This window comes from Juglans regia, chromosome 12 (assembly GCF_001411555.2).
Source record: "Juglans regia cultivar Chandler chromosome 12, Walnut 2.0, whole genome shotgun sequence".
In the NCBI taxonomy this organism is placed as follows: Eukaryota; Viridiplantae; Streptophyta; class Magnoliopsida; order Fagales; family Juglandaceae; genus Juglans; species Juglans regia.
Genome location: NC_049912.1, coordinates 14596705 through 14668793, shown reverse-complemented (window position 1 = coordinate 14668793; position 72089 = coordinate 14596705). Strand labels below are relative to the sequence as shown.

The following is a 72089-nucleotide window of genomic DNA, read 5'->3' as shown; positions in this document are numbered from 1 at the left end:
ATTTTGAATATTTTAGTTTGGTGCATAGTATTGCTAAAGAAAAAAATTATCCGCTGCGAATATTGCATAATGCTAGATGCATGTTAGAAATATTGCATCTTATATGTTATGAATGGAGGCAGGTAACCTTGTATTGCATGTCTCGACACTTCAAATGTCGTCCGATCCTAAGCGAAATCTGGGGGCGTCACATTTAGGGTTTGGAAACTATTTGGGGTTTCGGCTTCCTCAAGGCGTTTAGGGTTTCGGTTTACTTTCAATGGTTGAAATCCTCTTTTGGTTGACCAAATAGAGTTTGGTTGGATGGAATAATGATTGGTATAAGAGAGCATGATGACAAGCTTGTTTCACACTCTTTCTCTTACACACTTTATCCCCTCCTCTTGACAAGTGTCCTAGGGCTTCTAATTGGATACCTAGGATTGTGCCATGTGTCCAACTAAAAAGTTTTCTAGTAATTCTAAGTGTATTTAGATATCCTACATGGCGACTTGACAGATGTTTGAACTAGTTTCCTCGTGGCGCTCTCCAGAATGATTACCATTCACCCAAAAAAACTTGAAACTTTTAATTACGCCATAAAATCCTATATACTCATACAAATCTAATGGCACTATTCATTTTGTAAAATTTTATTCCTAAGTGTCTTAATTAAACAGAAAGGCAATTTCGTCACAATAGTAGATCGGGATTCGACTACGCTTACAGACTAAAATCCTGGAATTTTATGATGTTTTTAAGGTCTAAAGAATGAATTTCGAATCGTTATAAGAGTATACTTCAAATTTGTGTTGTTAGATGAATAAATGGTGAAATCTTGAAAAAGGTTAAGATTAGGTCTCGTTTGTTTTCGTAGATGATATGAAATGAGTTGAGATAAAAGTTAAAAATTGAATAAAATATTGTTAGAATATAATTTTTATTTTGAGATTTAAAAAAGTTGAATTGTTTATTTTATTTTATGTGAAAATTTAAAAAAATTATAATAATTAGATAAAATGAGATAAATAAGACAAAATGAGAATAATTATGAAAATAAACGAGGTCGTGGCCTGGGGAGAGAGAAAAGAAAAAATCTACACAACTTCCTACTATTCACATAACCTCCACATACTAAACTTTTTTTAATTTTAATTTTTTTTTCTTTTATCAAATATTTAATATATGAATAATTAATAGAAAAATTAAATTAGTTTAAAAAGAATAAACTCATAAAAAATATTAAAATTTTAAAATTTTAAAAATTTAAAAATTTAAAAAAATATAGTATGTGGAGGTTTAAGAAGGTTATCTAGTATTGCTCGAGAGAAAAAAGGGCTGGAAGTGTGCTGGAGGAGGAGAGAGAAACAGAGATTGTCAACTTCCTACTTTCCAAGTGTCAAAGTCTCGTGAGATCTTTGAACCACATGTCCGAATCTAAGGGATGAGATCAATGTAATGCCATCCAGATGTACCGATTTGCTGTCTGAAAAGGCAACTCATGACTGCCACATGGCATGTCCAAAGGCTGCACGTGGTATTTTTTTTTTAATTTTTTAATTTTCATTCTTAATAATTTCTAAATATTCTAATTAAGCCTAATCCACTTTTATTTTTATCTAATTTTTCTTACGCGAGTTTTCTTACGGTTTGAAATCGGTTTACCCAATTTTGTTTTTTTTTCCTTCTATTTCGTTTACCCAATTACTTTTATTTTATTTTATCCTTATATTTCTTTAATATTATTATTTTATTATAATACAACTTTTAAAATAAGCTAGACTATATAGAATTTTTACTAGAGCTCTCAAATAGAAAGTCTCGATCCCAAAAACTATTAACCCCACTTAATTTATAGGCCACCGCTCCATCCGTCTCTTGGGATAGTGGGCCAGTGGCTGGTGAGACCCAGCCATAGTAATAGCAATTATCAAAAGGAAAATAATTTACACAATATTTTTTATAATATTTTTTATACTTATATTTTAAATGAGAGATATTTTTATAAAATATCTTATAAAAATAATATCATTTTATAATATTATTATATAATGTATTGTATAATATGTTGTATGTATATCATTATTCTTATAAAAAAATACATTAAGCCGGTTGTAATGGTCAAAATCTGATGACCTTCAGGTCCTGTTTGAATATAAAAATACTCTTAAATCATCTCATCTCATTTAATCTCATCATTATAATTTTTTTAAATTTTTATACAAAATATAATAAACAATTCAACTTTTTCAAATTTTAAAATAATAATAATATTAAAAATAATATTCTAATAATATTTTATTCACCTAATCTAAAATCATCTCATCTCACTGACCTCAATGGTTGGGATCCGATCATCACTCTACAACCAACCTCAATTTTCTTTTTTGAAAAAATAAAATTTATAAGCTTAGATTGTATGTCGATATTAGGATGAAAAGTTTAGATGTTGTAACTTCTGGTTGGAGGATATAAAAACTCCATTTAAATCACATCTTGATTTAAGATAAATTCTTCTTTTATTACTCACGAGATTAAAATAAGGACAGAGTTTTCTCTTTTGGAGGAAAGATAAGTGTCCATTAAATATGTGAGAAAACACAATATTTTAAAAATCTAACTTAAGAAATTAATAATTTTCTTTCATTAAAAAAAAATGTGCTTGTTACATGCTCAAGACTCATGTCAATTTTTTAAATGGGTTGAAAAATCTTCATCCAACCCATTTATAAATATGATAAGAGTTAATTATGCATATTTTTTAAAAAAAAAAGTCTAACTTAAAGTTAGTTAACATGTGTCCATTTTTTCCTAAAAAAAAAAAAAAAAGTACTTGACAGGTACTTAAAGGACACCTGTCAAAGTTTTAAATGAAACTTCTGCTGATCGAGTGCAGGAAAATTCTGCCTTTAGAACAATTGTGATCTACAGGGTTTTGCTAATTTCGTTCCATACCTAAATTACAATTTTTATTTATGATTAATGTGGCAGGCTATTTTGGATGTATAATGTAATTTCGATAGTTATTTTTCATTTTAGTTGAAAAATGCAGTCAGATGTTTGGAATAATATAAGTAATCAAGAGATAGTAACTTATATCACGGGAGGAAACTTTGCGCAGAGTTCCATTACTATTAATGGGTGGCTCTACGATTTCTTATGGGCATAGACATCCCAAGTAATTTAGTCCTATGATTTGCTGTAGAATAAAAAAAAAGGTACTGTTACTATGCCACTCAAGTTTGCCTATTTGGTTCAAAGTTTGCCTATTTGGATGGCATATAAGTTCAGCAGAGAAGTCAAACTAGACCTGATCCTCCCAAAAGAGACAGCTCATCAAAGAAACATGAGACTAATTCTGATCTGATGGCCCAGATTAATTCTCTTGATCAATTTCTCACAGATCAAGCCTAGGCTTTGGCAACTTCAAAGAAGAGAGCCTCTTGGAAAAGAAGAGCTAGAGAGAAGTGCTATGTTGATCTAGTTTATGACTCTGAAGGTAGGGAGGTGGCTCCTAATATCAGCAAAAAGAGAGGTGGTCTCTAGTCAGAGGGAGATGAAGGCATTTCACATGCAAAAAGATAAAAAATTGAGGACATGGTTGCCATGGACTCTTCACAACATAAGATGGTGGTGGGTGGGTGTCAGCACCACCAATCACAATGAGTTGCATTAGCTGCCGAGGGCTTGGGAACCCTCGGACAGTTAATGATTTGCATCTTATGGTGCAATCTAAGTTCCCATCCTTTGTCTTCCTGATGGAGACAAAGTGTAAGAGGCAAAAGGTGGAATGTGTGAAAAGGAAAATTAAGTTTGATAATAGTTTTGTGATTGATTGCAAGGGGCTTAGTGGTGGATTAGCTTTTCTTTGGAACAATGATGTGGACGCTGAAGTTCACTCTTACTCTCAAAACTATATTTCTCTCATGGTTAAGGGAGCAAGGGAGAGGGAGGACTGGCTTTTGACAGGTTTCTATGGATCACCAGTGACTACTAGGAGACAATCTAGTTGGAACTTACTTCATGCTACTAACCCTGTGAACTCTATGAGGTGGCTCTGTGTTGGAGATTTCAATGAGATTCTTTTTTTGGGCGATAAATGTGGTGGTGCATCGAGAGCTTTTAACCAGATTGAATCTTTTAGAGACACTGTGAGTTATGTGGTCTTAGTGACCTTGGCTTTGTTGGTAACAAGTTTACCTGGTCTAATGGCAGACATGGTGCATCATTTACTAAGGAAAGGCTTGATCGTGCCTTTGGTAATAGCTCTTGGATGGATCTGTTTCCCAGCCACAAAGTCTATACTCTTCTAGCTCTGAGTTCAAATCATTGCCCCATCTTTGTGACTATGGAGATACAGATTATGGATTCACTCAAATGTGACAAGCCTTTCAGATTTGAGGCGAGCTGGTCTCTCAATGAGGAGTGTCATAACATCTTGGAGGAGGAATGGACTAAGCCAAGAATGGATAGTAATAAACTCAATCTTGCTGCAAAAAGTTTGAGGCATTGCAAGGATAAGTTGGTTGTTTGGAGTAGAAACAGAAGAGGGAATTCTAAAAGAGAGATTAAAGCCAAGATGTCCTAGCTATCTGATTTGCAAATCAGTAACACAGGTCACTTGACTGAGAGTATAAAGCAGGTTCAAAGAGAGTTGGATGGACTTCTGGAAGCAGATAATCTGAAATGGAAACAAAGAGCCAAACAAAGATGGTTGAAAGAGGGGGACAAGAACACAAAATTTTTTCATCAATGTGCAACTCAGAGAAAGAAAACAAACACCATCAAACGTCTCTTGGATGATTAGAATCAGGAGGTTGTATCGAGGGAAGGCATTAGTTCTCTCTTCCAATCTTTTTTCCAGAGGCTTTTTACTTCTTCTCAGCCAACAAATATTGATCTCTGCTTGGAGAATTTGGCCCCTCGAGTAACTAGTGACATGAACTCTATGTTGACCAAACCTTATTCTCACAAGGAGGTGGAGGATGCACTTTTCCAGATGAATGGTTTAAGCTCTCCAGGACCTGATGGATTCCCTGCTACATTCTATGAACAACACTGGTCAACAGTTGGTCCTCAGGTTTGTGAAGCTGCTTTGTTTGTGCTCAATTCTAAAGGGAGTCTTGCTGAGATTAATAGCACTTTTATTTCCCTTATCCCAAAAAAGAAATCCCCTTAAAAAGTGTCTGAATTTAGGCCTATTTCTCTGTATAATGTTTTGTATAAGGTCATTTCAAAAGCTATAGCCAACAGGCTTAAGAAGATCCTGCCACTCATTATTTCTCATCATCAGTCAGCTTTTATTCTTGAAAGGTTAATCACTGACAATGTAATTGTAGCTTTTGAAGCATTGCATACTATGAAATGTAAAATGACAGGTAAAGAGGGCTACATGGCTTTGAAACTTGACATGAGCAAGGCTTATGATAGGATCGAATGGGGCTTCCTCCGATCTGTTTTATGCAAGTTGGGGTTCAATTCTCAATGGATTGACTTGGTGATGGGCAGTGTTGAAACTGTTTCCTATGCTATTCTAGTAAATGATTTTCCTTAAGAGGCTTTCCATCCATCTAGAGGCATAAGGCAAGGAGACCCTCTTTCACCCTATTTATTCATTTTATGTGTTGAGGCATTGAGCAATTTAATAGGAAAAGCAAAAGAGATGGGGCTGATTCATGGGGTGCCAATGGACAGAGGTCAGATGAGAGTATCACATCTTTTCTTTGCAGATGATAGTCTTATTTTCTGTAAGGCAAATGCTTTTGAATGGGGCAGGCTCTTTGGTTTGCTTAAAGTGTATGAAGAGGCTTCTGGACAAAGACTTAACATTGAGAAAACCTCTATTATTTTCAGCAAGAACACTCCGAGGGTGACTCAATCATATATTCTTGATATTGCTGGTATGAAGTCAGCTATGCCATATGAAAACTATCTTGGATTACCTTCAATTGTTGGCAGAGCAAAACACAAGACTTTCAAGGGGACTTTAGACAAAGTTCGATTGAAATTGAGCAGTCATGCAGTGAAGTTCTTATCACAAGCAGGAAGAGAGATCTTTATCAAAGCCGTGGTCCAAGCACTTCCTACTTATACCATGAGTGTTTTTAAGCTTCCAAATTCACCTTTTAAAGTTATTAATAGTGTTCTTCAGAATTTTTGGTGGGGACATCAACAGAAGGAGAACAAACTTCACTGGGTTTCTTGGAGTAGATTGTTAAAGTCTAAAGATGCAAGTGGCATGGGTTTTAGGAATCTTGAATGCTTCAACAAAGCTATGCTCATTAAGCAATGTTGGAGATTAATTCAAAATCCACACTCTTTAAGGTTTTGAAAGCAAAATATTTCAAGCATTCTGATTTCCAATCAGCAAAGTTGGGTGCTAGCCCTTCTTTTATTTGGAGGAGCTTCATTGCAGCAAGACCAGTCATCCTTGAAGGGTCTGTTTGGGGAGTAGGTACAGGTGAAAACATCCACATTTGGCAAGATAAATGGTTAAGTGCTTCCAATCATAACATGGTTCTAAGTGATGTCAAAGTATTGGACAGAAGGGCCACAGTAGCAAAACTAATTGACTCAAACTCTAAAACCTGGAAGAAAGATCTTGTGCAATAGACTTTTGATAGTGGTGAGGCAGAAGCTATCCTTCGAATCCCAATCAGCTTTTTGAATAGCAAGGACAAATTAATCTAGAAGGGTATTCAAAATGGCTGATTTTCTATGAGGAGTGCTTATCATATGGTGAAGGAAGGGGAATTTGCATATCAAGGTCAATCCTCATCCAGTGGCCAATTTAAGAGGGTTTGGCAGCAGATTTGGCATTCATATGTGCCTCCAAGTGATAAGGTCTTCTTGTGGAGGACTTGTCTTGATGCACTGTAATATCCCGTATTTTAGTGTATTTTTACTGAATGAATTATTTTTATGGATTTAAAAATTTATTCCCTTGTTTTAAAATTATTGGATTTTTAGTTGGTTTATTTTATGATTTTTAATTTTGTGAAAAATATTTTGAAGTGCTTTCTTAATATTATTTATTGTTATGCATTTAAATTCTTTTTATAGTTAATTAACTTATTGTTGGGTTTAATTATTTATTTTCATTTTAATCATTACGTTTGAATTATTTTATTTTACTTATGGTTTTAAAATCGTTTCCGTTGGATAATTTTTTGTGACACAAGATGTGAGAATTGGACCTCATTTCTTTCTCTCACTTTTTCTTTTTCTTTTCCTCTTTTTCTTTTCTTCCTTTTTCTTTTCTCTTCTTTTTCTTTTTTCTTTCTTCCCCTCTGCTTCCCGCGCGACATCTCTCCTTCTCTCTCCTCATGCATTTTACACCTCCACCTAGCCCGCCGCCAGTGACCGATACCGCCCCTCCCTTCGGTTTCCCCACCGGCCGGAGACCCCACCCCTTCATTTCTAGCCCTCCTCGCTTCCGCCGTTAGCCCCCACGAGCTACTCCAAGCCGCGGCATCCATTGCACCGTTGCGCCGTCGTCGCCCCACCACCGGCCACCATTTCTTCACCACTTCATCCTCAACCTCCTAGCAACCCAATGGGCCCAACCCCACTTCTGATCCGTCATCGGTGAAGCACTAGCAACCCCATTTCCGATTTGGGTATTTTTGGTCTTCAACCACCCTTTGCGCCGCCACCCACGGCCAACCACCACCACCACTAGTTTCACCGACATCCCTAAGTCCTACCCTATCAATCTCGGGTCTTCGTTTGCACCCGTTCAAAAGTGGGTCTTTGAGACCCACGACCACAGTGCATTTGGCACTGTTCCGTAGCTGCATTGTCACTTCTTGCACTTCCGCGATCCTCCGGAAATTGCTATATAGCGCTGTAAGTATTTTCTAAAGAACTCTTGTGATTTAAATGTATTTTTACACTAACTCATTACACTGTATTGAATTATTGATTGGCTTTGCCGGACTGAGTCCGTGGAGTACGGGGGTTGGATGGATTGGAGAATGAAGTTGTTTATGTGATTGGATTGTGTTGACATTTGTTGGTTGTTGGATATTGTTGTCGGGTCGTGTTCATTGCATTTGCACGCATGTTCATGTTTGTAACTGAAAACTGGATTTTCACATGATTGCATGCATGTTCACGTGTTTATTTGAAAACTGGGTTTTCATGTGAGAAATGATTTTGAGTATGTTTGAAATGTTTGGATTGACTGGTTTGAGAAAAAGGGAAAGAGACTGTAGGGATGGTGGTAGTCCCGCCTGTGATTCCCGCCTACGGTGCATGCGGTAGGGATGGTGGTAGTCCCGCCTGTGATTCCCGCCTACAGTGCTCTGATATGTATTCATTGTGTGGAAAGGAACTGTAGGGATGGTGGTAGAGTCCCGCCTGTGATTCCCGCCTACGGTGCACGTGGTAGGGATGGTGGTAAGCAGGGATGGTGGTTGTGTCCCGCCTGTGATTCCAGCCTAAGGTGCACGCGGTAGGGATAGTGGTAAGCAGGGATGGAGGTATAGTCCCGCCTGTGATTCCCGCCTACAGTGTCCTATAAATGGTTGGTTTTTGTGTAAATCATTTTCTGAGAAAATGTTGAATTTTACGTATTGGCTAAAAATGGGATTTTTAGCGTGTGTTGGAAAAATACTTGTTTTCGAGAAAAATAAGGTTTTGGGATCTATTAGTTGGTTGCTTTAATGCGTTTTTATCTCGAGGGTTGTTTGGATTATTACTTATCTGCGGTACCGTTTTATGGTATCGCAGATTTTGATGCAGATGAGGATGACGAGCCTTAGGCTTTGGCTCCATTGGAAGAGCGATCTGGGATTGCTCTCGTGTATTGAGATTTATTATCCTACTCTTTTATGTATTTATCTTTTGTAATATATTTGGAATGACTGTATAACTTTTTAAAGGTAAATTATTTTTGATACTTGTATTTAAATTTCTAGTACTTAGTTGACTTATTATATTATCCGCTGCGACTTTTGTTGTGCACTTTTGCATGTTGCACACACTTGGGCACATTTTGTTGGGATGCGTGACCCATGTTGTCATCATCCCGACGTCACGATTCTCGCGTCCCTATACGTGGGAGTCTGGGCGTCACAGGTGGTATCAAAGCAGTTCGGCTCTAGGTAAAACCACATGTCCTGTAGGTACAGTACCAGAAAGTTTTAAAGTTGTGATTTGAAATTATTTTGTTTGAAGAATGTTATTTTAATGGTTTTAATTTATTGTATGTTTTTATATTTTGTTGGTTTTATTCTATTTTATTTCAAGTTATCTTCTTGTATTTTAAATCTATTTTGCTGTAGTTCTATTTTAATTTGTTTTGAGTTGAATGTGGGGGGTTAAGGGTTACGCTATGGGAGGAAGATGGTACGACCGAGAATGCCATTGTTAGGTATAAATATTTAGTGTAGTAGGCTTGAACTTTTATCGACTTGGTTTGCTTTTGTAATCTTGAGGCATGAAGGGAACGGTTTGGTTTGGGTGATCTCTTTGAGGATAGGATAATTGAGGTTTTAGATTTCATGGAGATTTGACATGAGGCTTTAGAATAGGTGGTTGTAAGTTCAACAAACTTTTAAGGGTAGATTTACAAGAATTTCACCAAAGGTTTAAGGTTTTGCAGACTTTAGGAAATGATTTGTAATCATTTAATGTTTTAGATTTTGAAAGCTTCAGGAGTCAATTGTTTTATTATTGGATATACGTTCATCAATCTTACAGATTTCAAAAATTGATTCTTATATATTTTAAGGTTTTAGAATTACAGATTTGAATGACTGATTTGTATTAAGATTTGAGCTTTTAATTCTGCAGGCTTGGTGTGCTTGCTAGATTTATTTTAGAGATTTGTTAGTCTGTGACCATTAAATAGGGTTGATCAGAGTTGAGTTATTGATATAGGAATTTTCAAGGAGAATATTTCTTTAGAGATTGGAGGTATTGATTTAGTTCGTGTATTTCTATGAGGATTGAAGATTTGGTTCGAATTGGGGAAAATAATTGTTATTAGTTAGAGGTTTTAGTGGCAGGTTTTGGGGTTTGATCCATATCAGATTTAAGGATAATAGTTGGTGCAAATTCAGGGATGAATTCTTAATGAGTTGAGGAAAGTGTGTAATAGTTCATGGTTTGGAGATCAAGAATTTTCTACCAAATGTGGTGAGAGTTTTCTGGTTAATAGGTGTTGAGCTACCTCGTACTCAATGGTGTTATGTTGTGATATAATTAAGGATTCAAATCTTGTGTTGATCTTAAGAGATTATTGGTGATTTGAAAATTTGAGACGATACTTGTAATTAGAGATTAAAATTTTGGTGGTGCGGATTTAAGATATAATTCTTGTTGATTTTGAGAGAATAGGTCTGGATGATGGAAATACTTGTTGATGTTTAACTTTAGAAGTGACTAATAGATTACCAACTTGTAGAATTCAAGGAAGGTTTGGAAGTTATAGCATAGGAGCTAATTGAGGTTAGCAGTTTATTGTGGGAATATAATAATCATTGGGTTTTGCTGAGTGTTGTATTAATGTTTTTGTGGAAATGGAGATTTTGGATTACTTGGCCGCCCTAGGAGTAACAGACGTGATGTGTCATTGGGAGACTAATGCGAGCATAATGGAATCGCCTATAGGAGTAGACTTGGGAGTGGATTACTCATGCGTGTTGGGAGCTGTTAGTATGGTCTTTCCGAGCGTATTTTGGGTTATATCTTGTATCCTCTTTAGCGTGATGTTTGGCTCTATAAATTTCGAGGACGAAATTTTATTTTAAGGGGGAGAGGATGTAACATCCCGTATTTTAGTGTATTTTTACTGAATGAATTATTTTTATGGATTTAAAAACTTATTCCCTTGTTTTAAAATTATTGGATTTTTAGTTGGTTTATTTTATGATTTTTAATTTTGTGAAAATGATTTTGAAGTGCTTTCTTAATATTATTTATTGTTATGCATTTAAATTCTTTTTATATTTAATTAACTTATTGTTGGGTTTAATTATTTATTTTCATTTTAATCATTACGTTTGAATTATTTTATTTTACTTATGGTTTTAAAATCGTTTCCGTTTGATCATTTTTTGTGACCCAAGATATGAGGATTGGACCGCATTTCTTTCCCTCACTTTTTCTTTTCCTCTTTCTCTTTTCTTCCTTTTTCTTTTCTCTTCTTTTTCTTTTTTCTTTCTTCCCCTCTGCTTCCAACGTGGCGTCTCTCCCTCTCTCTCCCTGTGCATTTTTTGCCTCCACCCAGTCCGCCGCCGGTGACCGACACCTCCCCTCCCTTCGGCTTCCCCACCAGCCGGCGACTCCACCCCTCCATTTCCAGCCCTCCTCGCTCCGCCGTTCCCCACGAGCTACTCCAAGCCGCGGCATCCATTGCACCATTGCGCCGTCGTCGCCCCACCACCGGCCACCATTTCTTCACCACTTCATCCTCGACCTCCTAGCAACCCAATGGGTCCAACCCCACTTCTGATCCGTCATCAGTGAAGCACTACCAACCCCATTCTGATTTGGGTATTTTTGGTCTTCAACCACCCTTTGCACCACCATCCACGGCCAACCACCACCACCGCTAGCTTCACCGACATCCCTAAGCCCTACCCTATCAATCTTGGATCTTCGTTTGCACCCGTTCAAAAGTAGGTCTTTAAGACCCACAGCCACAGTGCATTTGGCACTGTTCTGTAGCTGCATTGTCACTTCTTGCACTTCCGCGATCCTCCGGAAATTGCTATATAGCGCTGTAGGTATTTTTCAAAGAACTCTTGTCATTTAAATGTATTTTTGCACTAACTCATTACACTGTATTGAATTATTGATTGGTTTTGTCGGACTGAGTCCGATGAGTACGGGGGTTGGATAGATTGGAGAATGAAGTTATTTGTGTGATTGGATTGTGTTGACATTTGTTGGTTGTTGGATATTGTTGTCGGGTCGTGTTCATTGCATTTGCACGCATGTTCATGTTTGTAACTGAAAACTGGGTTTTCACATGATTGCATGCATGTTCACATGTTTATTTGAAAACTGGGTTTTCATGTGAGAAATAATTTTGAGTATGTTTGAAATGTTTGGATTGACTGGTTTGAGAAAAAGGGAAAGAGACTATAGGGATGGTGGTAAGCAAGGATCATGGTAGAGTCCCGCCTGCGATTCTCGCCTACGGTGCACGCAGTAGGGATGGTGGTAAGCAGAGATGGTGGTTGTGTCCCGCCTACGGTGCATTCGGTAGGGATGGTGGTAAGCAGAGATGGTGGTAGAGTCCCGCCTGTGATTCCCGCCTACAGTGCTCTGATATGTATTCATTGTGTGGAAAGGAACTATAGGGATGGTGGTAAGCAAGGATGGTGGTAGAGTCCTGCCTGTGATTCCCGCCTACGGTGCAAGCGGTAGGGATGGTGGTTGTGTCTCGCCTGTGATTCCCGCCTACGGTGCACGCGGTAGGGATGGTGGTAAGCAGGGATGGTGGTATAGTCCCGCCTGTGATTCCCGCCTACACTGTCCTATAAATGGTTGGTTTTTGTGTAAATCATTTTTTGGAAAAATGTTAGATTTTACGTTTTGGCTAAAATGAGATTTTTAGCATGTGTTGGAAAAATACTCATTTTCAGGAAAAATAAGGTTTTGGGATCTGTTAGTTGGTTGCTTTAATGCTTTTTTATCTCGAGGGTTGTTTGGATTATTACTTATTTGCGGTACCGTTTTATGGTATCGCAGATTTTGATGCAAATGAGGATGACGAACCTTAGGCTTTGGCTCCGTTGGAAGAGCGATCTGGGATTGCTCTCGTGTATCGAGATTTATTATCATACTCTTTTATGTAATTATCTTTTGTAATATATTTGGAATGACTGTATAACTTTTTAAAGGTAAATTATTTTGGATACTTGTATTTAAATTTCTGGTACTTAGTTGACTTATTATATTATCCGCTGCAACTTTTGTTGTGCACTTTTGCATGTTACACACACTTGGGCACATTTCGTTGGGATGCGTGACCCATGTTGTCATCATCCCGACGACACGATTCTTGAGTCCCTATATGTGGGAGTCGGGGCGTCACAAGCACTCCCCACTCAGTCCAGGTTATTCAAGAGGAAAATTGTTGAATGTCCTTTATGCCCCATTTGCAATTTGGAAGCGGAAACTATAGTACATGTTCTTTGGGGGTGTGAAGCTGCAAGAGATGTTTGGAGTCAATGTTAAAAAAAGCTCCAAAAGTGTTATCTACCTCAATTTTCAATGCTGCAGCTTGTAGATGCCATTATAGTCTTTATGGATCCTGGTGTTTTACAAGAGTTTATGATTGTAGCTAAAAAAATCTGGTGGAGAAGGAACAATTTTATCTTCAACATAGAGTTTTCTCATCCTAATTCTTTGGTTAGAGAGGCCAACCATGTTTTAGATATGCTAAGAGAGGAAGAGCTAAGAGATGTTTGCAGAATCAAACCAGGTTGCCCATCAGTAGAGGTCTCGACTCCTTCTCCTTCCAATTGGTATAAAATCAATTGGGATGGAGATATTGATAAGCTTAAAGGGTTGATAGGCATTGGCATTTGTGTTAGGGACTGTGAGGAACAGATTGTTGCTACCTTGAGGATCAATAAACAAATATACCTTGATCCATTGCTAGCTGAGTCCTATGGTGCATTGCAGGCCTTTAAGTTTGGCATTTATTTAGGTCTTGGACAAGTCATCATCGAAGGAGACTCATTGCAAGTTATTAATGATCTCAAGGTTACTGCAGAGGCTTGGTCCAGTGCAACCGTGTTTGTGAGTGAGGCTAGAGTGTTATCTGGTTGTTTTGCTAAGTGTGATATTTCTCATGTTAGGAGAAATGGTAATAACATAGCACACTTGTTAGCAAAAAATACTCTTTCCATTTCAAATTTCATTGTAACTATGGAGGAGGCTCCTCCATGTATTTCTTCTCTGATCTAATAAAATGTGAGAGATGATTTCCTTCAAAAAAAAAAAAAAAGTTTGCCTATTTGGTTTTTTAAAAAAAAAAAAACAAAAAGTTTACCTATTTGCCATTTGGTGTGCCTCTTAGTGCAAATTATATATATATATATATATATTTTTTTTTTACTTTTTTTTTAAATATTTCTAAATATTTAAAAATAATATCAATACACTAATAGTGACTTCTTTAACTATTAAAATAAAATAAAATAATAAAAATAAAATAAATATATTATCATTTTTCATTAAAAAAAAAAAGTTCCCAATAAGTACAAATAAACAATACTGCAAAAAATAAAATATATAATTTCATTCAAATAAATAAATGAAAAAGGAATAATAGAGAAAGCCATCCAAAAATCCCTGCGTGTAATTTGCGCTGTCTGTCTCGTCATCTTTCTTTCTCTCCCTCTCTCACCGTCTTATTATTTCAACGGACACCAACATACAATTCTCAAAGGATTTCAGAAGACCTCTTCCCATTTTCCGCTCTCCTCTTCCTTTCCTCTTGAAATCGATTTCTTTTCAAGCTTCAAATTGTTTACGTCGGATCAGGTTCGTTCGATCTCCTTCCCCATTCTGATCTGGGTTCCTACCGATTCTTTATATTTTCTGCGCTTCAGATCTATTTCTCCCTCTTTTCTTCTATATTTCTTCAATGTAGATTCAGCTCCACTTGACCTGCCTTGCCTCCTTAATTTGATGGCCTCTCTCCTCTCTGTCTTTCTATTGTTTGTATTCTTTGCTAGATGCCGGTCTTTCTATTCAACCGTATAGGATTGATCTTCCATTTACCTTTTTTTTTTTTATATATACATAATTTTGTTTAATTGTTGTGGAATTCCTTATAGATTTTGTTTGTAATTATCAGCTACTTGGTAAAGAAGTTTCATATCTTATGTCTAATTGTAAATGGCTTATTTACAAATTCTGTTTCATTTGCATTTATTGGTTTGAATTGGATTCTTGAAAGTTTCATTGAAGGTTCAATAATCAGTCGCTTATTCTGTATTGATTTCCTTCGTACTGGAGTTTTAATTCCATTGTTGAACACAAAAACACGGTTTTGTGAATTTTGGGAACATAATATTATTGGTATCACTACTAAAAAAAAATTATTGGTATCACCGATTTTCTCATCTCATTCTTCGATATTACTCGTGTGTTTATATAACTTCTTAACACCATGATGTTTTTCGGTTTGCAGTCTAGTGGTTAGAGGGTGGGTTTGGGATGAGTTACTGACTCAGAGGTTTGATTTGGTACTAGGACTTCCCCTTGTTTGCTGATACACAGTTGTGGCAGGTGGGAGATCCAAAGGGCATGCCTTGTTGAGGTTTTCAGTGTTATCAAAAAATGATGTTTGCCAGTTTTTTGGGTTTCTTTGTTGATTTCCCTTTTTTTTCTTTCTGGTTCGAGGGTCAATGATTGTGGCTTAATCTGAAGGAGATGGATAGGTTATTGTATTGATTTCATTTTTAGTTGAATTACTGATGCTTGATTGGAACTCAATTTCGGCCATTATAGCTCTGAGTTTCATACTTTGTGCTTTTCTTTCCTTTGTTGGAAGTCAATTTGATGTGGTGGGCCTTATATGGATCTTTATTTATGGTATTAATAAGTTTATCTATCATTTTCTTTGAAGATCTTGGATATTTGTGTTCATTTTCGTTTAGTCAGTGATTATGATTTTTTTGTGCTATGTCAATGTTTTTGGAAGAGTCAAGCAGAGTTCAAAGATACTCATTTCTTTGAAGATCTTGGATATTTGTGTTCATGTTTGCTTAGTCAGTGGTTATAATTTCTCTGTGCTATGTCCATTTTTTTTGAAGAGTCAAGCAGAATTCAAAGATACGAAAGTATTGTAATTAGTCCAAAGCAGTGGGATGAAAGATATGATTCTTGACATCATGTGGGTGTGTGTGTGTTTGTGTTTACAAGTGTTGAGCTGCATAAGAGCCGTGGAAATCTAATCCCTTAACCTTCACTTGGAGCAGTGCATGAAGAATATTTGAAGAGGGATTCCTTTGAAGTGGGCTGCACAACTCTGCCATTGTAGAGCATTGTTTTTTTAACACCGGCTACGATGAAGAAAGTATTTGGTCAAACTGTTAGGGATATGTAAGTCTTGGCTGTGATTCTCATTATGTAGTGCTTATCATGGTAGCCAATCATTTGAGTATTTTTTTTCTTGATTCATTATTGGAAACATAAAGATTGTTCTTTGGGTGCTTTCTGGTAAAATGCAGAATCAGTTTTGTCATGTTTCTTTATTATTATGTGGCACATTTTCCTAAAATGCTCTATTCTATACCCTTTTATTACAGCAAGAGAGAGGTGAACAAAAAAGTGCTTAAAGTTCCTGGAATAGAACAGAAGGTATAGATTTACTTCTTTTTATTTTTTTATTTTTTTGCTCATCTGGGTGATGAAATGACTGATTCATCCATCCTCTATGTCTAGGGTCAATGGAGCCAGAACTGCCTATTAACTATACTTTTCACATTGCCTTCCAGATGATGTATATATGATCTCGAAATGAAGTACAATGTGACTTAATCTATTCTTCTGCCTTTTAGGTTCTTGATGCTACAAGCAATGAGCCCTGGGGTCCTCATGGATCGCTTCTTGCAGATATTGCACAGGCAACCAGAAACTAGTAAGCTTGAATTGTTCTCTTATACAGGTTTTTTGCATTGCTTATTTATGCCAAGTAGCTCTCTCTCTCTCTCTAGCTTCTTTTTTAAACGAAAGAGTTTGCTTTAATATTCATGCAGTCATGAATGCCAAATGATCATGGCAGTAATCTGGAAGCGGATTAATGATACTGGCAAGAACTGGCGGCATGTCTATAAGGTTTGTTTTTTTTTTTTTGGGATTTAATTTAGTAACTTTCAGATGCTAAATATTTAGTTTTCTCTCCAACTTATATGCTATTGTTACCTGTCTCTGTTCTCTTTCTTTCCATATGTTAATGATTTGCCAAGAAACTTACTTCTGTGAATCTCTCCTTGATATCCACTCTTCAATTTCATGATAGCCCTTGGATTTTGATAAATATTGTATATTGTATGTTTAGTATCTACTGCTTTTAATTCTCTCATTATGTTTCTGATGGTACAAGTAAAAAAGTTATTGTTTGAGCTTCAGGCTTTGATTGTTCTGGATTACCTCGTAGCCCATGGGTCAGAGCGCGTCATAGATGAGACCAGGGAACATGCTTATCAACTACAAGTAACTTCTGGTTCCTGGGTGCTATTTGACTGAGTTAGAGTATTGGTTTTTTGTTTTAAAAATTTGCAGTCACCTGGAAATGATTAGCACTGTATCATCGAGTTAATGACGAGTTGATTTTTCCCACTTGGCAGACATTGGCTGATTTTCAATATATTGATTCCAGTGGAAGGGACCAGGGAAGCAATGTCAGGAAGAAATCTCAGAGTCTTGTGGTTCTAGTGAACGATAAAGAAAAAATAATTGAAGTTAGACAGAAGGCTGCTTCTAACAGGGACAAGTAAGCCTGTTCTCAGAATTGAAATTACTTTCATTCTTATATTGGCTATATGCTATTTACATTGTCAATTTAGCCCATTTCTCCGTCTTTGACCTTTCATTCCTCAGCCCACTCTTTGTTCCTTTATATACCTCCCCACCAATAGATAGAAGTAAATGGGAATAACCAAGCCTACAAATTGCCTTTACCATGCTGCTTTAAAGCCAACACGATGTTTAGTCATTTGGTATGAAGATGTGATTAGCAAAAGTTATATGCATTGGGATTAATCATCTTGCCATTGTTGTTTTATTGTTCAACTTTTTGCCATTTAGGGTTTTGCATGTCTTTAGATTCCATTTTCTTGTTGAAATAATCCCCATTCCAACTTTTTTTTTTTTTATAATTATCAGACAAGTGAATTTCTAAAATGTCTTCACATTAAGTGCCTTTGTTAGATTTCCTTTCATTTATCAGCTCTACAAATTTTTATGAGTTATTTTTCTAAGTTTTAGTTCTTTTGGAAGGGTAGCTTGCTTATGTCTCTTCTTACAAAGAGTTCATATTCTGTGATATTTTCTGTTGTATAACACATCAGAAGATCCATCTTCTTTGCCTTATTCATTTGGTGGATTTTTATTTTGCTCTCTAACACATAATTGAGCTAAGATTGTCATTATTGCTAGTCTATTTGGATGAGGTGGTGCAATTTTTCCTTTTAAGAGTTCCCCAACTGCCACAGTGAAGAATGTAGTAACTGTTGTGGAATTTTTGTATGCTTGTCCTATGAATGAACATAAGCCCCCTTCTCATATTCTACAATAGAAATACTTTCTAGCTTTAAGAATGTGTGGAAGAGCATATGATCCACTCTGGTGGAGAACCCTCTATTTTTCTTTGTAAGAAATTATCAGCAATGTGGTACTAAACTGTTAACTTATGGCTTAATAGGTTCCATAGCACCTCATCAACTGGTGGAATGTATAGGCCCAGTTCATATTCTGGTATTGGAGGATATGGTGACAGATTTGATGATGATCGTTATGAAGGCCGCTACGGAAGCAGGGATGAAGGCTTTGGGAGAGAGAGAGAAACTGGTTATAGGGATGACGAGCCCCATGGTAGATACGGGGACTCACGTAGTCGTGATGGAGATCTTTATAGCAGAGATTATGAGGAACGCTATAGTAGAGATGGTTATAGGGATGACGATTATAGAGGAAGAAGTCAGAGTGTCGATTACCAGTATGGCTCAAGAAGTAGGAGCTCTGATAGAGACAGAGACCAGGCTTTTGATGATGATGGTCAATATTCATCTCGGTATGTGTTTATATTCACTGATGTTATAGAGTAACATATTCATTCTTTCCCTTCTCTCAACTCCTTTTCAAATTGTTGTTTTTATCTTGCATCTTTAGTTGGTTAAGTTTTTTGTCTTTTTTTTTTCGAGGATTGAGGAAGCAATTTTTTTTTTGATAATTAATAAGAGTTTTATTACCATAAATAGGCATAGCCCCAGTATACAGGAAGTATACAAGAGGAAATACCTACATACAGTGGCTAAAAAGACAGAAAAAACTAGAAAAATGCCAACACATCATCACCATTCATTAAATTAGCCTTAGCCCATAGACAGAGTTTTAAACAAAAATTCCCTAATTTCATCAATCGATTGTTCTTTGTCTTCAAAACATCTCCCATTCCTTTCTAGCCATAGACACCACATCAAGCACGAAGGAATCATTTTCCAAATGGCTGCAAAAGGTAGACTCCACCCAGCATACCTCCAACAAGCTAGTAAATTCACCACATGCTTTGGCATCACCCAAGAAATACCCATCCTTCCAAAAATGGCATTCCACAAACTTTTAGCCACCTCACAATGGAGAAACAAGTGATTAACTGATTTGCCATCTTTCTTGCACATAGAACACCAATCAACAATACAAAGGCCACGCTTTCTTAGATTTTCAGTGGTCAGAATTTTATCATGAGACACCAGCCAACAGAAGAAAGCTACCTTATTCGGCACTTTAACTTACCAAATACTTTTCCAGGGGTAATCACATACACCTTGGCAGGTTAAAGCATTATAAAAGGAGTGAACTGAGAAGCTGAAATTTCTTTCATGAATCCACAACAATCTGTCTACACTTTGTTGGACAATTTTCAACTCATATAATCTGCTGAAAAATCTGAAATTACATTAACTTCCACATTTCTCACGAAGTCAACAGTCTATTGAATGCTATTATTCAAAAAGAGAATGAATCAGCCACAGTTGCATCTTGCTGCCTTGCAAACTGAAAAAGTGAAGGAAATTCATCCTTGAGAGTAACTCTCCGCACCAATTATCATGCCAAAAGTGAATTCTTGATCCATCCCCCACCTTAAATTTGACATGTTTAACAAACTCCCGTGCAAGTTTGAGATTACTACTTATGAAAAAAAAAAAAAAAACAAACTCCCCCCAACCCATTTGAATTGACTTCCATAATCCCGTCCCATAAGCTCCTTTTACTTCATTTGAACACCAACTAACATACCCCCATATTTAACATCTATCACATTTTTCCATAATGCATCTCTTTCTAAATGATATCTCCATAACCATTTACCACAAAGAGCTTTATTAAAAAGCCTCAAGTTACGCACACCCAAACCACCATTTGAAATCGGTTGACATACCTTATCCCAACTCATTAAATGAAATTTCTTTTCCTCCCCTTTACCTCCCCACGAGAAATTCCTATAGATCTTTTCAATTTTCATAGAAATCCCAACCGGTAGAGGAAAGAGAGAAAGGAAATATGTTGTAAAGCAAATTTTTCATTTTATGTCGAGGTCTTTCTCTTCAATAAACAGTAACAAAAAGTGTAATCTGATAGAACCTGCTTGGAATATAAGGATTATCCTGTTTGCAAAGTCATATGTTCCTTTTACAATGTAAGCATGCAGATGATGGCTTCCTGAGATCCTTGAGCTTGAAAGTTTACATAGCTTTTATTTTCTTACCCTACAGAGGCAGTGGTGGCAGAGCTGACAATCAATCTGTAGATGGAAGGTATATTTTTTGTAGATGCATGGTCAAATGCTGGTGCTATTGGGTTTTAAGATCCACCTTGTCAAGAATTCGATCTAGCACAATCAATTGAATGACAAATGTATACCCTTATGGCAGGCGGCTTGAACGGAAATTTTCTGAACAGAATATTGGTGCTCCTCCAAGTTATGAAGAAGCTGTAAGTGAGTCCCGAAGCCCTGTTCACAGTCAAAGGTATAAATAGTGCATTGTTATTTTTCTTGACTATTACTTACCAGTTGAGATGTATGTAACTTATAAAAAAACTTACTACTTGAGTGCATTCTAACATTTTTTTATGACAGGAATGAAGAAGCTTCAGCAGCATCTGCTCCCAAAGATTTGCCACCTGTTGACAATATTCCAAGTCCAGCAACCACTTCTCATGGTGCTTTGGCATCTCCCCAGAACCTGGAAGTTGGGGCTTCTGATGAATTTGATCCCCGTGGTCCAGTTTCAGGTACTGAAAACCATATAAAAATGTTTATTTAGGTTCCAGACAGAGCTGCTCCATTTACTCTTCCACCGATATCTTAATGAATTCTTCACATTACCTGTCCTTACGAAGATTTTATCTAATGTGTGATGGGTTGAAGAAACGTTAATATATTTTGCACTTTTCTAAATTATGGTTCAAATGGGACCAATTTCTATTATTTGATTGTCGGGATCAACATTTAGGTTATTAAATTTGTCTTTTGTTTATCTACGCATTTTCATTTATCCCTCAAACTATCAATTTTGGCAACACTTTCTCAAACTACCAAACAATTGTAATCTACTCCCTCCATCCAAGATTTTGACCTAATACCCTTGATAAAAATTTAAAACTTCCAAAAAATTGAAGAAAGTGCAAAACGTTAAACAACGTGACAAAAGATAAACATATAAGAAACAATAAATATTGGGAACTAATTTTTTTGAAAAACACAAAAATAAAAAAATTTATTATTTCTTTAAAACAAACAAAAAATCAATAAAAATGAAAATAATTAATTTTAAACTTTGAAAATTAATATTTATATTTTTTTTAAATATTTTAAAATTTTATTATTTATAAATATTTATAGTTTTTAAAAATAATTGCTTTGAATTTAGTAGGGTATTTTTTCTTTTCTGAGACTTCTTAGGTGTAATTATCTTTTTAAAAGGAAATTGGGGTAGATTCAATTTCTTACTACTTTTGGTGCTGATTGCCCAAGTTATGGTTCGAGGGGTGATTGTTATTTGGGTCATAGTTTTAGGGGCGTGTGTATTTTCCCCTAAGAATTAAGTTAAAATTAGGAAATTTTGACATGGGGCATTTAGGCGTAGGACCCATACTACTTTTTAGAATTAACCCCTAGAAGTATTGGTTTAATTTTTATGTCAGTTAACATAACAGAAAACATTTGGCTGAATCACAGATTGCTGTGTATTATACTGATTTTATTTTTTTTAAAAACTAGAAATGAGAAAAAACCGTTGAGCTACCCACATGGTGGCCAGGATCTAGCCACCATGTAGTGGCCAGGTTCGGTGACTTGTTACCATGGTCGGAATTTGGCAACCAGGGGGATGGCCCGATCTTGGGTGCCCTTGTGGTGGCTGATTTCTGTCCACCATCGAGGGGCCAGAACCTAGCCACTGTTGTGGCTTTCAAAGTTTGTTTTTTCAATATATAAAATCGATTGTATGATTGTATCACAAAAAGTTTAATTTCATTATTTAAACAATGAAAAATTACACGTGGCAGTCTATGAATAATCGGCTACGTGTTTTCTGTTAACGTTGGTGGACCAAAGCATTAACGTTAGTCGTCCTAATATGCTCATACCTTGGGGTTGTTTTGAAGAAAATAAAAATTACACAAGGTTCTAAGGGCTTGTTTGGGTAATGAGATATTCTCAGATATTCTCAAAACTTCTTATAATTTTCTTCCCAAACATCTCTCAAACACAAAATTCTTTTCAATTTCAAATTTTCAAATTTTTCATCGAATCATTACCTAATCATTATCCAAATAGAAAACCCAATACAAATTTCCCCAAATTCCAAACAAAACACAGGAAATAATACAACTTTTTCAAATTTCAAAACAAAAATTATATTAAAATATTATATTCAAACAATTTTTCAACTTTATAATATTTTTATTCAATGTTTTCTCTTTCCTTTCCCAAAACCCAATAAAACATTTTAATTGAAACCATTTTACTACTATTTATAAACCATTTCACTATTATTCACAAAATTCTATGATATTTAAAGTCCCCAAACCAGCCCTAAATCTATGTACCCCATAGCACACTGGATCTTTGACCTAAATTTTCTTAAGGGTTAATTTCAAAATTAATACTTGGGTTTTCATTGTTTGTAAATAACTACATTAGTTTTCAACATATGCATAATTAATACCAAGTTTTAAATTTTTTTTTTTTTTTTTATAAGTAAATAAAGGAGAAAGGATAGAACCAAGTTTTAAAAAACTCGTAATTAGATATCTCTGTCCAATACTCTAGTTTTTTAGCAGCACAGTAGGCTATGTGGCAAATAGAACGTGTTAGTCGATAAGAAAACTAACACATAGCATCTTACTTACAAATCAGAAAATTTGTTAAAAAATTATAATTAAAGTATAAATGTAAAGATCTCGAAGTTATTAAAAATCCTAATAACATTAAGAAAAATTCTGGGGCGGGGGGGGGGGGGAGAGGCAAGAGAGTCCCCCCCGTGGGTCACTGCCACTGGACAGAGGAGCGGTACTCTTCCCCTGCCCCTCATGGGATGGTCGCAAGCCACTCACGTGGTACAAATCTGTTCGCGGGATGACTGAGAGTTTAAGGGGGTAGTAGCAAGCCACCCCCATGAGTAGATTTGGTTTCATGGGATCGCAGGGTGATTGCATGCCACAGATTCGCTTGCGGCGAGGGGATCAAATGCCTTGCACCTTCGGGGCAGGGCGAGGGGGGGGGGTTCTCCCCTATCAGTGGTTACCAACCATGTGGAGGAAACTCCTCCCCTTTCCCAGACTAATAATTTTTTTAATCTTTTTTTCTTTTTTGACAAATTTTATATTTTAAAATATGTTTTTATTTTTATTATAATTTTTTAATTAATTTTTATGATTGTGAGGTGCCAACTGTCAGTTAAGTTTGTATGATTTGTAAGTGAGATGCCAACTGTCAGTTTTTTATTGGCTAACACGTGGCCTATCATGCCTTTAAAAAACTAATGTGTTTAACCGGGTAGGCTCAAGTTGTAAAGGCCTTGGGTTTGGGGGTATGCTCCCCCTGAGTCTAAGGTTCAAATCCCATTGGGTGCAAACAATCTCTAGGGGCCATCGGACTAGGGGATTTTCCTCTTGAATTACCTGAGGTGCACTTGCGGGAAACTCCTTGCGGAGGGCCTGTGCAGTCTCGGAATTAGTCGGGATGCTGTTCCGGACACCTTGTGCCAATCAAAAAAAAAAAAAACTAACGGGTGTTGGGCAGAGTTTCCTAATTGCAAAGTTTCTTAAAAGACTGATGTAGCTATTGCAAAATTGAATTTGTTATTAACCCTTTTCTTAAAATTAATTGTTCCTACTTTATAGTATATTGAAATGCCTTTGGCTTTGAATGCGGTGGTGGTTCATAGAGCATAGGGAAGTTTACTTGCAAATTCAATTAGTTGCTGCAACCTCAATGTCCAATGGTCTCCAATGGACCAAAAAATTTAAAATACAAAAGAACGGAAAGGAAAAAGAAGAAAAAAGAATTGCTGTATCTACAATGGGATTTTTTTTATAAGAAGAGATTTTATTAGAAATGAATGTATAGGCGAAGCCCATGTACACAAGAAGAATACAAAAGAAAACACCTAAATTCATTCTAGGAAATGCAAAGCAACATCAGAAAATCATGAATGGAACAGCAAAGAGTGCATATATCTACAATGGGATTGAGTGTCTCAATTAGCTAACTGACTGGTTTTTGGCAGTTCATGCATCAAGGATACTGAATTGGGTGTTGGTTTTATTGAGGACTGAATGTGGTTGATATGATAAAAAGGTTTATTAAGAAATTGAACAGTGGCATGCATATGGTGTGATTTGTTTACCGGTGTCAGAATTCTACTAGTATCATGGCAAACAAAAGAAAGAGAATGGTATCCATGGACTGCATGTGGTGGTGGGATTTTGGAAAATTCCGAAGAGGATGGGAGTATTTCTAGACACACTAGGCTTGAGGTAGGTGATGGTGCAACAGACTAAGTCTCCATGAATTACTTTATTGCTTCTATTTCCTAATTAGGTATTTTATCTTGTATACATCCTTCATACTTGGTCTATGCCTATCGTTTTTATCAAAAAAAATTTGGGCTTACCTATAAAATAACAAGATTTACTCGCGCGCACACATACGCATCCAGTTAGTCTAAAGTTGAAATACTGCACTTGTGATCAATGGGAGCCGGCTTAACATTTTTGACCGGTTAATTTTTCATTTGAAAGTTCCTTGTCTTTTGATTCCGTTTTCTAGATTTTGTTGGATGTTTTTTTATCCCGAAAAAAAAAATCTAACAAAATCTAACAAGATAGTTAGATGTTATAACTATTATCTTACTTATACATCTATATGTATTTTCTAAAGTTATATTTACTTTGCTGGCTTTGCTGATCAGCATTGTTGTTGAATACTCATGTATTATGTTTTGCCATTTTTTTCAGCTGCTCCAGCTACCTCAAACAATGCCGAGATGGACTTATTTGGCTCACTGTCAGATTCATTTCCCTCAAACTCGTTAGCCATTGTGCCAACTACATCTGCAACCACAACCTCTGAGGCTGATGCCTACTCACATGCTGCTCCAGCAACCACTTTTGTGGCTGCAGCTTCAGCAGCTGATGTTGTGAATCAGGTAGGCATCTTATGCTATAATTATATGGTATGGATTTTTGGTACCATACAAACTGAAGTTTAAAGTGGTTTAATAGTGTTTCATCTTTTCCCTTAGATGTGTTTAAAAGGCCCATTTTTTATACTATAGCAATATGATGTGATGATGGTCTAGTCCATTCAATAGCAGATGACGAGTCCCTGTTTGCTTTGCTAGATTTTCAGAGTCATCTTGAAATAGGCCTACTGTGTAGAATTTATATAAGTAAACAACCATATCTTGAAGTAGTCCCAGTTTGGAATTTCAATAATATCCTAATATGACACAGAATTTGAATTGATAGCGTCTATCCTGAGTATCCTTGATGCAGGCTTTTGAAGATCCATTTGGTGATTCTCCTTTCAAAGCTCTTCCTTCCACCGACGGTTTCCCAACTCAACATCAGACTTCTGCTCCCACAACTTCCCTCCAGCTTACCACAAACAGGAGTGCTGAACCACCCCAGCAAGCTGCTCCAAAGGCCGATGCAGTCTCAAACTTTGACTTTGAGGACACATTTTCTGGCCTTACTTTCTCCGAACATATTGTTTACAATAATCAACCTCCAACAAACTCACAGTATTCACCTCAAGAGCTGTCTAGCCCACAGCATAACACTGATATTCTGGCGGACATCCTCCCTCCTGGACCTTCATCCACTTTTACTTCACAGCAAGCTTTTCCAAGTCCAACTGGCCATCCTTTACAGCCAACTGCTAATATGTACAGCACTTTCCACACACAGGCAGGACCTGTAGCTCCTCAGATTCAAGCTGGACCTCCTGCACAGCTTAGTAGCGGAGGCTTCCTTCCCCATGGAGGACCCACATCTCTCCCCACTTCACTCATGGTTCCACCAACTCCAGCTGGACCAACTGCACAGCTTAATGGTGGAAACTTTTTTCCACAACAGGGACCACCTCCCATCACTTCGCATATGCCTCAAGCATTAACTGGGCCAACTTCACAGTTTAACGGTATGACCTACCTTCCACTACAGGGTCCTGCAACTCCTGTAGATGCACATATTGCTCAAACTTCCACTGGACCAGCTGTTCAACCTAACAGTGATGTTCTTGGTAATTTACTCCCTCAAGCTGGACCAAATGACCCTACAATTCCACAACAAATTCTTCCGTCTTCATCTGGATCACTTTCAATATTTCCTCAACCAGCAAAGGACAAGTTTGAGACCAAGTCAACTGTTTGGGCCGATACGCTAAGCAGAGGGCTTGTGAATTTAAATATATCTGGACGTGAGTGTTTAATGCTTGTATAATTGTTGTTTTCATTATTGTCATCATCATCATCATCATTTGTGTAAATTACATTTTGCACTTCCAAACTACAATAATTGTTACTTTACCCCTCAGATTACCACTACCCTTTATCGATCTTAACAGTCAGATAGTAACGATCGAGTAAATTGTAACTTATGTTTTATGTGGGGGATCAAAGGACAATTTTGATAGTTTGGTGGTCATATTGCAAATAGAGTGGTAGTTTTAGGAGGTGAAATGTGATTACCACTACTACCATTCTGATTACCGTTATTATTCTTGTGTTTTATTAATATTACAAGATGTTTGACATGATTTGTTTTCGTATACAGCTAAAATAAATCCTATGGCAGATATTGGAATTGATTTTGATGCACTTAATCGGAAGGACAAGAGGATGGAAAAACCTGCCACAACTCCTGTTATGTCTACTGTCAACATGGGGAAAGCTATGGGATCTGGTTCTGGGATGGGCCGTGCTGGTGCCAGTGCCCTCAGACCTCCATCAAATCCTATGATGGGTTCTGGTATGGGCATGGTTAGTAGGCCCGGTGGTGGCATGGACATGGGGGTATATGGAGGCATGAATCAACCCATGGGAATGGGAATGGGAATGCAGATGGGAATGAACATGGGGATGGGGCAAGGGGTCCAGATGCAACCACCAACTGGATTACCTCCAGGCTCAAACATATCTGGTGGTTATAACCCCATGATGGGCACAGGTGGTTATGTTCCTCAGCAGCCTTATGGCGGCGGCTATCGATGAGATTGAGCCAAGTACTTGTGTTGTTGGAAAAGTAATTAATACCTAAGAGGGTGAAAAAGGCTTTTGACATTAGCAAGTCCAGAGTTGGAATCCGTCTACTACAATGCACTCTGGTCTGATATTTGCTATAGAGTTGTGTGTTTTTGTTCGAAAAGGTTAATCTTCTGGAAAATGGCGGATGCAGGTATGCTTATTCATTTTGTCTCTTTCTAATCCTTTTTGGGCCAAGGAGAGAGGTGTAGGAACGCTGGTTTTGGTTGTGATATTGTTGATCACTCTTGGGTCTTTCACTTAAATATTATTTTTTTGTTACTGTACAATAAATATATGATGATTCATAATTCATTCACTATTCTACATATTTAATTCTTCTTTCTCCTGCCCCTTTATGGAATTACTTTATTTTTCATCTGTGAATAAAGCCTCTCATGAAGTATGTATGACCCATCAAATTAACGTTTGAACTTTTAAACTCTTGCATTATTCGTTTGATATGATCCTGATTGGCCTCACCCAAATAGCCCTGCGTATCTGATATTTGAAGCCCTACATTTCTCTTCTTTCTTGTTTTTAGGCTGAGTGCTTTTGGCAAAGTTTTAAAAACCGTTCCGGCCGGAATGGCTGAAATTTTTTGTGCCGGAATAGTAATTGGCACAGAGTAAGTACCTATTCCGTTTCGGGTCAAATTCCGGCCGTTTCGATCAATTTCAATTAATTCCAGCCGGAATGGTAATTCCAGGTCCGAAATTAAGTTTAATGCTTTAATGAAAGCAATGGTCTTTTTGTAAATCAGTTAAAGAATGAGAGATAAAATTGTATTTTTAAGGCCTATCAACTACCCAGCTTCTTTTGTGCCTTCACGTACGAGACTCCGTCCAGAAATCCCAAAACACTTTTAACATTTGACCTGTTATCATGTGATTCATGTCTGCCACTTGATTGGACCAAGACTCATGTCTGGAAGCCTAATAAAAGTTTGTGTTTTTTTAAAGAATTCTGACACAGCCTCATGCAAGCAAGTCATGGATATGCAAGGGTTTGGACTCCAAGTTTGTTTTTTAAAGTTTGTGTTTTAAAAGTTTGTGTTTTTTTTTTTAAAGTTTGTGTTTTAAAAGTTTGTGTTTTTAAAACCATGCAAGCAAGTCATGGTTTTAAAAATAAAATACATATATTAATAAATATGTATTTTACATATGTGTATTTTTAAGATATATATTAAAAGGTATTATAAAATTTCTCGATTAGGTATATTTTTAAAATTGATGGTATTTTAAAATATAATTTATATATATAATTTATCTATTTAATGTCTATTCCAAAACGACAAATCGAAACATATCGATATCAAAATATTCTATTTTAATACTTCAATTGGAATGCTCACCGGAAGGAATTTTAAAACTTTGACTTTTGGATATCCAAGGGTTTGGACTCCAAAAAGACAAATTTCCTTGAAAAAAACAGTACAAGAAAGAAAGAAAGTTGAGGGAAGTTTCATAAGGCATAAGGAAAGAACACAAAAAAGAAAAATTTTATATATCATATTATCATTCAATTAAATATGATGTGATATATTTATTATTATTAAACGATTATTTATTACATATTTTTTTATCATTTAATAATAATGAATGTATTATATATAATTTAATATAATTAAAATAAAATAAAAATACCATATATAACATTACTTCACAAAAAACCAGCATACGTTGTGACTTGATGGTTGGTCAATGGTTTACAATTGGAAAATCATCAAGTTTTGTGAGAAATACCCTTGTGGTAAACCACTGTCTGCACGCTTAAAGATATTTTCCTTGCATTTCTGTTGAAGTATTCGCAAGTTCCTACCCTTTTCCTTTCTGTTGCTTGCTTGATGCAAAAGCTGAAAAAAAAATCAGAAGGACTTTTCTTACGTTCAAAACGAAGAGTCTCAGACCCAAATCCCACGAAAGGTTGATGCAGATTGATATGAAATGGCCACCCTTTATTATATTTTCTTTTTTCCCAAGCTGCCGGCCATTTGGCATTATATGCTTAGCTGAACGGAACATATACCCTGCAGACGTCAAAGTCAACAAGAACCTTTCGTTTCGATCACGTAATTCAGTTAAAATAAAATAAAATAAAATAAACCTTCGAATTTTTGCATTCAGGATTCTATTTTTTTTTACAGTTGAAATATAAGCTTTTTTTTTCTTTTTTTCATTCATGTGAAATGAATTTACCTTCTTCAAAAGAAACACATTCTTTTGACCATTATTAGCCAGTCAGCTCCACACTATTAAGAGATCATTTCTCAGCAAAATGACTATTTTGTCTTCAAGACTTTTTTGAGGATAACACATGTTCCTCTTGCAGCTTAGCCAAATTAAATGCAACCCTAAGATTTAGTGGATTAAACATTTTTACAGGTATTCAAATGTCATCTTTGAGTCCACTAATAAAGCAGCTCATCTTATGTTTCTTAGACAAGCTTTTTAGCCTATTGGACAATGTCTCGAATTGTGATGTATACAAACTAACAGAAGTAATTTGTCTTAATCTAGTTAGGGCCTCCATTGGATCATCAAATGCTGAAGGTCCAAACCTTTCTTGCATTGCTACCACTAAGGTCTCCCATGAATTAAATTGTCCTGAGTCCAAGGCACTTTGGTACCACACCAATGCTCACCTTCTATATAGTGCGAAGCCACTATTAATTTCTGATGGAAAGGTAATTGAAAACAATCAAAGTATTGATCGGCCTTAAAGGTCCAACCTGCAGGATCACTGCCACTAAAGTGTAGAAAGTCCAACCTAACATTTCTCTGAAAAACTCCTCTCTCATCATGATTCCTAGTGTCATTAGACACTTCTCTATCTCTACGAGACATAACATTGACAGAATCAACTACAGATCTCAACAAATCTGAAACTTGTTCTAACATTTCAGTTATTCCAGAAATTGCTTGTTGATTCTGTTCTAGCTACTTCTGCATCATTTCCTGCTGCTTTTGAGATTCTTCGAATTGAACTTTCAGTGTTGCACGCGTACCGTCCACCATTAAACTGCGACTGCAAGGATTGACTACTACTGATACCACTTGTAATGAACCTGTTAGCAAGAACACTACAGCAATCTCAATCTTCCAATGCACAGATTCCATGCAAGAGGAATTCACTTCCGTAAATAGAATTATTCTCAAATGCAAGATTCCATTCGTGAATTTTGCCAAAGAATTTTAGAGGAATTCCCAACCTCCCAATTGTGTTAAAATTCCAATGATCAATCAATACCTATTACACATGAACTACACTAGTTTTATACCTGCAGAGCATGAAGATGGCCTTAAAACGACCATGACTGACACGTAAAACGCACACTACAACCCTTAAAGCAAAACTCATTGTTTTACTTAAAGGCTCAAAACACACAATTATGCAAACAAAACGACACTATACCAATTAATACAAAGTGCACCGTTTCACTTAAGCAACAAACTTCTCTCTTTTATTGAAAAAGTAGTTACAGTTGTTACTCATCCTCATCAACCCTTCAGTTCAAAGCTTTGCTCCCATTCCCAGCTGCTAGCTTTCCACCTCCCTCAAACAGCAACCTTGGTATTATCCCTTCCTTCCTCTTCAAGGATCAACTCCCAAGCACCTGTGATAGAATGACTGAAATTTTTTGTGCCGGAATAGTAATAAGCACAAAGTAAATACCTGTTCTATTTTGGGTCAAATTCTGGCCGTTTCAATCAATTTCGGTCAATTCCGGCCAGAATGGTAGTTCTAGCTCCGAAATTAAGTTTAATGCTTGAATGAAGTTAAAGCAATGGTCTTTTTGTAAATCAATTAAAGAATGAAGAATAAAATTGTATTTTTAAGGCCTATCAACAACCCATCATCTTATGTGCCTTCAAGTGCGGGACTCCATCCAGAAATCGCAAAACACTTTTAACATTTGACTTGTCATCATGTCTGCCACTTGATTGGACCAAGACTCATGTCTGGAAGCCTAATAAAAGTTTGTGTTTTTTTAAAGAATTCTGACACAGTCTCATGCAAGCAAGTCAGTGGATTTACTATAGTTTTAAAAATAAAATAGATATATTAATAAATATGTATTTTACATATATGTGTATTTTTAAGATATATATTAAAAGGTATTATAAAATTTCTTGATTAGGTATATTTTTAAAATTGATGTTATTTTAGAATATAATTTATATATATAATTTATTTATTTAATATCTATTCCAAAAATATCGATATCAAAATATTCTATTTTAATACTTCAATTAGAATGCTAACGGGAAGGAATTTTAAAACTTTGACTTTTGGATATGCAAGGGTTTGGACTCCAAAAAAGGCAAATTTCCTTAAAAAGACAGTACAAAAAAAAAAAGTTGAGGGAAGTTTTATAAGACTTCAGGAAAGAATATAGAAAAAAAAAATTTTATATATCATATTATCATTTTATTAAATATGATGTGATATATTTATTATTATAAATAATTATTTATTACATATTTTATTATTATTTAATAATAATAAATATATTATATATAATTTAATATCATCAAAATAAAATAAAAATACGATATATAACATTACTTCACAAAAAACCAGCATACGTTGTGACTTGATGGTTGGTCAATGGTTTACAATTGGAAAATCATCAAGTTTTGTGAGAAATACCCTTGTGGTAAACCACTGTCTGCACGCTTAAAGATATTTTCCTTGCATTTCTGTTAAAGTATTCGCAAGTTCCTACCCTTTTCCTTTCTCTTGCTTGCTTGATGCAAAAGCTGAAAAAAAAAAAATTCAGGAAGACTTTTCTTACGTTCAAAACGAAGAGTCTCAGACCCAAATCCCACGAAAGGTTGATGCAGATTGATATGAAATGGCCACCCTTTATTATATTTTCTTTTTTCCCAAGCTGCCAGCCATCACATTTGGCGTTATATGCTTAGCTGAACGGAACATATACCCTGCAGACGTCAAAGTCAACAAGAACCATCCGTTTTGGTCACGTAATTCAGTTAAAATAAAATAAAATAAAATATTTTAGATAGATTCTATTAATGATTAAAAATTATTTAATAATTATTGAATAATAGTTATGAATATATTAATAAAAAATAATTTTTATTATTAATTAAAAAATCTATAAAGAAATTTAAATCTGATATTTTTTTTAAATTACTATATATTCCCAAAAATTAAAATTTCTTTATTTAAAGATATTATTCTAATTATGACCTATTTATTTTTCACCCATTACTGGTGAAATGGTGAGTTTCGACAGAGGGGAAGGGACGTGAACAGAGAGGAAGACAATACGAAATGGGATGGGAAAAAAAAAAAGATTGCAAGAGGCATTGAAGAAGATAATGCTTTTTACTGTTGAATGTTAGACAGTAATTACAGTGGTTGAAAACTCAGAAATGAGATAAAACTTATATTCTGCCGTATGGATAGGCATATGAAACACGCCGTATAGCTCATATGAGATAGTTTGTTAGCCATTGTTTCTTCCTTCTTGCATGTAGCCAAGGTTCGCTTCCGTCTCCCACTGAAAAGAGGATCAAAAGAAAAGGGTAGCAATTTCTACCCCTATTCCATGGAAAACCTTCATTTTCTCATGGTTCCCTTCCCACTCAATCTCCAATTTCCTTCTCTTCTACTTCTCTCGTCAGCTTCTGCTCTTCCCACCAAGTTGTAACGCCTCGTACCCTGAGTGTCAGGAAGTTACTTCCTGTCATTTAAAATCACCTTCCATAATACAGGTACAAACTCCAAAATCTCAATAACACATAACTCATTGTATCTCGTGGCAGGGTTGGAGGCCACTATTGTACCCCATGGTAGAGCTGTAGGCCTCTGTTATGTCTATGGTGGGGCTAGAGGCCACTATTATGTCTTGTGGTTAGGCGAGAGACCACTATTATATTCTGTGGTAGGGCCATAAACCAAAGTAAAACATAATCTTATATCTCAGGATTTTCATATGCAATATCATATCATAACAGAATACAGAACAGATAAATATCACACAATCAAATAAACATTTCAGACTTCATATTTATATTTTATGCATTAGAGAAATACAATGCCAAAAATGCTCATGTGTCTACATCAGTCATGATAGAAAAAAAATTTCTTTTCTTATTCGGATACTATGAGTAATGCAGAAAAATATTGCTAACATATTAGTAACTCAAACTAGTACAAAGCCAACCTAACTAACAATATTCTATAATGCAAACTATGGCTCAAAATGAGCTAAATAAACAACCCATAAACAAAATAGTCTATCATGGTGCCTTTGGTTTATAATGGCCCAAGTACACGTCCAACACACTATTCCACCAACAATTAGCCCAACTTCCATGATTTCGCTTATATTTAAGGGTGTAAAAAAAATCGAAAAACTAGTTAAACCGGATCGGATTGGACCGGTATGTTCGGTTTGGTTTGTAAGCAATCTGGTTCATTACTGGTTCTTAAGAACTAAAACCGATCCTAAACCGGTGCGGTACCATATTTCACCCCAACTCATATCATGGTTTTCACCCCTACTTATATTTCACCCCAACGCATATCACAAGTTACAGCCATACTCTCGACACATCAGAACACCAACTCACATTTTTATATTCATTCCCTCCTCAAACTACCACAATCATAAACAAGGGAACCTCCAAATGCCAACAAATCATGAAATAATTCAACTTCAAATCCCAACATGCAACATCCAAAACAAGGACAATCCAACTTCCAATAGGCACAATTAGAAGAGCCACGAATATTAAGCTATGGTTATAAGGTTAAAGCTCGAGAGTATGTTACCCAATTTCAAAGCGGGTAGTCAATTGAAAGCAAGACAACACCGCCTAGATATGGTTCGTGACGGTCTGAGGCACTTGACAAGATGAGGCAGAGCGACTAGCTCCGGTGGCCTCCACTGGTCAAACGGGTTCTCCTACAACAGAAAAAGAGCAAAATGAGAGAGAGAAGAGAAAAACCAAGATGGGATTTTACGGGGTAAGGGAGAGAAAATAGAGGAGGAGAGGGAGTGGGACAGAGTGAGATAAAGAAAGAGACAAACAGAGGGAGTGAGACCAAAACCTAACTAGTGAGGAGCAACAACAATGTGAGGAGGGTGGCCATTGCCATGCGGTGACACAGTAAGAACGAAAGGCAGCTAGAGACTGATATTGAAAGAGGGAGACGCGAGAGTGGCGCTCAACATAGGGGGCTTGGTACAGAATGAGAATGAGGGCACGAGAGCGAGATTAACAGAGAGTTAGAAAGATAATGTGAGGGAGATGGACGAAAGGCTTACTGGCATCAAAGAACCGAAAGAGGGAGGCAGCGCACAAAGTTTGGTGGCAAATCATGGAGAAGAGATGGAAATGGGTGGAGAGAGAGAGAGGGAGGCGTGGGTGGTTGGCTCGGAGTTGTTGCTGCGAGAAACAAGGGGAAGGTGGGGTATTGAGGGCTGGGGGAAGAAAAGAAGATGGAAAAAACTAAGGGCTTGATGAAACAATGCGTTTGCACTTTTTTTTTTTTAATTTTTATTTTCTCCTAGGCTGGGTTTTTGGCTTGGAACTTGGGCTTGGTTCAAAACGTGGGCTGGGTCATTACATAAGTATTATCAATTGTGAATCAGTATCCAACATATCTTTGAGTGGTCAGGAATTCATGGTTGACTCGAATTTTGGCTCATTCTCTATTGGACCAAGTTGTTGTTGTGGTAAAGCATCAGAGCAACCACACCCACAATATTGTAGAAATACAGGAATCAAGTGCACACACACACAACATATATAATTTAACGTGGTTTGAGAACGTAACTACGTCCATAGAGCTGTAGGAGATTTTATTCCAAAAGAGATTACAAACACATAGTGAGTTACAAGAGTGTCACTTTACTTACTAAATCTCAACTCTTACTCTCTAGGACTTTTTCTCTTTTTGAAAAACTATAATATATATATATAGTGTGCGGAATAAAAAACCCTAAGGCGGAAAAAATTGGGTTCTTCCCTAGAGTGGGTGTTGAGCACCTTAAGCAAACAATCAATTGAACATTGGCTCGAGCGGTCTATTGAGCGCTTCTAAAGCGAACACTAAGGTTGGTGCTTCGCTCGAGTCCAAAATCACGCACACCTGGAGTGAACAATCAGTCTGATGTTCGCTGGAGCCCATTATCGAGCGAACTTATGGGTTGAGTTTCATTTGAGTACCAAGTCGAGCGATATTCTAGCAAACTTTCTGTCTGTTCCTTTTCTACTCACAAACCAGGATCCACATACACCCCAACAATTTTGCTCTCAGTACTGCCACCAATAACTCATCAACAGATACGTCTCTTTATCAAAATGCCAGAATTTCTAAAAACCAATCTTCATTTGATTTTGATATCACTGATTTTGGCATTTATTATGTTCGTGTCCATTTCTTTCTGTTTTCCTTTGGGGAGGAATCATCTGGTTGATGCCCACTTTGATGTTTCAGCCTTTAATTTCTCGTTGTTGCCAAACTTTCGTATTAAAGACAATAGCAATTCACCTTTGATTAAAGACTAATTACTCACTATCAATGCAACCTAATTCAACATCCACTTTACTCCTCGGAGAAAATATTTTGTTTTCGTAAGTGCCATTGAAGTCTTTATGGTCCCAGATCAAGAATTCGAAATGGATAATTTGGATTTGATTGCTCCCGAATTTCCAAGAATTCGCAAGTGTCGAAGCGAAAGTTTCGCTCTACGTTCGCGTGACATGTCACTCGAGCAAAGTTCAAGCAAAGAGTTCGTTCGACAGGTCGCTCAAACAAACATCAAACAGAGTTCGCTCGAGGTTTGCTCAACTCCTCACTCGAGCAAATAACCCAAAATGCATGAAATTAGGGTTTCCACAGTACAACCCTATAAATATGTACTTAATGAACAATACTATGGTTGGTCTGGAAAAGTGTATTTCAACTCAAAGTGTATTTTGTCATTCCTTAAGATAATAAAATCCTCTATAGTTCTATAGATGTAGACACTTTACCGAATGTGACATCCCGAATTTTTCTAAGGAATTGTGTTTACATTTTGTATGGATGATGATGATGTGTCTTTGGATTTTTGGTTAAGTGTGGAAGAGCCCCTTAGGCTAATTTCTTCTTCTTCTTCTTCTTTTTTTTTTTTGAAATCGGATATAGATCTCTTAGATTAAGGCTTGTTAGCTTTCAAAAGGAAGTAGAGAGACTTGGCCCAAGTTAATAGGCCCATGAAGAGTGTTTGCTTTGGAGAGACCTAAGTTTGGCCATGGAACAAGGGTAGGGCGCCACTTGGCAATGGAAGGAGTTTTTGGTCTTTTGGAAAAAGACTAAATTGACACTTGTCAACCATGTATTAGATCTTTAGATAAAAAGTGAAAGAAGCAAGAAAGAGAAACTAGGGTTTCGGTTTTGGAGGTGTAGGCGCCACTTTTGCAAGCACAAGTACCCATGGACACATGTCAAGCTAAGACAAAAAGTTGTTTTGTGAGTTTCAAGAATGTGTCATACTAGGGAAGGCAAAAATGCATGTTCTAGAAGACTTTTTGAGGAAGAAAGAGACATGTGACCGACGGCTACTAGGGGGAGAGAAGCAAAAAGTAAAAGTACCTAGGGAATGACACAAAGTCACCTTAAGTGACATAGGAATTTAGGCAATCCACGAGCGCACACACACGCCACGTGTCAGCCATGCACACTAGAAGAGTGCTTTGAAAGATTAGGGTTTTGAGAAAATTACCTTTTAACCTCTTGGTGCATTGAACTTAGGCATAGGTTGAAGGGCAAAAGGGAGAATGGAAGCAAGTAGGGTTTCGGTTTGGGGAGAAAGAGCCACAGGACAATACCTTTGGTCTTCCCCATGCAAGTCTCATCTTGAGGGAAAAAAGGGAATGCAACTTGTCTTGCATGCATTGGATAGTGAAAAACCGAGAGGGACACTACTTAAGGAAGGAGCCAAAAATGGGGGAGCCCTTTCTGCCAAAAAGTTTCTTGTTTCTCCTAGTGTATTTCGGCCACCACCTTTTCTCTCTCTAGTCTCCACTTTTCCACTCTTTCTCTCTAGCCAAACACCATCATTTTCGTGTATCACCAAGAAACCACTCACAATTTTTCGAGTAGGAGCTCTATACTTAGGAGGTAAGAACCATTTCACTTCTTTTCTTGATGCGCACACACTGCCAAGGGAAGAACTCATCTAGTATTTTCGGATTTAGGGTTTTTCTCACACAACCATCTATTTTCACTCTAGAAACTAGGGTTTTCTCTTTATGAAAGATAGAACCCGAAACATTCTTGGTGTTTTGAACACATGATCTAGGGTAACACAAGTTCGTTTTTTAACTCAAAGGAAAAACTATGGTTTGTGATCTTTTATGGTTTCGGCCCTAGGGTTTTTAACATGAGAAAAGGATTTTGAAAATGTCACTATACTCACATTCACTCACATTTTTGGAATCTAGGGTTTTTGTGAGATTGATTTCTAATATACTACACTATATTTTTAGATTTTGTTAGTATTATCGTTGGACTTTTGTAAGTAAACTTTCAACCTATCTTTGATATTATTCGTATATATATATATATATATATATATATATATATGTGAACTCTTGTTTGATTATTTGCTTGAAACTTTTGTGTGATTAATTGTTTGACTATGGCTATTATTCCATGCTTATTAATTGGCTTATGTGATGTTATGAATACTTGTATGAAATTGTGATTTAAGTATGATAGTTCATGATGAAGTATTCGGCCCTTATGTATTAGTGTATGAAGTTGTTACTTAAATCTAGTATTTCTATGATACAAGTTTCGGCTATGTCTAAAAAAGAAAATGAAGAGATGCAATGTCTTGTGAAGTATGATTAAGCTAAGTCTCAAATATAATACATGTTAATTTCAGTTTTGCCATGTTTATTGGTTTGCATGTTTGTTTGGATATAAGATTAAATGGAGGCATGATGTTATGAGTTGGAATTATGAAAATACATAATTTGGAAGGCCTAGATGAATCGGCCAAGACCATCTTTCGGGTGAGAAAAATTATGTTTTGTTGTTTTGATGAAAGAATAAAATATGTTTACATGAAATGATCTTTGTTTACATGTTCTAATGTTTTCAAGCTATGACATGAGATGCATGCTATGTGATGAGCTATGTTTTTCGGCTTTACATGTTGCATGAATAAGAGTTATGTTTTGTCATGAGTCCACGTTACATGTCTCATGCATTTGAGTCCATGTTTTTAAAAGAAAGAGCAAAGATGTTTTATAACGACCTAAAATGCTAGGATGAGAAAATGCCTTAATGGAACTCCTTGTCCACTTTGGATTGTCTAAAGTCGAGTGAAAACTCTTGGGTCGACGAAATACAGTTGACGGACCTCGAATGGATCCTATGGAAGGATACCGAAGCGGGTTGCACCTAAAGCTAGTGGGTGCATAATACGGTGAATGCGAAATATGCAAACTGTCGTAAAGAATATGTTTATGTTTATGACATAGTCACCTCAATCAAGTGGATCGTTGGTTGATGCGGTAACTAGCGGGGAACACACGGTGCTTAGGGGAGCTGTGAGGTATCCACATATGTGAATGATATGATATGAACAAGACATTTGAGCTCTATGATATGAAATGACATGATATGTTATGCCATGATATGCTATGATATGAATGGAAGGATAAGGAATGATGAGACTTGTTCTCAATATGATATGTTATGACAAGATATGGATTGGTATGATATGTTATGATATGAACAAGAACCGAAGCTCAAATGATATGAACATGTGATAAGAGTTTAAAAGATGAAAATGTTATTTTCATGAGAAAAGTCCATGATGCACAAGTCCAAGTTTTATGTCATACGTACATGTCCATGCATTTGTTTTTGTTTACTTTCATATGTTTATGATATTTGTGGTATGTTGTTTGTTTACTTGCTGAGATTTCTCAAAATATCACTTTGGTAATTTCCACTACCATTTCCCATCTGGAATGGTAGAAGCTGTAACAGGTTTAGAAAACCTTGATGGGGAAGTGCAAGAGGATAGCACCTCCTCCGGAGAAGATCGTACCTAAGATGGTTAGAAGCTCGGCCAAGCCCTCCGTCTTGGAGCACCTTGAAGCAATCGACCAAGTAATCACGGAGATACTCCACGACATAGAAGATTTCAAATGACGCCACAACCAGGATAAGAACCGAAACTTAGAGAAAAGAGTGAAGCCCGAAACCTAAGATATTTTGTGGTAGTTACTTTTTGAGAAGCAATGTTTTGATGGATCCCGTGTTTTGGTAATGACTAAAATATTCTATCTTATTTTGGGAGTTCTTTTGGAAAATATAACTCTTATTTTGAAGTACTTATGCTATGTGAAAACTTTGGGATATTTGCACTTATTGGTACCATGTGTCTTTTATTTTGCCACTGTACATTAATTAGATAGAAAAAGAACTTTTCTGCTACGATTTTTATTACATACTGCTAGATGCTAAGTGCATTGCATCTTAACTGTCATGAACAAGGGTTATGTAGCCTTATGTTATGTGTCCCAACACATTCAGTCACCATGAAATCCCAAGTAGGGGCTGGGGGCGTCACACTGAACCACGTCAATCTTATATCTTATGATTGATTTTCTTGGTTGCCTTTACTTTTCTTGCATCGTTTTTACAAGAGCACGAATATCGCTTTTAACCCTTTCATTACTCCTGTATGGGCTTTGTTTCCCACATCTCTCTTTTCTTCTTTTATTGTGGACTCCGTCTTTCTACTAACGCTACCTTTCTTTATGAAATAGGTGGAGTATATGATTACAGTAGAGTTATTCTAGGGAGCAGCCATTGTAGCGGTGCACACATTGCACACCCTACGTGGCTGCTGAAACAAAACGTGCATTTTAATTCAAAACAAAAGATCGGTTTCAAATTTTCATCTCGATTCTAATTTGTCCCACAAACCCTCATCCCTTGATAGCAACCCGATTCAGCTTCCTCTGCCTAGCGCCTCCTGGTGACACGTGTCTCTCTTCAACACCACTGAGAGACACTCCTCCGTTTGCCCAACATCGCCACTCCATGCGAACTCATTGAACGGAGCAAATCATATTTGAATCTCGCAAAACCCACACTCCTCCCTCACCACGAACCCCCGTCGCCTTCCTCTTCCCAGCACCACCTTGCGACGCTTCTTCGTTTGCCTAGCACCGCCACTCCCCACGAGCTGATTGAACGGATCTGCCCAGCGACAAGTTCCGAACAACTCTGTTTTGCCACCGCCCCTGCTCAGCTTTGTAGGTAAATGTTGTACCATTTTTCCTTCCAAATGATTACATTCTTCTTGTTTACTGAGAGGTGAATTTTGGATTTTGTAAGATGAGTTTCGAAAGACTTAGGGCATGGAGAAAAAACCTTGTTTTCTGCTTTTGACGACCTCTGCTTTCATAAAGTTTTTTACCTCATCTTTTTTCTTCTACTGGAGAGAAACTTTAGTTTGCAATACTCTTTATGGCATTACTAAATACGTATAAGTTAACTCATTGCTTGTTGCCTTCCTTTGTGTGAATTGAAAAAGTACTAATTACCTCGATTTGTTTGGCTTGGAGCATCCAAGTCCCGAAGATTGCACTGATGTTATTGTTTTAAAAACTAGAAAACTTAGAAATGACAAACAATGCACTGATGTTATTGTTTCATATTGCTTATTTGGGAATTAGTTGAAATCAGGAAATAGCATGTATTAAATTAAGAGACACAGACAGATACTGAACAATATTAGGAAAGTTTGAGAACATTATGATAATAGTGATGCTTAAGAAATAAGCAGTGTACAATTATTTGTAATTTATAAAGAAATAACTATAATTTTTTGCATCAATGGAGGTCTTTCCTGACTAATTTGGGGATATTAAAACTCAAAAGGTTGCATTAATGTTGTGGGAGGTTTTGGGTGGGAGAAAATTGCCTTATCTTGTAGCATTCTTGTCGCATACCAGTCAAAGAATGCTCACTAAATCTTTATTAGTATGTATGGTTTTGGGTTCAGAATTTTATTAGAAGTAATTGCCTTAATTATATATAGGATTTTAAGTTGGGCAAGAATATGCTACAACTAGGGCCTAGTTGGAGACATGTCTCTTTACCAATATAACAACTTTAGGACAAAAAGTGAGCTGCTCTAGGGATCCACCTGGCATTCATGATATCATAAAAATGATCATGCATGAAGCTAGAAACTTGCTTTCAAAGCACCTTTCTCTGGCATGTACAAAAAGATGAATGATCTCATGGATAATGACTTAGAAGATTGTCAAAAGAATGATGCCCCTTTGATATCCATTTTTTGCACGTGTCCATTGTAAAACTTAGAGAGAGAGAGAGAGATAGAGACATATAGGGAGAGAGAGAGAGAGTGTGTGTGTGTGTGTGTTTAGTGGAGCACTAGATCTGATGGATTTGAACAGATTCATAAAGAGTGGCTGACATGTAAGAATGTATTGCAATTGGACTCTCATAGTGATCACTAGTGCATGCAACATTCTAGATCATGATAAAGCACTTCAAAATTTATATTGGCCGGCTCGCTTTTCACTTTTAGTGCTGCCATGGCCTATTACTAACTGATCTTAGAAAACGTTTCAAGTATATACATATATATATATATATATGTATGTATATATATGAATGCATTTGTTAGGTGTGAGTTTCTGATTTATCACTTTTTTCAAAATAATTGCATCACATTTGCGCATTCACGACTGTAACTATCATTTCTCTTTTTGAGCTACTGGGCATGCATGCAAGTTGTTCCACTAAAGTTTAGGGGTTAACTCAAATCATTAATGTACCATTTGAATATTTTGATTTATGCTCTCATGATATATATGTATATATATATATATATATATATATATATATATTCTAACCTCCATACGTGTTTTAGAAGAATAAAAGAAGAGAGAAATGTACGCTAAATCATGTCCATTTGTAAATCATATATACACAATATAGAGAGGCACATTTGCTTATATTACATTTGATTTTGTCACTCATGTCTCTCGGATGCCCCTGTATTCAAAAATAGCTTAGGGAGCATGACTATATTATAGGTCCCATCCATGATTAGCTTATATAATTAGTTTTGTTAGACTGGTTTAGGGGCATCATGTCTCTATTGTAGAAACACAATGGTCATTATCACAAAGAGCAAAAAAAGTTTAATTCATTAAATGATTTCTTTAATAATTAAAAAAAAAACCTAGATGAACAGGCATTGGCCCATTGTGCTAGCCCGAGTCCAATACAACAACTAACTTGGGGGGAGGTTGGAAGACCAACATGTGAGAGTGCAGGAATTTTCAAATTTTCAGCCTTGATGTTAGTGTTATGTATTAGTGTTACATGGTTTTATTTCATTTGTTGCTACAGGTACATACAATGAAGGTTCAACATGTAAAGGACACTAAAATTGAAAGGAGAAGTTGAAGTTGGGAAATCTGACAATATTGTATTTCCAGTTGAGAAATTTGTAAAGAAATTTGTATTTGAAGTTGAGAATATGTGGTACTGATAATGCATCTTTGGTACTGACAACTGTAATCTTTTATTGTAATTTGTATCTAAAGTTTGTATTTTGATGTTTGTATTGCAAACACAAGTAGTAGCTTTTTTAAATGTACAAACAGAGCAAATGCCTGAGCAGCATACAAAATTGTTCTACAATGGCAAAAAACAAGAGACTCAGAGTTCCAAAAAAAATTTTTCTTTATGCTCAAAATTGCTTCATGGCATTTACAGGCCATTAATGAGTAAATTCTCCTTCAAGTAAAATGTTGTCAATGTTTCGTGAAGAGTGTTTTTTTTTTTTTTTTCCAAAAAATGTTGTTCCAGGCTCAGAAATTTGATATGCATAGAGAAAATATTGCATTTTCCTGAGGATAGGTTCCTGTTACTTAAAAAATGGGGCAGACATAGATGTGCTTCTTTTGACAGTGTGAGTGCAAAAATCATGCCAACTCTAAACCTCTAGATCAACAAACAGGAATTGCCAAGGCATTTCCTTGCCACAATTCAACTCCAAAAATCATGTCAACTCCAAAAATCTTGCCAACTCCAAATCCTCAATAAGCATTTCCCTACCACGTTTCGTCCTGCAAACAATGTTGTGGTGGAAAAAAAAAATCCAAGTGATAGAGTTTTATAACCTTTTTGAGGGACTTCAAATAAGCTACAAATTACCAACATAAAAAAATAAATGCAACATAATTGAATAAACAACAGAAAAATCAACTTAATATCCATAATAAGTTGTCATAATTATATTCGTAGATAATATACCATACATGTTAGGATCCGATCAATCTATTTATATTTAAAACTAACACGATACATCTACAGTTCAAACCAACCGAAAACTATTACAAGAGATACGATCTAGTATCGACACAACAATATACGTACACCCCTATTCTCTAAGATCCTTCTTCGAAGTTCGTCCTCTTGCTTGTGAAGCTCATTCTCTCTTTATTAGTTTGTCCTTTTGTTTTGGAGCTTCATACTCACGTAGCAATAAAGCATCCCCTCTCTTCCGAATTTCATTCTCTCTTGTCAAGATTTTCTCAAGTAGTACCGATTGAAGTATATGTGCCCAATGAAGAATTGACATGATGGGAACCAAGGTGGGACTAGTCTTAAAGATATTTTGCAAGTTCCAGATGGGTCAATTACAAGTTCAAGGGCCAAGAAGATCAAGGAGGCATTGCAAGAATTGATGCAATCCACTTGGGACGAGTTTAGCAAGAGGCTAACATTCAAGACGAGCTTAAATGATGAAAATTTAGTTTCGATTAATTTGATTAGCTAGGGAAAGGGCAACAACATGACTTAAAGGCTTTGGGCACTTGAAGACTTTCAACTTGTTTAATTCATTTAAAAGAATTATTTTATTAGTTTAGAATAATTGAGTTTATTATGGGAAACACTTAAGGGGGCCTATACAAGGGCATGTTGGGAAAGTTATTATTTTATTAAACTAGGTTTAGGGTTTTACTGAAGCGATTACTGTAGCCGCACTGTAGATACGGCACTATTCACACAAGGGGCATTTTATTGAACTAGGGTTAGGGTTTTACTATAGTGAGTACTGTAGCCGCACTGTAGCTACGAGACTGTTCATCCAGGGACATTTTTGGAAGATGGGGATTTATTTTGGCTAGAGTTTGATTAGGTTTTGCTTTAAATACTCTTTGTAGCCTCATTTTAACAAGTTTATGAAATTTGATAAATTTATTCATTGTGAGTTGAGTTTATCTCCTCTTGTTCTTGATTGAACTTTTGAACTTATCAAAAGTAAATCACAACCTTTGTGACGTTCCTCCTTTGTAATCTGGGTTCTTGAGACGGGTTCTTTAACGAGTCTAGATTTTAATATAATTTAGGTTCTTGAAATGAGTTCTCATTGGGTCTAGATTTTTCATCGATTGACTTGATTTTGGCTTTCTTGGGGAGTTTTCAAATTGATTGTGGGTTCAAGAGATTCCATTCCTGCAAGTTCATATCATTTGGTATTCAAAGCAAGGTTTTCAATCAGCTCTGATTCTATCTTTTAATTCTTGTATCTTTAAATTTAATTTTAGGGCTTAATTGTTGTAGCGTTGCAATAAAATAAAATAAAATAAAATAAAAGAAAACAAAAGAAAAAGTAGGCTGCCGAAATTCTTAGGGTTTTTGGTTTGGCTAAAATTTGCATCACCTAGGGTTTCAAAATTATAGGGTTTCTTGCATCTCTAAGTTTGTCAATTGCTTGGAGTGCCGTTTCATTGTTTCTCTTCTACTTCATTGTCAATTCTTGTGTACTTGAATTCAATTGCTTTATTTTCACAATTGAATATTGTTGTTTGTGATTGAATTGGAGAAAAGAAAAGAAAAGAAAAGAAAATTAAAAAAAAAAAAAAAGAAGAAGAGGAAAAGAAATGGTAGCATATTCAAAGGTTGCTACATAGTTACAAAGAAGAGAAAGAAAGATATTTGTTGATTGAGCTTTATCTCAAAGGTACTGAATACATCTTTCTAGTTGATGTCTTGTTTTATAGTTACTCTTTTCCTCGTATAAATTCCTTGAGCCTCGTGTCATTTTATTCATTCCTTGTTTATTGTTCTTGTTTCTTGGATCTATATTACTAGTTAGAATAATACAAAGTTATATTGTCTTGATTTAGTTAAACTAGTTCTTAAAAAACTTGAGCGGGAAAACTATTGAGGTAAAAGGCAAGAGAGTGTGAGACTATTATCAGGAAAAATCCATTAAGAGTGAAACACGAGTGAAGTGCCATTATTCGAGTGTAAACACATAAGGAAGTGTGTGAGGTTTTCCACTAACATTGTTTTTATGCAACATATTATGATATCTCATAGAAATGACTCATCACCAAAGGGTGTGACAGATAACTAATCCTTTGTGTTGCAAGCCATGCAACAACAGTTTGAGCGGTTGAACTTGGTGTAGATTAAGTGAGGGATATGATGGATCATCAAGAAGTGGTAATTAGAAATCTCCAGGGCAGGAGTGATAGGAGGCGACTTGAGTCTAGTGTTGAAAATGAGTATCAGAAAGAAGAGTATGGTGATTCACTTGTTACTATTCGTGCACTCAATACATAACTTAAGATGGATGATACGAACCTGCAGAGCAAAAACATTTTTTATACTAGATGCCACATCAACAACAAGGTATGTAATATGATTATTGATTTGAGGAGTTGTATTAATTTGGCTAGCACTACTTTAGTTGAGAAATTGAATTTACCTACCTTGAATCACCCTAGGTTTAATTGAACTAGGGTTAGGGTTTTACTGTAGCGAGTACTGTAGCCGCATTGTAGCTGCGGCACTGTTCATCCAGGAAAATTTTTGGAAGATGGAGATTTATTTTGGCTAGGATTTGATTAGGTTTTGCTTTAAATACTCTTTGTAGCCTCATTTTAATAAGTTTATGAAATTTGATAAATTTATTCATTGTGAGTTGAGTTTATCTCCTCTTGTTCTTGATTGAACTTTTGAACTTATTAAAGGTAAATCACAACATTTGTGACGTTCCTCCTTTGTAATCTGGGTTCTTGAGACGGATTCTTCAATGGGTCTAGATTTTAATATAATCTAAGTTCTTGAAACGAGTTCTCATCAGGTCTAAATTCTCCATCCATTGACTTGATTTTGGCTTTCTTGGGGTATTTTCAATTTGATTGTGAGTTCAAGAGATTCCATTCCCACGGGTTCATATCATTTGGTATATCAACATAAAAAATCTTGCTTCTCACTGCGAACCGTTCAAGAAGAAATGAAATGTTGTCTCATATATCTAACATCAATATAATTATGATTTTTAGCATTGGTGCTTATAAAACAAGAGACACTTAGATTAGTATGCTTACATGAATGATTAGAATAGGATAGTTGACTAGTGGGATTGTGTCAATATTTTGCACTCAAAGAACAGAAAACAGTATCATATAGTGATGATGACTTGTCTACTCCAAGTTTGTATTATTCACTTTGAAGCACAAGAGATGTACAATATTGAATTTGTACTATTTAAGTTGCTAGCCAGAATTGCCAATCCTAAAATTCCATCTTAAAGAAAAAAGACGAAAATGCAGTATTGAATTTGTTAAATGGAATGGTAGAATGGGTATTAATTTAAACATTGTAAAAACACTACAGCTTTGCTAGAGACAACCGCGATATGCAAACGTGGGGTAACCGGTTGAATGTAAAAACTTACGTGTAATAAAAAAAAAAAAACAAAAAACAAAAGGCAAAAAGGTAAAACAAAGAAAGAAAAAGACCTCTATCTCTCTTTCTCATTCTTCTTCCAAGTCTACCGTCTTGGGTTTGGTTTACTTTCCTGGTTTTTTTTTTTATTTCTACATTCTGATTAATGTGTAATCCCTCCCTCTCCCTCTCCCTCTCCATCTCCATCTCCATCTCCATCTCCTGCATATTTTTGACTGGGCTTGTTTTTTTTGAATAGATCCATCTGCTTGGTCACATGAAAGAGATGGATTTATTTCTAGAAGTTCCGTTTAGTCGTTGCAAAAAGGTATAGATCACTGTAAGCTCTTTTATTTCAGAATCCATCCATCAACTTGTTTTTAACATTTTTCAAAAGAAAAGAAGAAGAAGAAGAAGAAGAATAAGAAGAAGAAATAGCTTGTATGGTCCATGTACATAACTACCACGCAATACACAAAGTATTTTGTGGTTAGGTATTTGGTATCTCCTCTAATTGGAGAAATATTAAAAACTTGACGACGACGGTGTATTTCATCAAGACGATGACGGCGAACTCTCCTTCCCAGACGCGATCTCTAGCTTCTTTTCATCTGAGATTTTCTAAAATTTCTCTCATTCGTTTTAGATCTTAACATTAATTGCAAAAAAAAGGAAGCTTTCTCTCGTCAATATATTTGCTTCCCTTCTAAAGCATTCTAACATCTCCCATAAAATTCCTGAGATCGTCATCCTTTTCTTTTCTCTATTCAATTTTAGTCGAAGGCAAAGAAAACTTGAGGGGTTTTGAAATGAGCAGAGAAATTATGGTGAAATACTTGGTACTGATTTCACCTTTCAAATACTTCTAGTTCAACCATTTTGACACGTATTCAAAGTGAAAATTTTCATCTTCTGTGTCTTCAAGATCATTGTTGGGTCTCTCATCTCTCGTCTTCATGATCTTCGGGAGCCTCAAATTTTAGCTTTGCACTAGACCCTTTAGTAGAAGTGGGAAAAAATTGATAGTGAGAGAGAAAATGAACGAAATGAAGAAGTGGGAAGGAGTAAGAAACAAAATGGAGAGAGGGAGAGGAGAAATAAATGAAAAATTTTATTAGATGGGGCGCTGGTTGCGCGCCGGTTGCACCAGGCAGTTGCAACAAGTATTTTTGAAAACACTATAATCTTGTTGTGGACTTCTTTTAGGGTATCACACCAAGAATCAATCAAAGCAAATAATAGCTTCTTTTTTCATTTGATTGAGGAAACATTGATATGGGACAAAATAAGTCTTGAATAGGAGTAAAAATTGAAGGATTGCTCTATGTGAATCGACGAAACTTTTGCTATTATCCATGACTATTAGAATTTTTTTCTAAAAAAAAGACCGAGGATTTGTCAATTTCGCTATTGTCTAGGTGATCTTGACTAGCCTTTTGTCTTATGCTAACACTATTCGCTAATCAATCAGATTCATTCCCAAAAACACGTCTACTCCTACGCAATGCACACGTTCTTCGAAATTAATACAAGAAAAAAAATTTAAATTTGTTCTAATTTCACTAAATTATGTCTAAAACATATCAAAACATGTACAAAAATATTTGAAGAAGATTCTTACCGTGTTGAGATGCAGATCTAGACGCAGGGACGTGTTCTACCTTCCAATGTTGTGTGCATCCCTAAAATCGTAAAGAGAAAAAAAAGAGATGAGACTTCGAAAAGTATGCATAAATCCTAGAATCAAAGAGAAAAAAAGAGATGGAGTAAACTCTAGAATTTCATAGAATTTATCACAAACCTTTGAATTTCATATAATCCTTTCTGAAGAAGATTATTTCTTACAAACCCTAGAAAAAGTCACAAACCGCAAATCTCTTCTGCAGATCTTTGCTCCATATCTCTATCGCACACTATTGAGAGAAGATGTTACATTTTGGGAGAAATGTAATGGACTACTCGAAGAGGGGGAGATGAAACCCAGAGAATGGAGTGGGAGCTGCAGAGATGAAACCCAGCCCCCCAACTCCTCGAAGCCCTCATGGATTTTTTGCGAATCACAGAGAAGAATAAGAAGGTTCAGATTTTTGTGAGGTAAGTTGAGGGATTTACAATGAAGAAGTTGGATTAGAGACGTGAGGGAATTGAGGGTTGAAACCTAGAAGTAGTTTGAGGGTTTTTTCTCAAACTTTCGAATTTGAGATCGACTAAGGGCTTCGGGTAGTGGGAGCTGGGGTAAGGAACCATACGGGTGGACAGCGGGGCCCCGCCCCGCTTCCGCTCCGCCCCCGCATGGCGGGGCTGGCAACCCCGCTCCGCCCCCGCATGGCGGGGCTGGCAACCCCGCTCCGCCCATGCAGGGGCGGGGCCCCCTGCCCCGCATCTAGGGCCCCTAGCTAGGGCGGGTGGCGGGAAGTGCCCAACCCCGCCCCGCATTTCCCCCGCTTACATTGTTTATATATATATTATATACATATATATAAATATAAATATATATTTATATTTTATAAATTGTGTATATATAAATATATATTACAATTTGTTAAACTTGTTCACAAAATATGTATTGGCAAACTTAAAAACTAATATTCTATAATTTACACAAAATATGAATTAGCAAATTTAAAAATTACATAATTTTTAAATTATAGTCTTATTTATAAAATTTAAATTTATAATTGAAATTTAAAAATATATTTTTAATTACTTTTGAACTTAGAAATAAATTTTAAATCAAATAAAATATAATATTTTTTTTAAAATAAAAAGAGACAGAATGAATTGAGAATCCGCCCCACACCCTGCCCGTCCCGCCCATGTACCTCACCCCACCCATACCGGGGTGGGGGACGGGGGAGAGAACCCCACCCTTCCCCATGCGGGGCAAGGTGCGGGGAGGCTGATTTATAGATTTTTTCATACTCTTATGTCCAAGTCAGTCTTTCTTTCAGATTTCCACTGCGATACCCGTAACCACTCAAAAAGCAGCAATCCTTACCAGAAAATCCATGGAAGTTCTTCCCTCCCATAAGCTTCTTTTCCGACTCTGTCTTCTCGTACCTCTGCATATCACCTCACTTCTGTTTCTCTCTTCAGCTTACTCTCCTCCTGATAATTACTTCATCAACTGTGGAGCACAATCCAACACCAGCGTCGATACCCGAGTCTTCGTTGGCGACCGGGGTTTCATAGTCGGAAAGGGAGAAACTGTCAAAAACAGCAACTCATCAGCAAGCAGTTCACCTCTCTATCAAACGGCAAAAGTTTTCAAACACCTGTCTTTATATAAGTTTGACATCAACCAGGATGGCACATACATTGTACGCCTCCATTTCTTTGCTTTCTTGTCACATACTGATCTGTCTGTTGCTCGGTTCAATGTTTCTGTTTCTGGGCTTTCATTTTTGACGAACTATAGCTTCCGAAACGTTACTAGTTCTCCGAAGATTGAGGAATTCTTGCTCCCCATCCCAAAAGGTGAATTTAAAATCTACTTCATACCCTACGAGCCATCTTCGGCTTTTGTGAATGCCATAGAAGTCTTTCTTGGCCCCGAGAGCATCATCCCTGATAAGGCTCCTCACATTACTTCTCAAGGAGCTAAGAGTAACTACACTGGTCTGAGCTCTAAGGTTCTGCATAAAATCCATAGGATCGACGTTGGAGGTTCTACATCCAAGCTCGATGAGTTATGGAGGAATTGGGATTCAGATGATAAATACTTATACCCAAAAGATGCCACGTATCAGTTCAAAGGCGAAACGCCTAATAACCAGTCCGAAAGGATCCCCAAGTATATTGCCCCAGCTTTTGTGTATCAGACGTTGAGACGATTGAATATAGATGGTAGCAGCAACTCCAGTTTACTAAAGGTAACTTGGAGTTTTCCTGTCAATAAGAATTCTAACAACTTTCTTCGGGTCCATTTCTCCGACATAATAAGTGTAACACCTAATGACTGGTGGTTCAATCTCTATATCAATAGAAATTTCAGTAAGGAGATGAGTCCTTACGGTATAACTGGGACGATCGGCATTGTTCCATTTTACATCGATTTTGTGGTTGATTCGGATGGTTTGGGATTTGTGAATGCTAGTATCGGCCCAGTGGAGGGCTCTCGGATATATAATGCCCTTTTGACTGGGTTGGAGATTATGGAGGTAGTGAAGGAGTCGGGTTTCATTCCTCCTAGGGAAATTGAAGAAGCGAAAAAGAAACATTCCCCTGCTATTATAATTGGTCCTGCATGTTTTGGGGCGTTTTTCATTTTGGTAATATTGGTGGCGTTGGGTTTGAAATTCAGGAAACCAGGGCATGATCAGATTTTGGGAGTGCCTCTTTATGGAGGATTTAGTTCGAAAAGCAGGTTGACTCAAAGAGGTCCTAATGCTTCCCTTGCTGATCCTAGTCTAAACCTTAGTTTAAGGGTACCTTTTTCTGAAATACTGCGTGCAACGAAAAACTTCAATGCAAAATTATTAATTGGTGAGGGTGGATTTGGGAAAGTCTACAAAGGAACTCTTAAAAATGGCACCAAAGTGGCTGTGAAACGAAGTGATCCACGACATGGGCAGGGTTGGGAGGAATTCCAAACGGAGATCATGGTGTTGTCTCAGATTCGTCATCGCCATCTTGTTTCTCTAATTGGATATTGCGATGAACGGCGTGAGATGATACTGGTTTATGAATTTATGGAAAATGGGACTCTCAGAGATCACCTCTATCATTCAAATAACAACTCTGAGAAATCAACTTCAGGGTCTAAATTGTCTTGGAAGCAAAGACTAGAAATATGCATTGGTGCGGCAAAGGGCCTGCACTATCTACACACTGGTGCGGCTGGAGGAATCATTCACCTTGATGTTAAGTCATCAAACATTCTTCTCGATGAACGTTATGTGGCTAAAGTTACTGACTTCGGCCTTTCGAAATCCGGCCTCGATTTGGACAACTTCAGCATGGGTGTAAAGGGTACCTTTGGTTATCTTGATCCAGAATACCTTAGAACCCTACAGTTGACAAAGAAATCTGATGTATACTCCTTTGGAGTTGTACTTCTTGAAGTTCTCTGTTCTAGACCGGCTATTATACAGTCATCTCAGTATGATGAGGTGAGCTTAGTAGACTTGGCGATGCTGTGGCAAAGGAAAGGCCAACTCGAGAAGATTATCGATCCGGTGCTTGTTGGTAACATTAATCAAAATTCATTGAAAATATTTGGTGATACTGCAGAGAAGTGTTTGAAGGCATTTAGTACTGAGAGGCCGACTATGCAGGATGTGTTATTTTACTTAAATTATGCACTACAGCTTCAAGAAACTGGGATGCCCAGAGAGTCATTCGAGGACAGCGCGACGATTACCACTTCATTAGAGTTGCAGTTTCCAATTATTTTGAATTTTTCTGTTCAGGAAGATGATGATGCACCCATTGGAGGGGATGATAGTTCTAATATGGAGGTTAGTGAAGTCTAGGGCTTGTTTGAGGAGTGAGATGAGATGAAAATGTTGTAAATAATAGTAAAATAGTTTGTGAATAGTAGTGAGATAGTTTGAGTTGAGTATTTTTTAGATTTTGGAAAGGGAGAGAAAAAATTTGAATAAAAAATATTATAAAGTTAAAATATTGTAATAATATAGTTTTATAATACTATTTTTATTTGGAGATTTGAAAAAGTTGGAAATGTTTTTTATTTTTTATTTGAAAGTTTGAAAAAGTTGTAATGATTAATTTGAAAAAGTTGTAATGATTAGTTTGAAAATTTTGTATTTGAATTATGTTTGAGAATAAGATGGAATGAGATGAAATGAGATCAAATAAGAATTTTGTGTCTCATCTAAGACCCCAAATCTGTTTTGGGTAAGTACTGTCAGGTTTGCATTAGCACCTAAATTCATAGAAATATTTAATAATCATTTGATATTAATATTCAGGAATTTAATAAAAAAATATCTTTTATTAATGGTTGTAACTTGTCAAATGCAGTGTTCCTCACATGACCTGAATTCTTATCACCATGAAATTTGTAATTCGTTTTAGTTTGCTGCTTTATGATTAGATTCTGCATCGACGCCAGTACAGTTGGTTGTAACTTGTCATATTGTTTACAATAATCAACCTCCAACAAACTCACAGTATTCACCTCAAGAGCTGTCTAGTCCACAGCATAACACTGATATTCTGGCGGACATCCTCCCTCCTGGACCTTCATCCACTTTTACTTCACAGCAAGCTTTTCCAGGTCCAACTGGCCATCCTTTACAGCCAACTGCTAATATGTACAGCACTTTCCACACACAGGCAGGACCTGCAACTCCTGTAGATGCACATATTGCTCAAACTTCCACTGGACCAGCTGTTCAACCTAACAGTTGGTAATTTACTCCCTCAAGCTGGGCCAAATGCCCCTACAATTCCACAACAAATTCTTCCGTCTTCATCTGGATCACTTTCAACATTTCCTCAACCAGCAAAGGACAAGTTTGAGACCAAGTCAACTGTTTGGGCCGATACACTAAGCAGACGGCTTGTCAATTTAAATATATCTGGACGTGAGTGTTTAATGCTTGTATAATTGTTGTTTTCATTATTGTTATAATCATCATCATCATTTGTGTAAATTACATTTTGCACTTCCAAACTACAATAATTGTTACTTTACCCCTCAGATTACCACTACTCTTCATCAATCTTAACAGTCAGATATTAACGATCGAGTAAATTGTAACTTATGTTTTATGTGGGGATCAAAGGACAATTTTGATAGTTTGGTGGTCATATTGCAAATAGAGTGGTAGTTTGAGGAGGTGAAATGTGATTACCACTACTACCATTCTTATTACCATTATTATTCTTGTGTTTTATTAATATTACAAGATGTTTGACATGATTTGTTTTCGTATACAGCTAAAATAAATCCTATGGCGGATATTGGAATTGATTTTGATGCACTTAATCGGAAGGAGAAGAGGATGGAAAACCCTGCCACAACTCCTGTTATGTCTACTGTCAACATGGGGAAAGCTATGGGATCTGAAGACTGAAGGCATTGTAGAAGAGGATTTGAAGACTTGGAATGACCCAGTTTTTTTTTAATGTGGAACATCAGGATTATTGGAGGAATTATATAGGGTTTGGAGTGTGGAAGAGGATATAGCACTTTCTGAAGCAGAGAAATTACGGATAGTTTGAGTGTACTTTGACCTTTAAAGGGTTAATTTGATGGAGGAAATATATTGGAGGCAGAAATCGAAGCATACAAAGTTTTTACATCGAGTGGCCAACACATATAGGAGGAACAATGCTTATGGTTGATGGCTTAGTATCCTTGAATCAATTTGAGATCAAGGATAATATAGTCCAGTATTTTTTTTTTTTGATAAGTAATCGATAATATTATAAATAGAGATAGGCAAAAACCCAAGTACACAAGAAGGATACAAGAGATAACACCTATCTAGGTCAACGAAAGGGAAGCTAAAAAGTCATGTACATTCAGGCCATTAAAATCTATAGCAATGGCCCATAACATTAAAGTACGGAAAAGAAAAGCTCTAAGTTCCCCCGGCGACCGCTCCTTGTTTTCAAAAGTCCGATCATTGCGCTCTTGCCAAATACACCACATGATACAGATCGGGATCATTTTCCACACCTCCTTAATTTGTTGAACGCCTCTCGGGAGTGTCCAACTGGCCAACAGATCAACCACAGTTTCTGGCATCACGAAGGGTAACTCTACTCGACTGAAAACTTCCACCCACAAGGCTCTCGTTATCTCGCAATGTAACAATAGATGATCCACTGTCTCACCTGATCTCTTACACAAGCAACACCAGTCTAATATAACTAACCGTCTCTTCCTCAAGTTGTCAATGGTCAGAATCTTCCCCCATGCTGCTGTCCATGTAAAGAAAACCGCTTTAGGAGGCGCCTTATTTCTCCAAAGTCTCTTCCATGGGAACTGAATGGTTGTGGTGTGGGAGAGGGACTTGTAGAAGGATCTAACAGAGAAGATGCCCTTACCCGTCGGGATCCACCATAAGCTGTCAGCTTGCTGTCTATTCGGCTTCACAGAATATATGAGGCTGAAAAAGGCTTCAAAAATGTCTACTTCCCAATCTTGTGCCGCTCTACTAAATGTTACGTTCCACTGCACATGATCCCCTGATATACTTATGAGGTCCTCAATGGATGCTTCCTGGTTGCGAGCCACGCGGAAAACAGCTGGAAATGCCTCCTTTAGGGCCTCACTCCCGCACCAAGTGTCCTCCCAAAACTTAATACGGGATCCCCTCCCCAACACCAATTTAGAAAGAGTAATAAAGTCCCCCCACCCTCGCCTAATGTGTTTCCATATCCCCACTCCACTTGCCCCAATTACCTCTTTTGTGCACCAGCCCCCCCATAAGCTTCCATGTTTATAATCAATCACCAGTTTCCATAGAGCTCCGGTTTCCAAATTATACCGCCATAACCACTTCCCAAGCAAAGCCCGATTGAATGTTCTCAAATTCTTTATGCCCAACCCACCTGACGAGATTGGTCTACACACCTTGTCCCAACTAACTAAATGAAATTTGAATTCATCCCCTATCCCACTCCATAGGAAATCACGATACAGTTTCTCAATCCGAGCCGCTACTCTGACAGGCAAATGAAACAAAGATAGAAAGTACGTAGGTAAGTTAGAAAGGGTACTCTTTATGAGAGTAACCCGGCCACCTTTCGACAAATACAATCTCTTCCATCCTGCCAATTTTATTTCTATCTTTTCAATAACAGAATCCCAAATGGATGAGGCCCTAGCAGCAGCCCCCAAAGGTAATCCCAAATAGGTAATGGGAAGAGAAGCTATCTTACACCCAAGAATGCTAGCTAACTGCCTAGTATTGCTCACATTCCCCACTGGTACTAACTCTGACTTGTCAAAATTAATTTTCAGACCTGATGCTGCTTCAAAGCAAAATAACAGAGCCTTCAATGTCCTCAACTGGTTGTAATCAGCATCACAAAATAAAAGGGTGTCATCTGCAAATAGTAAGTGAGACAAAGAAATAGTACCCCTATTGGGGTCACCAATCGGAAAACCAGCCACCAACCCATGCGTGACCACCGCCGATATCATCCTACTCAATGCCTCCATAACAATAACAAAAAGGAGTGGGGACAAAGGATCTCCTTGTCTGAGACCTCGAGAGCTACTAAAGAAGCCAGTCGGACAGCCATTTATCAAGATTGAAAATTTGGCCGTAGAGATACACCACCTGATCCACCTACACCATCTCACCCCAAAGCCACATCTACCCAGCACATACAAAAGGAAATCCCAGTTTACATGGTCATATGCCTTCTCCATATCTAATTTGCACAGAATCCCTGTAGATCCCGCCTTCAATCTGCTATCTAGTCCCTCATTTGCTATAAGAACTGAATCCAAGATTTGTCGCCCCTTAACAAAAGCATTTTGTGTTTTCGTGATAATCTTCCCCATAACCGCCCCCAATCTGTTAGCCAGAACCTTTGAAATAATTTTATACACTCCATTCACCAGGCTGATGGGTCGAAAATCCTTAATCTCCACCGCCCCCATCTTCTTAGGGATTAACGCAATAAAAGTGGCATTTATGCTTTTCTCGAACTTCCCAACCAATGAAACTTCCTGAAACACATTCATTAAATCAACTTTGACCACTTCCCAACAAGAGTGGAAAAAGCCCATCGAGAAACCATCTGGATCGGGAGCTTTATCTTTGACCATACTTCTTACTACCTCATACACTTCCTCTTCTTCAAAGGGCCTCTCTAACCACGCCGCTTCTTGAGGCTCGATTGTATCAAAACCAAGGCCATCCACCTTTGGCCTCCATCCCTCTCTTTCTTTAAATAGTTGTTCATAGAAATGCACCACATGTTCACTAATCACAGGGGCCTCCTTACACACCATATCATTTATATTCAGCATTTCAATGGTATTAGTTCTTCTATGGGAGTTGGCAACTCTATGGAAGAACTTAGTACTTCTATCCCCTTCTTTCAGCCACAATGCTCTCGACTTCTGGCGCCAAGAAATCTCTTCTAATGATAGTACTCTCTCTAATTCTGAAACCAACTCAGTCTTCCTCAATATTTTCTGCGGTGCTAGAGCTCTAACTTCCAGTATACACTCAAGCTGTTGTAATTCATCCACCATGCATTTCTTACGCTCCCCTAAATCTCCAAAGGAGTGTATGTTCCAATGCTTTAGGTCATTTTTCAAAGCTTTCAGTTTACTGGCTAAAATGAAAGAGGGGTTACCATTAAACTGATAAGAAGTCCACCATTGCCTCACCTTATCCACAAAACCTTCACTTTTCAGCCACATGTTTTCAAACTTAAAATAACGGCGCCCACTTCGAATGCCTCCGCAATCCAATAAGATAGGAAAATGATCTGAGCAGAGACGAGACATTCTCTTTTGGCACACCTCCGGATAGTGTTCCTCCCAGTCTGATGAGATAAGAAATCTGTCCAGCCTGGACCATGTCTGATTATTCGACCAAGTAAAAGCACCTCCCGAGAGAGGTATATCCAACAAGTTTAACTCAAAAATACAATCAGAGAACTCTATCATTGCAGGTCGCATCCTACTCTCACCCGACCGTTCACTTGTTGATCTAATGACATTAAAATCCCCTCCTATACACCACGGAAGTTCCCACCAACTGTGTAGCCCAGCAAGTTCCTCCCATAAAAACCTTCTGTCATTGTCCACATTTGGACCATAAACCCCAGCAAAGGCCCACACAAAATTATCTACCACATTCTTAAAAGAGCATGCCACTGTATATTCCCCCACAAACTCCTCCATTTTGTCAACAACTCTTCTGTCCCACATTACTAAAATACCTCCTGAAGCCCCGTTTGACGCAAGATACACCCAATCTGCATAAGTACAACCCCAAACACTTCGAACTAGTCTTCTAGAAATAGTTTTCAATTTAGTTTCTTGCAAACATACTATGTCCGCCCTCCATTCTCTCAGCAGATTTTTTATTTGAAGCCTCTTATTTGCCTCATTTAGCCCCCGGACGTTCCAAGATATGATTTTTGGCTTCATAAAGGAGAAGCAGGCCCCTTCCCTTTTAATCTTTCTCGGCTTGAATTTCCTTCATAATTTAATGACCAAGTAAGGCGCTTGAGCTCCCGCTGTTTTTTCGACCCTGATTTCTTGGCTTGCGAGTGGCCCGCTTCAATGGCAGTAAGTAGTGCAAAAAACTGCTCTTCATAACCCACACAGTCCATACCTATCAAATGTTGTAATTCTTTCACCTTTTTTAGCATCCAATCCGGAGTGGTTGATTCATTAGGAAGTAAACGTTTCAATGGGATAGGCTCCCCAACACTATAAGCCCACTGTGTAGAATGTATCTCCCTCTTTTCTTCCTCCCCAAATAAATTTCTCCCCTCCCATTCAACCACAGCTTCACTAGATGGGAATTGGGTCTCAGGGACTAGGCTCCCAAGGAGCTCAACGTTCACCATCTCCAAGCCTATCCCCTCTGCCCCGAGAACTCTACCTTCAGTACTGTCATCTTGCATTATAAGCTCTATGTGGTCCTCGGGATGGGTCTGAAGCTCCGGCAAGGAGGAGGAGCCTTCCCCTAGGTTCCTCGGCACTGTCTGGCTGTGTAGGACTTCAGCAACTACGCACGGTGGCTGATTTACGCCCCGCGTGGAACCTGGTAACCCTCCCGTCGCAGGACCAAGATGGGCCTCCAGGTTCGAAACCTCTGCCTGTTGCAGAGGAGACGCCGGCGAAACAAAGGTGTCGCCGTGTACGCCGTTGGCTGAGAGAGACCCAGTTTCACCGTGTACGGTGGCAGAGGGTTGAGAGATACCCATTTTCACCGTAGGTTGTAACACAACGATAGTGTCTCCGTGTTCGCCGGCATCATCTGCCGATGGTGTCACCACCGCCGGCACCATCACCGTGTTCGCCGGAACCATCTGGTTCGATATCGGCAAGGGAGGGTCCGACGGCTTGACCGAGACTCTCCTCCACGCGAAGGGGCCCGTGGGCTGCGTTTGACCCCGAGGCCCAGCAGCTCGGCCCATCCCTTCTGAAGACTGCTTAATGAGACTGGGCCCCGACAACTCCTGGCCCATTAGTCCAGAGGCCTTTTTCAACTTATTACTGAACCCCTCTTCCCCTTGACCCACGCCCCCCACACCCAGACCCGAGTCCCCCACCTCTTTATCCTCTTGAACGCATCGTTTTAAGATGTTGATATTAAGCTGTAAGACATCCACTTGTCTCTGCATATCCATCACAGCCCGTATAATTTCTTCCTTCTTTAGCCCGACACAATCTCTGCCACCACCCTCACTGTTCTGCACCCCTACAGGAACCACGTCGCCTACCATTTTCAACGGCACTGCTCCACCCACCCCAGCAGGTTGACGTGATGGGTTCAAAGCCCTGGGATTTTTGAAAACCTCCAAGTACGAAGGCTGAACTGCCATCCTTCCCGTCGAAGACAGCCCTTTGCAACCACCACGCCCAGCCTCCTTCAAGACCTCCACCATCTTCCTCCAACCCTTACCATCCTTATCTTCCGGAATAAAGATGCAATTTCGCCGGCCACCTCTCCCATACTCCACCAAAGCCATGAAAACTCCCTGAAGATTAGAGCATCTCTGTGCTATGTAGCCCTTGTCTCCTTCCCTATGCCCTGTATAAAACTCCTTTCTTCCAGCCATTAAACAATCTTCCAAAGCTTTAGTGAACCAGTACACTGTATCCAGCTCCAGACTCATTTTCTTCACCATCTTCCACCCCTTTTCTGTAATGAGAATCCTCCATCCATCCCTTAACACCTCAAAAGACTTTAGTTCTATGTTTATTACTCTCCGATGATCCATAATCCTTTCCTTTGAACGAATCAAACACCCACCAACTCCATTGAAATGAAGCAGAAAGTTTACGTACCTCTTCCTTTGAAACTTAGATACAAATATTGCAGACCCAAAATCACCGAGTTTTGACAATCAATACCATCCCAACCGTAGAGCAAATATTGTCTAGTCCAGTATTTTAAACACCTGCTTTCTGAATGGCTTGCTTGGAGGCCAAAGCTGAATAGGATAATATTTGAGACCATAGATCAATAGAGAGGCACGTGGCTTTAGAGGCCTTTTGAAGAGGTTGAGGTTTGACAAGTGGTAATTAGTATGGCTAGTGACAAAGCATCAGGTCTAGATTGATGACTATGGCATTATTTAAATCTCGCTGGGATGCAATAAAAATGACATCACGAAGGTATTCTAAAAGTTTTATACCAATGTTAGGTTTGAGAAAAGCCATAATGCAACCTTTATATTGCTCTTTCCTAAAACAGCTGGCTCAGTATTAAAGACTGCTAATGTTTCAGTCTTGTGAATGACGTGTATAAAGATATTTTCGAATGTTTTTTTGGCCTAGTACAGTAATTGAGAAGGTTGCATCGAAGTCCTAAAATGCATTTTTTGAGGTACAAAAATATTAGATATAGTGCTTTTTGTCAATGCCTGGGTAGTAGGTTCAAATTCCACGTAGTAAACTGGGAAATGTATGCTTGTGGATTTCTAGGGGAGGGTTAGGAGTTTGAAACAAACTTGTATTTAACCACGCCCTATGAGGGGTGTTTGGCAAACTGTAGTAGATTCCAAGTTAGGCTTGAGGTAGGTGATGGTGCAACAGAAGTCTCCATGAATTACTTTATTGCTTCTATTTCCTAATTAGGCATTTTATCTTGTATACATCCTGCATACTTGGTCTATGCCTATTGTTTTTATCGATAAAATTTTGGGCTTACCTATCAATAAAACAAGATTTACTCGTGCGCACATTCGCATCCAGTTAGTCTTAAGTTGAAATACTGCACTTGTGATCAATGGGAGCCGGCTTAACATTTTTGACCGGTTAGTTTTTCATTTGAAAGTTCCTTGTCTTTTGATTCTGTTTTCTAGGTTCTTGATGCTACAAGCAATGAGCCCTGGGGTCCTCATGGATCGCTTCTTGCAGATATTGCACAGGCAACCAGAAACTAGTAAGCTTGAATTGTTCTCTTATACAGGTTTTTTGCATTGCTTATTTATGCCAAGTAGCTCTCTCTCTCTCTCTCTAGCTTCTTTTTTAAACGAAAGAGTTTGCTTTGCTTTAATATTCATGCAGTCATGAATGCCAAATGATCATGGCACTAATCTGGAAGCGGATTAATGATACTGGCAAGAACCGGCGGTATGTCTATAAGGTTTGTTTTTTTTTGGGATTTAATTTAGTAACTTTCAGATGCTAAATATTTAGTTTTCTCTCCAACTTATATGCTATTTTTTACCTGTCTCTGTTCTCTTTCTTTCCATATGTTAATGATTTGTCAAGAAACTTACTTCTGTGAATCTCTCCTTGATATCCACTCTTCAATTTCATGATGGCCCTTGGATTTTGATAAATATTGTGTAGTGTATGTTTAGTATCTACTGCTTTTAATTCTCTCATTATGTTTCTGATGGTATAAGTAAAAAAGTTATTGTTTGAGCTTGAGGCTATGACTGTTCTGGATTACCTCGTAGCCCTTGGGTCAGAGTGCGTCATAGATGTGACCAGGGAATATGCTTATCAACTACAAGTAACTTCTGGTTCCTGGGTGCTATTTGACTGAGTTAGAGTATTGGATTTTTGTTTTAAAAATTTGCATTCACCTGCAAATGATTAGCACTGTATCATTGAGTTAATGATGAGTTGATTTTTCCCACTTGGCAGACATTGGCTGATTTTCAATATATTGATTCCAGAGGAAGGGACCAGGGAAGCAATGTCAGGAAGAAATCTCAGAGTCTTGTGGTTCTAGTGAACGATAAAGAAAAAATAATTGAAGTTAGACAGAAGGCTGCTTCTAACAGGGACAAGTAAGCCTGTTCTCAGAATTGAAATTACTTTCATTCTTATATTGGCTATATGCTATTAACTTTGTCAATTTAGCCCATTTCTCTGTCTCATTCCTCAGCCCACTCTTTGTTCCTTTATATACCTCCCCACCAATAGATAGAAGTAAATGGGAATAACCAAGCCTACAAATTGCCATTACCATGCTGCTTTAAAGCCAACGCGATGTTTAGTCATTTGGTATGAAGATGTGATGAGCAAAAGTCATACGCATTGGGATTAATCATCTCGCCATTGTTGTTTTATTGTTCAACTTTTTGCCATTTAGGGTTTTGCATGTCTTTAGATTCCATTTTCTTGTTGAAATAATCCCATTCCAACTTTTTTTTATAATTATCAGACAAGTGAATTTCTAAAATGTCTTCACATTAAGTGTTAACTTTCCTTTCATTTATCAGCTCTACAAATTTTTATGTGTTATTTCTCTAAGTTTTAGTTCTTTTGGAAGGGTAGCTTGCTTATGTGTCTTCTTACAAAGAGTTCATATTCTGTGATATTTTTCTGTTGTATAACACATCAGAAGATCCATCTTCTTTGCTTTATTCATTTGGTGGATTTTTATTTTGCTCTCTAACACATAATTGAGCTAAGATTGTCATTATTGCTAGTCTATTTGGATGAGGTGGTGCAATTTTTCCTTGTAAGAGTTCCACAATCGCGACAGTGAAGAATGTAGTAACTTTTGTGGAATTTCTTGTATACTTGTCCTATGAATCCCCTTCTCATATTCTGCAATAGAAATACTTTCTAGCATTAAGAACGTATGGAAGTGCATATGATCCACTCTGGTGGAGAACACTCTATTTTTCTTTGTAAGAAATTATCAGCAATGTGGTACCAAACTGTTAACTTATGGCTTAATAGGTTCCATAGCACCTCATCAACTGGTGGAATGTATAGGCCCAGTTCATATTCTGGTATTGGAGGATATGGCGACTGATTTGATGATGACCGTTATGAAGGCCGCTACGGAAGCAGGGATGAAGACTTTGGGAGAGAGAGAGAAACTGGTTATAGGGATGACGGGCCCCATGGTAGATACGGGGACTCATGTAGTCGTGATGGAGATCGTTATGGCAGAGATTACGAGGAATGCTATAGTAGAGATGGTTATAGGGATGATGATTATAGAGGAAGAAGTCAGAGTGTCGATTACCAGTATGGCTCAAGAAGTAGGAGCTCCAACAGAGACAGAGACCATGCTTTTGATGATGATGGTCAATATTCATCTCGGTATGTGTTTATATTCACTGATGTTATAGAGTAACATATTCATTCTTTCTCTTCTCTCAACTCCTTTTCAAATTGTTGTTTTTATCTTATCTTTAGGTGGTTAAGTTTTTTGTTTTTGTTTATGTTTTTTTTATTTTTATTTTTGAGGATTGAGGAAGCAATTTTTTTTTTTGATAATTAAGAAGAATTTTATTACCATAAATAGGCATATAGCCCCAGTACACAGGAAGTATACAAGAGGAAATACCTACATACAGGGGCTAAAAAGACAGAAAAAACTAGAAAAACTCCTCACCATGATTAAATTAGCCTTAGCCCATAGACACAGTTTTAAACAAAAATTCCCTAATTTCATCCATCAATTGTTCTTTGTCTTCAAAACATCTCCCATTCCTTTCTAGCCATAGACACCACATCAAGCACGAAGGAATCATTTTCCAAATGGCTGCAAAAGGTAGACTCCACCCAGCATACCTCCAACAAGCTAGTAAATTCACCAAATGCTTTGGCATCACCCAAGAAATACCCATCCTTCCAAAAATGGCATTGCACAAACTTTTAGCCACATCACAATGGAGAAACAAGTGATTAACTGATACGCCATGTTTCTTGCACATAGAACACCAATCAACAATATAAAGGCCACGCTTTCTTAGATTTTCAGTGGTCAGAATTTTGTCATGAGACACCAGCCAACTGAAGAAAGCTACCTTATTCGGCACTTTAACTTTCCAAGTACTTTTCCAGGGGGAATCACATACACCTTGGCAGGTTAAAGCATTATAAAAGGAGTGAACTGAGAAGCTGAAATTTCTTTCATGAATCCACAACAATCTGTCTACACTTAGACAATTTTCAACTCATATAGTCTGCTGAAAAAACCTGAAATTACATTAACTTCCACATTTCTCACGAAGTCAACAGTCCATTGAATGCTATTATTCAAAAATGAAAATGAATCAGCCACAGTTGCATCTTGCTGCCTTGCAAACTGAAAAAGTGAAGGAAATTCATCCTTGGAGTTTTTGCAAACTGAAAAAGTGAAGGAAATTCATCCTTGAGAGTTAACTCTCCACACCAATTATCATGCCAAAAGTGAATTCTTGATCCATCCCCCACCTTAAATTTGACATATTTAACAAACTCCCCCCAACTCATTCGAATTGACTTCCATAATCCCGTCCCATAAGCTCCTTTTACTTCATTTGAACACCGACTAACATACCCCCATATTTAACATCTATCACATTTTTCCATAATGCATCTTTTTCTAAATGATATCTCCATAACTATTTCCCACAAAGAGCTTTATTAAAAAGCCTCAAGTTACGCACACCCAAACCACCATTTGAAATTGGTTGGCATACCTTATCCCAACTTATCAAATGAAATTTCATTTCCTCCCCTTTACCTCCCCATGAGAAATTCCTAGAGATCTTTTCAATTTTCATAGAAACTCCAACCGGTAGAGGAAAGAGAGAAAGGAAATATGTTGGAAAGCAAATTTTTCATTTTACATCGAGGTCTTTCTCGTCAATAAACGGTAACAAAAAGTGTAATCTGATAGAACCTGCTTGGAATAAAAGGATTATCCTGTTTGCAAAGTTCTATGTTCCTTTTACAATGTAAGTATGCAGATGATGGCTTCCTGAGATCCTTACGCTTCAAAGTTTACATAGCTTTTATTTTCTTACCCTTTCTGAGATCCTTAAGCTTCAAAGTTTACATAGCTTTTATTTTCTTACCCTCCTACAGAGGCAGTGGTGGCAGAGCTGACGATCAATCTCTAGATGGAAGGTATATTATTTGTAGATGCATGGTCAAATGCTGGCGCTATTGGGTTTTAAGATCCACCTTGTCAAGAATTCGATCTAGCACAATATATTGAATGACAAATGTATACCCTTATGGCAGGCGGCTTGAACGGAAATTTTCTGAACAGAATATTGGTGCTCCTCCAAGTTATGAAGAAGCTGTAAGTGAGTCCCGAAGCCCTGTTCACAGTCAAAGGTATAAATAGTGCATTGTTATTTTTCTTCACTATTACTTACCAGTTGAGATGTAACTTATCAAAACACTTAGTAGTTGAGTGTATGCTTATTCATTTTTGTCTCTTTCATTCCTTTTGGGCCAAGGAGAGGTGTAGGAACGCTGGTTTCGGTGGTGATATTGTTGATCACTAAGGATGACCTTTCTTGGGTCTTTCACTTATATCATTTATCAAACATGGTTGTCTAGTTACTGTACAATAAATATATGATGATTCATAATTCATTCACTATTCTACATATTTAGTTCTTCTTTCTCCTGCCCCTTTATGGAATTACTTTATTTTTCATCTGTGAGTGAAGCCTCTCATGAAGTATATATGACCCATCAAATTAACGTTTGAACTTATAAACTCTTGCATTATTCGTTTGATATGATCCTGATTGGCCTCACCCAAATAGCCCTGCGTATCTGATATTTGAAGCCCTACATTTCTCTTCTTTCTTGTTTTTAGGCTGAGTGCTTTTGGCAAAGTTTTAAAAACTACTCCGTTCAATGGCCGGAATAGTAACCGGCACAGGGTAAGTACCTATTCCGTTTTGGGCTGTCTGGAAGTCTAATAAAAGTTTTTAGGTGTGTTTTTAAAATGAGAAATGATTTCGGTCCAGAATTTGGGACCCAAAAAATGTCCCGAGTGAGATTTTTTATTTTTTATTTACTGAATGATTAAAAAAATATTTTTTAATGTTGTTGTGAATTTTTTATTTTTTTTAAAAATGTTTATGATGATTAAAAAAATACATGAAAAAAAAGAAAAAAAAATTACACTATTTGGGACATTTTATGGGTCCTGAATTCGGGACCCGTAGCAGTACTCTTTTAAAATTCTGACACAGTCTCACGCAAGCAACTATGGTTTTAAAAATAAAATAAGTATACTAATAAATATGTGTTTTACATATTTGTGTATTTTTAAGATTTATATTTAAAGGTATTATTAAATTTTTCAATTATGCATATTTTTAAAACTGATGTTATTTTAGGGCTCGTTTGTTTTTGGATATAAACTCAAAACTTTCAAAACCTTAAAAATAGTTTTCGTACGGTTAGATAGTTTCCCGAAAACAAACACAATTTTATCTCGAGGTTTTCATCTCAGTCGTTCTCTCCCTTTACTCAACACTGTTGACTGCTTTCCATCAGTGCATCGTACGAATCTCACAGCGTCCGTCTCGTCTCTCTTGTAAGCCCTATTTTGAACTTCAATCCATGCGAATCTTCTTCCACCAGGCCATCCCATCTCACAAGATTTCGATCCCATCTCTCTCGTTCAGAATCCTGTCACGCGCATCCCTCGGCTGCAGTCTATAATCCTCACCATTGAGATAGGCTTCCAAATGATATCCTGAGAAAAATCTCATCTCCAAGAAAAATCAAACTCTGTGTGGAATCTCTGTGGTTCTTGCTGTGCGAATCTCCCCTGTTCCTTTACCCATCACTCAACCGATTGCTGCCAAGTCCTCTTCTCCCCTTTCATTGCTCCTAGCACCTTACATATAGGAGATGTCGAAAGCTGCGAAAAGCCCCCGCTCGTCCACCACGGTTAGGTCCTGCAATCGTCGTTTAACTCTAAAAAACGACTGCCATAAACGCTCCCTCACCGAGTTGACGAGCACCACGGGTCCGAGAACGAGGTTACACTAGATAGTCCATGGTACCTTTTAATATTTGTTTTTTTTTATATCAATAATTTGTGCAAATATCTTGTCTAATATTGTTGGTGATTAATGCATTGAGACTGATTTATTTGTGGCTGTGGATCGATTAGTTGTTGTTGACTGTTTTGGGTTTGAATGAACTCTCTTGTGTGTTTGAAGTTAAAATGGTAGAACATGAAACTGAGCAAATCCTGATGGGTAGATAAAAACCCTATTACCAATCGGGTTGTGTTTAATATTTGCATTAAAATACTTGGATGACCACCAAATAGCAAAATAGATAGCAAAGTGAAAGTTATTGGCAGATAAAAATCCTATTACCAATCGGGTTTTCACATATTTCCATAAAATACTTGGATGACCACCAAATAGCATAATAGATAGAAAAGTTAGGGAAGATCACCAGCTGCCAATATAGTGCTGGACAAGAAATGAGACTTTCAAAATCTATACACCAAAGTAATATTTGATAAAATAAGTCACTCCAAATTTCCAAATAAATTCCCATGACATATCCCCATGCCTACTCCATTGGAAATTATATATATATATATATATAAGTTCCATTTCTTGCCTCAATATCCTACCTAAGATTTATAAATCATGAACTTTTGAACTTGCAAAACTGTGGGAAGATTTTATCTGAATTGTTGCTATTGTTGCTTAATGATGATTAGATTAGATCGTCATAATTGGTTTAAAGGTTGTCCAAATGGCTATTATTAGAAAAGTACAATATCAATGCATACAAATTTGTTGTTTTCATTGCTTCATCCCGAGTGCATATATATATATATATATATATATATATATTTGTCTTGATCATAACTTGTAATAGAATGAAAGTTCTAGGCCTTTAGGCTCAAAGAACAGGGAAATAAATTAAAAATCAATATCATATTTTTACAACAAACCATTTATATTAACGTCTTGAGAGAAATAAATTAGTTTGGTTGAATGCATTCCTTTCTAGAGAAAATAACAATGTATACAAATTATAAAGCATAAGCTTATATATAAATATATATATATATATATATATATATATCTCACCAAGCGGAATGGTTAGTTGTTTTTTTTTCAAACATTTATGATCTGTGGTGGCCGTGGGCAGAGAGAAATATATTAGATGTTAGTGGTGATGGCCCAAGTTATTGTCGGTCACAAAAATTTGTATGAATTATGAAGCAGTGGACAACGATTGCTTAGTTAATTTTTAGATTTACTCATTCACTTCCTTGCAATTTTAGCCACCCACATGCGGTTGTACAAAACAATTGCATGTCCTGCATATATGCAGCTTGTGCCATTCATGCTTGCTAATAATTAGTAAGCCTCTGCCCAAAAAAATTTAGTATAGAACATCTTCATTGATTATATGGGTAATTAATCTCACGCTGGTATGTGATCACGTGAGCTTCATGACTCATGAATTTTTTTGGATTCTCTTTTGCCAACAAACTGTTTTTAACAATAGTTTTCAATTGTTAGCGTTACTACCTACACTCCTCTCGACTATCTCACCCTCGACAGGTATGAACAACAGTTTGGATTTCATTTATCATTTATTTAGCCACGTATGATATTAACGTCTTTGGATTTCATATCATATTATTAGCATTTTCACATGGACCCCAATTTCGACATTTCCCACGTTGATCCGATGATTTGGGCGGATGGAATGGAGGATGTCTTCATTGACATGATGTTAGCTGGCGCCCTTAATGGTGCACTGAGGGTTGGGAAGATCACTTCTAGGGACCATGCTTCCTATGCTGCACGTTTTACAACTGTGGGCGTAAGGACGTACGATGCGAGCCAAATCAAGAGAAAAATACATTGGCTTAAGATGATGCAACGACTTTTCACGAATCTCATGCACCAAATTGGTATGGGATGAGACCCCGATACCAAAATGGTTCTAGGGAGCAATGAACACTGGGCAAATGACATTAGGGTAATGAATCTTTAACCACGCCATATTTTCATATTATACAATAATCCCTTTATTAATTATCACTTTTTCCTGCCTTAATCCCTCCATAATATATTGAATTAAATTCCTTGTCTAGGTCAAGCCACAAGTAAAGAAGTTTCGTACCTCAGGTTGCCTACGATATGCAGACCTCTATACCATTTTTGGCACTGCTGTTGCCACGGGCACACTCCACCACGTGTCCACCCAACCACCACCATCTTCGGACGAGGAGGAGCGTCTTGAAGCTGAGATGTGGCGTCGGGGCCCGTCACTTGGCACCCAATCCGGTCGGGAATTTGTCTTTGGTGGCGCCGCAGTTTCCCATTGACATGGGGACACCATCGACTCGCTCGTCCTGATGGCGTCAGAAGGGAGGGCAAAGTAACCAGCACGACGAGGAGATATCGAACATGATTGTAGCGATCACGTGTTCCTATGAGGCACGCCGAAAGTGTTACGAGGGCAGAAGGGAAGCGTCAGGGGAAAAGTGTAGTAAAGGATCCACACATTGCATGGATAGTGATGACGGTTTCGATTCTTTTTCACAATGTGTGGCCTTGTTACAGGCACTTCAGCCCCCACTGCCTGATGATATTTTCTCCTGTGCGTTTGATCGGTTAATGAATCCCCTAACATAACAAGGATTTTTGGTAATGGATGATGTCCATAGGCGAGCGTGGGCTATGCATAGTTGATTAGAGGGTGGGCTATGCATAGTTGTTTAGTGACTAGCTTGTGCATTAGAGCTTGATTAGTTGCTTTGCTGAGTTGTAATTTTTCATTGGCGTTATGTAATTTGATTTTTTATGTGTCCTTTGTTGTTGTTAACATTTGTTGGTTTCATGGACATCTTTGGAAGACTTGTCAACTTTTATTATTTCAATCCAGTTGTGATGTTGTGGAAACCATCTTTTTATATTAATAGTATTGTGTTATGTGTTGGGTAGATCAACAAAATTGTGAATGTATTTGTTAATGTTTTAGAGTTTGTTTACCTCTCCTATTTCATGCCTCTTGAATTGATTTTAGCCCTAGATGGTGACGACTTGTCTTGTGTCATATCTACATTTTGGTGCCTTACTTTTCTGGTGCTCTGCCCAACGGGCAGCTGTAGGTTTTGAACGTGATCAACATTTCTCAAAGGCATAAAATTCCATCAAAGGTAGAGGTTGTAGCAATAAGGTTCTTCTTCTTCTCCAAAATGCTATGTTTTTGTTGTTTATTGTATCAACCCTTTGATATTCACTTGAAAGAATGGATGGAAGGATAAAGCAAACATTTCTGATGTTAAATATTTTAACATCAGTATCATGTTTAATTTAAAATAATGCTGGTTCATTATGTGGTAGGACCTACCACATAATTAAATATTAGCTTCTGTTCTAGTTTATTGTGTTTTCAAACTAGCTGTTGGAGCTGCTGATTATTTTGTGATGCTGATGCTACTGCTTGTCCATAGTTTGATTTTGAATGCTGAAATTCAAAGTGCAATGTCTTGATTTTCTGTGTTAAGCTTATATGGGGGTATTGTTCTTTTGATTGTGTTGACAATTATTGACAAAAATGCATGTGCTGGTATCTCATTAGCTGTAGGAAGTTGTTGAGTGAGTTGTTGAGGAATAAATTGCTTATTGTGATGAAAGATATTCCATATAAAGTTCCCCCTGCCTCTATTTCCTGCTTAAGAATTTCAAACTCGTGAATCGTTGTTTTCAGAATTGATAATTCTTGCAGTTCCATTTCTTGGTTTTTGAACCAACGAGAATAATCACAATCATCCAAAACAGAGACAACCTGTTTCACTGGTATGGAATTTGCCGCTTAGTTTAGATAGACATTACTTTTCACGTTTTCTTGGTATGGCCTACTCACAATCATCAATATTTTCATAGCTCTTGGTTGACTAACTGCACCCATTTTTGTCACTATGGAAACCATGGTATTGAAGCAGATGATCTAATATGCCTAAGTTAACATACCAAACCCCCATTGTTGTCAAAATCTAGGACATTATTTGTGGATGAATCATTTGTTTATTATCATAGGACAATGCCTGTATGCCTACTCCTAGAATTTTACCATTACTTTATTTTCGTGCTTGAGAAGTATGCCATGTCTTCATGACATGTGCTACCTATACCTACAGGGTAGCACCTATGCATCTAATTGTCATCCCCATTACAATTGAATCAAAAGGTAGCTTCATGTTTTAGAGAAATAGGACTACCTTCCAAATCAAGCCAAACATGGTTGCAATAAGACTACAAACTTGATATTCAATTTACAGTAATTTATACTACAGCAAGTATGAAATAAGATGTATATTAACCTAAAATTGGGTGACTTATATATATATATATATATATATATATATATGGTCCTTTCCCTACAAGCTGTGAGACAGTCTAGTAGATTTCCTTGCTAGTTTAATTTGATATATATAAAATTAAAGTGATTAATGATTATGGAGAAGTGAATGGAGACCAGTATTAATTAGTGGGGTCCAACCTAACATGCATGATATCCTGATGAAGAGATTGTTCTAAAAATATTTTGTCAAATTGATCGACCTGCTCTATGTATTTTGATATGGTCAAGATGTCATATAAGAATGATCATATATAATTTGGTCATGGGGTTAGATGCATAACTCTTTCAAAGTTGGATGCAGACAAAACAGTCACCAAACTTGTTGATGAGTAGTTGACAGTTGCTCGTGAGAAGAAAACTGATCATGATGTTAATCTGAATGAATGAGACCAACCAATATTCTCACATTACTTTGCTGCACTGATATATATATAAAATATATATTCATAAGAATTTATAAAGTATATTTGAAGTGATATATCAACTAATTTTTGCTGAAATATGTGTAAGTTCCATTTGCTTGGAAATGAAAGATACTGGAAATGGTCAAGAATCTCAAAGCTTTACATGAT

General features: G+C 37.1%; 3 protein-coding genes and 2 long non-coding RNA genes across 6 annotated transcripts; 4 read left to right on the top strand and 1 right to left on the bottom strand.

Moving 5' to 3' along the window:
- The first annotated feature begins 14314 nt into the window (after positions 1-14314).
- LOC108992581 (clathrin interactor EPSIN 2-like) lies at positions 14315-27800 on the top strand. Of its 2 annotated transcripts, none has more exons than XM_018967170.2 (14): positions 14315-14487; positions 15930-16053; positions 16260-16311; positions 16512-16591; positions 16710-16788; positions 17083-17166; positions 17301-17446; positions 18377-18745; positions 20448-20489; positions 20607-20702; positions 20813-20967; positions 25198-25388; positions 25738-26662; positions 27019-27800. In XM_018967170.2, exons 2-14 carry the CDS (start codon positions 16019-16021, stop codon positions 27453-27455), a joined length of 2691 nt encoding a protein of 896 aa, XP_018822715.1. In that variant the 5' UTR covers positions 14315-14487; positions 15930-16018; the 3' UTR covers positions 27456-27800. The 2 variants fall into 2 exon arrangements, with proteins under 2 accessions (XP_018822715.1, XP_035539536.1); XM_035683643.1 differs by lacking the exon at positions 14315-14487 and adding an exon at positions 15786-15844.
- LOC118343986 lies at positions 27652-65736 on the bottom strand. The gene is made up of 2 exons (XR_004797806.1): positions 65465-65736; positions 27652-27732 (listed from the first exon to the last, which is right to left on the bottom strand). It is a non-coding gene; the product is annotated as an uncharacterized LOC118343986 (long non-coding RNA).
- On the top strand, positions 50179-53110 carry LOC109018789 (probable receptor-like protein kinase At2g23200). The gene has a single exon (XM_019000975.2). It carries the CDS (start codon positions 50276-50278, stop codon positions 52739-52741), a length of 2466 nt encoding a protein of 821 aa, XP_018856520.2. The 5' UTR covers positions 50179-50275; the 3' UTR covers positions 52742-53110.
- On the top strand, positions 53239-54628 carry LOC109018788 (clathrin interactor EPSIN 2-like). The gene is made up of 2 exons (XM_019000974.2): positions 53239-53818; positions 54174-54628. Exons 1-2 carry the CDS (start codon positions 53590-53592, stop codon positions 54308-54310), a joined length of 366 nt encoding a protein of 121 aa, XP_018856519.1. The 5' UTR covers positions 53239-53589; the 3' UTR covers positions 54311-54628.
- On the top strand, positions 61644-65485 carry LOC108992584. The gene is made up of 5 exons (XR_004797805.1): positions 61644-61912; positions 62047-62192; positions 63094-63462; positions 65218-65259; positions 65377-65485. It is a non-coding gene; the product is annotated as an uncharacterized LOC108992584 (long non-coding RNA).
- Positions 65737-72089: the final 6353 nt, after the last annotated feature.

Coding starts and splice junctions, on each gene's coding strand:
- LOC108992581 (XM_018967170.2), top strand. CDS start 16,019: ATGAAGAAAGTATTTGGTCAAACTGTTAGGGATAT. Junction 17,447..18,376: donor GCTGCTTCTAACAGGGACAA/GTAAGCCTGTTC, acceptor ATGGCTTAATAG/GTTCCATAGCACCTCATCAA. Junction 20,703..20,812: donor AGCCCTGTTCACAGTCAAAG/GTATAAATAGTG, acceptor TTTTTATGACAG/GAATGAAGAAGCTTCAGCAG.
- LOC109018789 (XM_019000975.2), top strand. CDS start 50,276: ATGGAAGTTCTTCCCTCCCATAAGCTTCTTTTCCGACTCTGTCTTCTC.
- LOC109018788 (XM_019000974.2), top strand. CDS start 53,590: ATGCACATATTGCTCAAACTTCCACTGGACCAGCTGTTCAACCTAACA. Junction 53,819..54,173: donor CAATTTAAATATATCTGGAC/GTGAGTGTTTAA, acceptor TTTCGTATACAG/CTAAAATAAATCCTATGGCG.